Source organism: Prionailurus viverrinus, chromosome B1, assembly GCF_022837055.1.
Source record: "Prionailurus viverrinus isolate Anna chromosome B1, UM_Priviv_1.0, whole genome shotgun sequence".
Classification (NCBI taxonomy): Eukaryota; Metazoa; Chordata; class Mammalia; order Carnivora; family Felidae; genus Prionailurus; species Prionailurus viverrinus.
Genome location: NC_062564.1, coordinates 182579981 through 182652069, shown reverse-complemented (window position 1 = coordinate 182652069; position 72089 = coordinate 182579981).

Genomic DNA, 72089 nt, shown 5'->3' with positions numbered 1-72089 from the left:
ATCTTTTCACAACGTTCATATAAACTTTGTTGTAAATAGGCTAGACCTTACTATGATTTGAGAATGCAATGAGATGGAAACCAAGATTCATAGAATGAGACCAATTAAAGTCTACATTCTGCTGATTAAAATGGTAGTAGCCATTGTCTCTAGTCTCTCTGCCTGAAGGTAGACAATTCAGCCAGTTAGAAAACTAAGGAACACACCTCATGTAAGATGAACTTACTCTAAGTGATCATACTCTTAAATCAAATGTAACTGTGTAATTGTCCCAACTTTAAGTATACTGAGAAAGACATTACTTTTAAGAGTTAGCGTTACATACAATAATAAATACCACGGCAATGTAAATCTAATTTCTGTAATAATAAAATATTCACTGAGTATCAGTGGGTAGTGGGTAGTAAGCTCCTCAATCTATCTATAGACACATGAAGTTACACATAAAAAAATCACCTTCCAGTAGATTATAAAATACTCCATAAATACCTTTCATTTTGTAGATGTGCTTGCATGCTATTGTTAGATGGGGACACTAGCCTCTACCGTATATTATTTAAAATAATACTTGCAGCATATTATGCGGTTTGTTCCCTGTAATAAAAGAAAAGCATTAAATGGTGGTGTGAAGTTGGCTTCAGGTACAGCATGGGCTCTCTGAAGAGTCGTCTACAATACAAAGTTTAATAGACTAAGCGTACTTCTTTCAAAACAGTTAGCCAGCTAAATGTATGACCTGAAATTCAGATTCAGCCTTGCAAGAAACCTCATGCTTAAGTCATAGAACCTTAAATCCCAGGACACAGTTGTTGGCCCAGGGATGAGCTCAAGATTGGAAAGATATTTTACCTGGGACTTTTTAACTAGACTTAACAAAAAAACCAGTGATTCACTTCCGGTGGCTCTGCTCTGAAAATTACATTTCCTGAGCATTGATTTCCATGTGTCTTCGATGTAGAGGAAGTTAATGTCAAATAGAGGAAAATAAAGCTGGCACAGAAAACTTTTCAAAAGTAACTAATGGAAAAATGTCGGCCCACATTCAGGTCCTCGGTTTTAGTTTGCCATGTTATCCAGGCACAGGCCTGTTGTTGTTTTGCTTATTTCTGATAAACCATGATTCCTCCAATAAACATTCTGTTTGTCCAGCTTGTATAAGCTAGATTCATTCCTTTTCAAGCCATAGATTCTTCTATGTTTAATTAATTAAAAATATATTTTTATATTCAATAATATTTAATAAGTACCAGTTACATATTGGGGATTCAGTTAGATATTGGGGATTTAGGCTTGAAAAAAAATACTTTAGATAGCTTCATAGAACGTACATTCCAGAGAAGAATAGGATGTTAAACAATGAGTTAATTATTACATCACAATTTTTATGGGTGCTGTGAAAGAGAAAAAAACACTGGTTTTTAAGAATGCCTCCCTTCTGGGGAGGCAGGGAGGTTTCCTTGAGCTAGTGATGCTTAAGCAGAGTTTGATTTTATTCAATGGAACAGTGAAACTCTTTAGGCCAATTGGTTTACTATATTTCAGAATACTGACTGTGAAGAGGTTAAGAGGAAGTGTCTACTCTTCACTATCACTTACTCTGAAATTTGTGAAGTCACCTCTAGCTTCGTGAGATACATTTCTCAGCCTGGAAAGTAAGGAAAATCCAATCTTCCATCTGCTGATAAAATCTGATTACAGTTTCCAGTGTGCTTTTGAAATCAATAGAGATATTTAGAGTAAAATAATCACTTTTATGAGATTATGAGTCACTTTAGAGAAAGAACGGGTGTTTTCTTCATAATATCCCCAAAGTGATGCACATGGCTTAACATGTTTGAGGAGAGGCCACATTCAAGGTTGTAGAGGATCGGATGAGAGTCTTCAATTAAATAAGCATATGTTAGGTTCATTGTTCCAGTTTAAAGTTTTCTCCTAAGACACACAAGTAAGAACTTTACATAGTGTCCAATAATTTCTTCTCACATATTCTGTTATTTACAAAGATGAGGTAAAAATAATTTGACAATGATTGTTCAAAGTCATTGTTATTATTTGCATTCCAGGATCCCAGACCACCAGCGACTGAACCTGTATAATACCTTTCGAGTTCTAGTAGTCTTGTTTAATTTCATCTCTTTTTTTCCTTCCCTCCCTCCCTCATTCCTTCTTCCCTTTGTTTTTTTTTTCCTCTTCCCTCCTTCATACTCTTCTTTCCTTTCACTTTTCTTTCTTCTTTTAACAAATATTTACTGAATGCCTATGTTTTGCAAGAACAAAATTTTAATACATTATAAATAATGACCAGATAATTAGGGATTTGCAGCCCATTGGAAGAGATAGATATTAATAAATTAATTGCAAATCTAAACATTCAAGTATGTATGTATTTAAAATGCAGGAACGTGGTTTTATGGAACAAATGTCTGTGTCTCCCTAAAATTCATATGTTGAAGCTCTGGCATCCAGTGTAACAGTAATTGAAGGTGGGGGTCTTTGAGAGGTAGTTTAGAAGAAGTGAAGGTGGGGCCTCTATGATGGCATTAGTGTAGTTACACCAAAAAAGAGAGAGAGCAGAGCTCACTCTATTTTAACAATGAGATGACAGTGAGAAGTCGACCATATGTAAACCAGGAAGAAGGCTCTCGCCAGGAGCCAAACACTCCGGTCCTTGGTCTTGAACTTTCTAGACTTCAACACAATGATAAATAAATATCTGTTGCTTAAGCAACCCAGTCTGTGGTATGTTGTTACAGCACTTCAAGATGACTAATTCACATGGTGTTAAATATACATGTTTATAACTAGACTATTCTCTAGTTTCGAAGTTCTTACTTTATGGTCGCAGAAAATATAGTCCTTGTAATTCACAAATCTGGTCCCTCCTGACTCTGCCAGTTCATAAATGGTTTGTTTGTCTTTTTTTTCCTTCTCATTTCTCTATTTTGCCAGAAAAAAATCCTGTATCATTCTGCTGCATTTGGAAATATGCCTGTACCACTATTCATGGGAAATGATCCTTGCTAGAACCTGTAAAGTGTGCAACCTTTGTCTTCTTCGTTCCCATGCTGAAATGTCCATAGCCTTGGGGAGTGGAAGAAAAAAAAAAAAAAAAAGAAAGGTTAGAGAGGGAGAGAGCCAAAGCATAAGAGACTCTTAAAAACTGAGAACAAACTGAGGGTAGATGGGGGGTGGGAGAAGGGGAGGGTGGGTGATGGGTATTGAACAGGGCACCTTTTGGAATGAGCACTGGGTGTTGTATGGAAACCAATTTGACAATAAATTTCATATTAAAAAAAATGTCATAGCCTTATCTTCTATTCTGGTCCATGGGATACCTTTGCAACTGCTCTTAAAATTTCAGACAACCTCTTTACCTCCCTTACCAGAGGGAACCTAAAATATTTATTTGCATTGACCTGGAACACTATACATTTGAGAGGTCAAAGTAGAAAGAGAATAACAAACCATTTCACTTCCTCAGTTCTTAGATCTGCCCTGAGCCATTTCTCCTTTACTCAGATCAACACATATAAGGAATTCCATGGTACTGCCTTACCCAAAAGTTGCAAAGAAAAATGTGATTAATGTGTTTATCCTGCTCTTTGATTTCTAAATCTTAGGGCTATTCTTTCATCATTACTGTATTCCTCATCATTCAAGCTTTGGCCCTGGAGACAGTCAATGTATATGCCTTCATCAGTGATCCACACAAATGAATTCACAATTCCACTATCCCCAACCCACTGTAAGATATATTTAGAGTACAAAACTGCTCTTATATCAATTCTCATTCTTTCCAATACTATTGATTCTCTTCTTAGGAGATAATTTTTTTATTCGTGTATTTAATGCTTATTACCAAAATGCCAACCTTTGAAATACAGTCCTTTTGTTGTTCACAAACGTGTGGCATTTTTTCAATTCAATATCATGTGATTGTCAAGATGTGTCTTTTACGATGACTGTCAATAGATTAATTTGCAACTAAAAGAAATAATATGGACAGAGAAAGACAAAAAAAAACATAATTTCACTTACATATGGAATCTAACAAATTAAAACTAACCAAGAGACAGAAACACACCCTTAAATACAGAGAACAAACTGGTGGTTGCCAGAAGAAAAGAGAGTGGAGGGATGGGCAAAGTGGATGAAGAAGAGTGGGAGATACCGGGTTCCAATTATGGAATGAATAAATCAGGGGGATAAAAGGTACAGCACAGAGAATATGTCAATGGTATTGTAATAGAATTATGTGGTGACAGATGGTAATTATACTTGTGGTGAACATGACATATAGAGTTGTCCAAGCACTGAGTTGTATACCTGAAATTAATGTAACATGTGTATTAGTTGTATTTCAATTAAAAAAAAAAAAACTAAACTAAATTAAAAGCAAAAAAATTATTTTTTTAAGTTATACACACTTTAACAATGAGGACACAGCATATAGAAAGGTTTCTGCCATTGGAAAGAAGAGGTTTGGGTGAAATTGTAAGACAAGGGACAAAGTAAGCTTCAGGATACATCTGTAATAATCCTTTCTGATGATGCTTGTAAAAAGGTGGCTACAGTGAGTGGATCAATTGCATACATAAAGGACAGTAAATGAGTTCTCTGCTTCTCTACATGAATAGCATTTGTGCTTAAACTTGAAACAAGGGGCAGAAATTACCTATAACACCCAGAGAGGTAGGGTTTGGGGAAGGTAAGATATTTAGAAAATATCAGATCAAGGCATGATAAAAAAGGAAAGATTTTTATATTCAAGGAACCAGGAAAGAGTATGGTCAGAACACAAAAAATAAGGGGTCAACTACTACAGATGATACACCGAGATGGTACCAGGCTTGAACTTGGGGAAAATGCTAAATGATTTAGATTTAATCCTAAAGACAACGGTAATCCAGGGAATACTTTTAAATAGGTTCAAATGACATAATTTCTATTATAAAATCATGTGACCACCACAATGATGAAGCTGTACTCCTAGAACCACAGTAAGATGGGCCGTTTTCTTCATGTAAAGGTGCCCTTTAGATGACATGCTTTAATTTCATGCTCTGACCCACCTTCAAACCAATTATTTCTTTTTGATTTTTTTTTCAATTTTTAACGTTTATTCAGTTTTGACAGACAGAGAGACAGAGCATGAGCAGGAGAGGGGCAGAGATAGAGGGAGACACAGAATCTGAAGCAGGCTCCAGGCTCTGAGCCATCAGCGCAGAGTCCGACCGCGGGGCTTGAACTCACGAACTGTGAGATCACGACCTGTGAGATCACGACCTGAGTCGAGGTCGGCAGCTTAACCAACTGAGCCACCCAGATATCCCCAGTTACTTCCTTATAACGTTAGTGAAGAGACAAATCTTTATAGATTTGTGTAACATCTGTAATAGTCCCTATGTCAGCTGGTCACTTTTAATTAACAATATTTGAGGCACGATATTTGAGACAACATTCCATTATGCAGGTGTGATAAAAAGATAAAGATTTCCTTTGTACACTCTGTATATGGGTACTCCTTTCTGAGGTCTCCAATCCTTATATAATGCCTACCTTGGCTATTTCCACCTGTAGTTTTATTCCCCCTTGCTGCATCTGCTAAACCAGAGCAAGCTCATTAAATTGTGCATTTGTATGTGTGTGTTTGTGCACATGTAGGTGTTTTCTTTAGAAAGACTTACGGAAGCATAGAAGGTAAAAAAAAAAAAAAAACTTGGAATGATATCATAGATAGGAGCAAAGGATGAAATACTGTTATGTCACCTTTCCTGATTGGTACTATAGAAAAAATTGCAAATCTGGATAATCCTAAAAGAGGTAGAGAACTGATATGGTACCTCATGAATAGGAAAATATAGTTTTTTTTTTTTCAACGTTTATTTATTTTTGGGACAGAGAGAGACAGAGCATGAACAGGGGAGGGGCAGAGACAGCAGGGGAGGGGCAGAGAGAGAGGGAGACACAGAATCGGAAGCAGGCTCCAGGCTCTGAGCCATCAGCCCAGAGCCTGACAAGGGGCTCGAACTCATGGACCACGAGATCGTGACCTGGCTGAAGTTGGACGTTTAACCGACTGCGCCACCCAGGCGCCCCGGAAAATATAGTTTCTAAAGCACAGGCATGTAGGCATATTTTATTTTTTCATGAGAGGAATTTTAGGGAAATTCTACTCTGTCTAGATGAATTAATTTTTATGATCATAAAACATCCTAACGTATTTAAAGGGATTACTGCCCATTGGCATTAATAAATTATAAACTAAAATTAAGTGTCCATTGGGGAGACATTTAGAACTTGGATGCTAAACTTTAACTTATGGTATGGAAAAAGTCAAATGATACATTAATTAAATTAATATCTGGGCCTGCACTAGGAGGAAGGAGCAGAGGAGAAATTAAAGATATTAACATAAATGTTAGAGCTGAAGCTCAGCATGAAAGGTGTGATTTTTGCCAAATTAAAAAGAATTAGCTGTTAAGGCAGAGATAATAGTATAACAAAATGCATGATCAAAGTCTAACTTTAGGGGCTAACTTTCTTTAATTTAGTTTTATATCTGCAATATAATATAAACTTTAAACAATTCAAAAAAGATAATATTTAAAGAAATAATTATATCCTCAAATATGGAGCTTTAGATCTTGCATGATTTTAAGAGCATGATATGGAAGTGTTTATTTTAATCCTTTGGTAAATCACATGTAGGGTTAAGTAAAATTAAATTTTATTATTGATATAAACTTCTGTGAATTTTTTCCAGTTTATGAAAAGAGAGGTTTAACATATACCTGGTGTCATTTTAGAGATTCAAAATTGTATACTGAGCTTGTCTGCCCCCAACATGGATATACTTTAGATAACAATAAACCATATTAACATTTATTTTTTAGCGTAAAGCAAGCATGTGAAATTCACTTTTGGTAGCGATGTGAAATTAACATGTAATTCAGCGGAATGAATTCCCAAAGAAAAACATGGACAATGTTACAATGTGCTCAGAGATGGCTTTTTAAAAAGGAGTAAAGAAGTCTTTCCCAAACAATTTCTCCACTTCAGATCAATGTGGCAAATGTTTTAGAAGTTGACTGGTATCATTTATAAACCTGGTTAATTCTCAAAATAAAGAGTATTTATTACCAGATAAGATATACGCCAATGAACTAATTATAATCATAGTTCAACATAATTTTCTTCATTTAAAATATTGTTAATTCTTGGGGTGCCTGGGTGGCTCAGTTGGTTGAGCATCTGACTTCAGCTCAGGTAATGATCTCATAGTTTGTGGGTTTTGAGCCCCGCATCGGGCTCTGTGCTGACAGTTCAGTCTGGAGGCTGCTTTGGGTTCTGTGTCTCTCTCCTCTGTCCCTCCCCCGCTCGCAATCTCTCTCTCAAAAATAGATGAATAAACATCAAAAGTAAGTTTTACATATTGTTAATATTTTAGACAAGCTAAGAGGATACCATTTCAAAACACAAAATAACAACAACAAAAGAAACAAAGGGTTCTGAATATTTGAATGTGGGCATCAGAACTCATTCTTTACATTACATGATTGCAAAATATCTTTCTAAGAATTCTTACAGTCTGTTTACAGTATATCTGCATAATTTTTAATATAAAAACATCTGCTACTTTATTCAATTCACTTAAACAATTATCTTATTTATTTTACTATTATTTTAATATTAGTGTGTCTAATATAAGCTGGCTGAAGAATATGGAACGATAGAATTTGCTTTCAAATAGACTTTACCTCAACAAACATTTTAATTATATTGAATTTTATTAGAGTAGCAAATAAAACATGCAAGAATAAATAAACAACAGTAAATCTGATCTAAATTTAATAGTATTTATATTCATGTCAACAATAACATCCCACAATGTGAAATGTTCTGAGATGAGAATGTTGATAGATTATATTTGGAAAACTGTAAACAAATTATTTTTGCCTCTCTGTGTGTGTATAAGTATTATTTAAAATACCATTATTATTTTATAATATTTTATACATTTGTATAGGCTGTATTCATGGAGATTCTTGAGTTCTGAAAATAAAAATATTTGTAAAGTTATGTCAAATATTTACTGTGTTTTTATAAACACATGGGGAATTTAAATGGCTTTGAAAGTATTCAAAACTTTGACTTTTAAGTCAAATATGAAAATAGATTTCTCCTCAGTTCCACATCTAGTATACATATACACATGCTGTAAAATACTGTTTTTTTCTTGTCGTATAGATTAAATTTTAGTACATTTTAGAAACACAAAGATAGAGAGAAAATTTTTAAAATATTTCTACATTATACTATTCTTCAATATAAAATATATTAGATGAAAGTAGAATCATTGTGTTAAATATGGGCATTTTGTCCTAATATTGCATATTTGAGCCTGGGTGGCTCAGTCAGTTTAGCATCCAACTTTCGATTTCAGCTCAGGTCATGATCTCAAGGTTCATGAGTTCAAGCCTCCCATCAGGCTCCATGCTGTCCAGAGCCTGCTTGGGATTCTCTCTTTCCCTCTCTCTCTCTCTGTCTCTCCCCTATTCACTTGCTCTCTCTCTCTCTCTCTCTGTCTTTCAAAATAAATAAATTTAAAAAATAAACTTCCATCTTGGGGAAGGTAGGAGGTGCAGAGAAATGATTTGGAGGAGAAAAGGATTACAGGTGCTGCAGAGGGGAAGGGTTCCTGATCATGGAGAGAGGAGAGAGAAAGAGACAGAGAGAAGCGCAGGGCATCACACAGGCAAACCTTTCCCCAAAGCCATTGACTGGGAAAGCAGAAGGGACTGATTGTCATGAGTTTTTACAATTAACAGAGCTCAAAGACTGGATTTTTAGAGTTCCATGTTGTGGCTTGTGTAGACCCTGGAGGACACTTCAGTGCTCATGTGGAAAAGGAGGCAGGGGCATATGATGGCTTCTGAGGATCCCCAGAGAGGCACTGGGAGAAACAGTTCCTCATTCTTGGAGCACATCTGGGAGAGGTGGCATGGCCTCTTTGGGGACAAAAGAGCTGGTGGCACCACTGTGCTGCCCCATTTCTTAGAATAGGGGTAGAGACACCTGCTAAGGGTAGCTAAGCTAGATGCTGGCTTTTTGCTGTGCTTTACTCCAAACTCCAAGATCCTGTACATTGGTGCAACTACCCTTTTGAGACACACCTGCACCAGCCCCAGCATGGTGACACCTTCCTCCAGAGGAGCAGCGTCTATTCACACTACACCATTTCTCTGAAGATCGGAGCTTTAAAACTCAGCAGGCCTGTCTGGGATAAAGCACAGGTGGTCTGCCCTGTTGTGTGGGAAGACCGTCTGGACACAGATAGGGTGAAGGTAGGAATCTGATGGATGCCTGGGACACACGAAGGGAGGTGGTTCACTCTTCTCTGAGACCTTCTTGAACAGCAGCAGGTGCGAACTCCCCTCTCTGGGGAGGAGCAAGAAAGCTGGTGCTATTTTGCTTCCCCGCTCCTCAGCATAAAATAACTTCTATAAGTAGCACATTGCCAACAGTGGTGACCTAAACAGCTTACACAAAGCCCAGTCCCCCTGCTCTCTGCAGATACTTCTTTACTATGGAAAGTGTGCCTGAGAACCAGCATAGTGGGACCCTCCTCAGAGGGCCAGCACAAACCCTCCACACAAACCAAGTCTACTAAACCTAGAGAACTGCAAAGCTTCAGTTTAAGTGGAAGTAGCATCAGGTCTCTTTTAACAAGCAGACCAGAGCACACCTAGTTAAAACTCACCACACTGTGGCCAAGTTCCAAATACTCTCCACTGCAGGTAAGGAGAAACTCTGCAGAGGGCTTACCTGAGGGAAAGAGTAGCCAAAACACAGCCGCAAAATGCACACAGCATACACCAGAAACCCTTCCTGAAGCACCAGGCCGTCGGCAATATATGATCACTTCTTAATAAAGCCATTATTTTCAGGAGCAGGAAACACAACAGGCTTTCATAACACAAAGAAGACAAATACTTGGACAAAATGCCAAGAAGAAAGAATTCATCCCAAAAGAAAGAACAAGAAAACGTCAGAGCCAGGCATCTAATTGAAAGAGATATAAGTAATTGGCCTGACCCAGAATTTAAAGCAACAATCATGAGGATACTAGCTAGGCTTTAAAAAGAAAACAAAACATAAGACACACAAAGGAGTCCCTTCACACAGAGATAAAAGACAAAAACTAGTCAGGTTGAAATTTAAAATGCCATAACCAAGATGCAAAAACAAATGGGTGTAATGCTACAAGAATGGAAGAAGCAAAAGAACAATTAAGGGATATAAAAGGTAAAATTGTGGAAAATAATGAAGTTGAAAAGAAGAGGGAAGAAAAATATTGGATCATGAATGTAGACTTAGCGAACTTTGTTACTATATAAAACATAATAATATTCACATCATAGGAATCTCAAAAGAAGAATGAAGGGAAAAAGAGGCAGAAGGTTTATTTGAACAAATTATAGCTGTAAATTTCCATAATTTGGAGAAGGAAAGAGATATCCAAATCCAGGAGCCACAGAGAACTTCCATCAAAGTCAACAAAACAGGTCAATGCATAGACATATTGTAGTAACATTTGTAAAATATAGAGACAAGGGAAAAAAATCCTAAAAGTGGAAAGAGAAGAGAAATCCCTAATTTACAAGGGAAGACAAATAAAGTTAGCACAAGATGTTTCCACAGAAGCTTGGCAAGCCAGAAGGGAATGACATGATATATTCAATGCACTGAATGGGAAAAATATGCAGCCAAGGACACTTCATACAACAAGGTTGTAATTTAGAATAAAAGGAGAGATAAAGATTTTCCCAAATAAAAACTAAAGGAGTTTGTGACCACTAAAACAGCCCTGCAAGAAATACTAAAGGGGATTCTTTGCATGGGAAAGAAGGACCGAGAGCAACAAAGACAAGTAAGGAACAGAGAAAACCTCTAGAAACCACGACTTAACAAGTAGTACATGGCACTAAATTCATATCTATGAATAATCACTCTGAATGTAAATGCTCCAATCAAAAGACATAGGGTGTCAGAATGGATAAAAACAAAACAAAACCAAAAAAAAAAACCCACAAGACTCATCTATATGCTGCCTACAAGATTCTCATTTTAAACCTAAAGACTACTTTCACCATTGTTATTTAACATAGTACTGGAAGTCCTAGTATCAGCAATCAGACAACAAAAAGAAATAAAAGTTACCCCAATCAGCAAGAAACAAGTAAAACTTTCATATACACAGACAACATGATACTCTACGTAGAAAACCTGAAAGACCACCAAAAAATTTCTAGAAATGATACACAAATTCAGTAAAGTCTCAGGATACAAAATCAATGTACATGAATCAGTTGCATTTCTGTACACCAATAATGAAGCATCAGAAAGAGAAATCAAGGAATTGATCCCATTTACAATTGCACCAAAACCCATAAGACACCTAGGAATAAACCTATGCAAAAGCTGAAAGATCTGTACTCTGAAAAATATAGAATACTGATGAAAGAAATTGAAAAAGACACAAAGAAATGGAAATGATTACATGGTCATGGATTGAAAGAATAAATATTGTTAAAATGTCTCTACTACCCAAAGCAATCTATGTATTTAATGCAATCCATATCAAAATACCACCAGCATTTTTCACAGAGTTGGAACAAACAATCCTAAAATGCATATGGAAGCACAAAACAAACAAACAAACAAACAAACAAAAACACCAAATAGCCAAAGCAATCTTGAACATCTATATCAGTCAGAGAAAGACAAATACCATATGATTTTATTCATGTGTGGAATTTAAGAAGCAAAATAGATGAACATAGGGAAAAAAGACAGGGGGAGAAATCGTAAAACAGACTTAACTGTAGAAAACAAAATGAAGGTGCTGGAGAGTAGGTAGGCGAGGTGATGGGTATTAAGGAGGCACTTGTGATGCACACTGGATATTATATGTAAAGGATGAATCACTAAATTCAATTCCTGAAACTAAAATTACACTACATGTTAACTAAGTAGGATTTAAATAAAAACATAAAGCAAAAAAAGATGACATTTCATTACCTCTGTCATAGTGTCCGTGTAAAAGGCAAATCATTATGTTTGGCTGACACTCAAAGAGAATAAACTTTACAAAGGTGTGAATATCAAGAAGCAGGAATCTTTGAGGGCTACCCTCAAAATACCCAAACACAAGGAATGTATAAATATAATCTTGCTCCAAAACTTTTCCAAATTTCTGTGAGAAATCTTGATCCCCATGAGACATCTAGAAAACTCTTACAGTAGCAAACTTTAGCTGCATTCTTTGGCCAACTAAATGTCACATACCATATTCTTCTTCAAAGAATATGTTGATTTTTATATTAAATGGGGAAACTCATGCTCACAACCTGAAAAAGTAAAGAAAACTACAATGGTCGTTGCTTCTAAATTGATCCTATTCAATATTATAGAGTGCTACAAATCAAGAAATTCAGTTCAAATACAGTACAAATTCCATTCCTCAGCTGCATTTGTCTTGACTCCCAGAGATTTTTACCTTGCTTCCTTTTATCTGGCTTGTATACACAGTTCAGCTAAAAAGAAGAAAATAAAATATGTCACTATTAATTGTCCACATTCAAAGAAAACACTATAATGAAAATCCATATTTCTCATATGGAGAAGGTATCTTGAAAATCCAATGCATTTAATAATACCTTGCACACTAATACATACAGGCAAGCCAGGCCAAAAATAAGAATGACTACTTAAAGAAGTTCCTTTAATACTTGTCCAACTACTGTTCGATGAATTCCTAGAAAATGCAGAAAGATGTGGAACATTATTCTTCCTGTGCTGAGTGATTCATTAATGTTCAACTACCTTGGATGATAATGGAACTATCCAAGCACATTATTGGAAAAATGTAGCCCTGGAGAGTTGAACAAATGTAATGCAGAGGATAATGTGTCCCAGGAGGGAATGTATGACCTACTCACTATATTAACTTTGTATTGTCTTTGCTTCTATGATTGGTTAAGAAAACCTATAAAAAATGGTTATTAATATTTTAAAGAAGTGTTGGAAAAGCTATTGCTCTGCGTTTATAAAGGAAACCAAGCAAACTACTGAAGACTGCATTTAAGAATCATTTTATACTGGGATATTTACACCATGTACATTCTTTGGATGTGGAATATAATCACATTGGAATATGAACTATTGTTTAAAAGAATAAAACTACTATTTACAGGGTGCTTTGGTGGCTCAGTCAGTTAAGCATCTGACTTCGACTCGGGTCATGATCTCACGGTTTGTGAGTTTGAGCCCTGCATCAGTCTGTGTGCTGATAGCTCAGAGCCTGGATCCTGCTTTGGATTCTGTATCTCCTTCTCTCTCTGCACCATTCCCACTCACACTCTCTCTCTCAAAAATAAACAAACATTAATTTGAAACAAAAGAAATAAATAAAGGAAGAAACTGCTATTTAAAATAAGGTTTTTTTGCTTTAGTTGTGATGGTAAATCAATATGTAAGCAAATAATTACTGAATATTTACTATATTCCAAGTATAACCGGGTGGCATAAAAAAGGACAGTCTTCAAAGAGATTAGAAGTGCTTTAACACAAATGTGTACGTTATTTTAACATATACAAATCAATTTCACCTATGAAAAAGATGAATTACTTTCTTGATATTTATTTTAAGTAATAAATTCAAGACTATGCAGTTTATAACATGACATAACTGAAACAAAAATGAGTTCATTGCTTTATTCCTCTAAGCGAGTTTTTATAAAGCACACTCTTGATCCCATTTGAGTGTAAGATAGTGTTTCTCCACATGTCACTCATGGACATGGGTGATTGGAATCCCCTGGATAATGTGTTAAATATGCATAATCTGGTCACAAACTTTGCCATTCAGTAGCAAAGTCTCCAAGGGACAGCCAGAAAAATCTCCATTTTAATCAAGTCTCTATGTGATTATTACGCACAGTAGAGCACGAGAGCAACTTCCTTTCGCTGTGCCGATCAATACATGTTAGATAGAGATGAACTTTCATTTGTTAGACTAACAGTGAGGGCTTTAAAGAAATGGAAGATAAATAAGGGAAAACTGGAAAGTGGTAAATTGTGCTTCAAGGCATTATTTTTTGTTTATTAATGACAATGATTGAAAGTTTACTATGTGTCAGGCAGAGTACTGAGAACTTTACATGCAGTATCTAACTTAAATCTGTAAAACATCCCTGCTATGAAATAGGCATCTCGAATCTCCAATTTGCAAATGAAGAAACTGACACCAGGACAATGTATTGAACTAGGATCACAGTGATTAGAGGAGAGATTCAAAATCAGGTCCTTCTCACTTAAATTCTCTACTTCTATGCTACCTTGAAGAGAATAGTCTGCATGATTAAAGAAAGCTTCACTGGGAAATGCAACTCACTTCAGATTTGGTGTACAGAGAATCAGGGCTCACAATAGTCACTGAGGAATGACTGGAGTTTAAATAAGTATGATAAAGGAGAGTGAGCATTCCTGCTTTGACCAATGAGGTAAGTACATCTAAAAGTTGGATATGACTGAAATGCATGTGACACCAAACAGTGAGCTATAAAGAAGTAGGTAGCATTCCCTTCCTGGCTGAGTGAATGTTTCTTGGATGGTTCAAAGGTGAAAATTCATACCTCCAACAATATGAGGTGTGGGGGATAAGCTTAGGAATCCCCCGGGGTTGCACCAATGAGTTAACAAGGCATAAAGAAATACCAAGCCATAAAATGCTCACACCCAAGTTTAGGTAAACCAGATTGGCACCCCAAGAATAGGGAGGTGCAAAGGCACCCCAAAATAGAGAGGGAGTGCAGAGCCCCCAGAATAGAGAGAGAGGCAAAGGCCCCAAATAAGAACGGGTGCAAAGGTGCCCAATACATAGGTATATGAAATAAAAAAGATTAGATATTTAAGGTGGAAGCACCCCCAATTTACTACTATAGCAGGAAAGCTGCTTTCACAGGAGGATAAGGCCAGGTTAGGTAAATTGGTGAATTGGACTATGGACCCCTACGCTGCAGGAGAAGTAGACAAGAGTTGAGATGGTTAACACAACAAAAGGTGCCTTATTAACCTTGAGGTTATTTCCCCTATCTGTCTCATCTCCTAAGCTAGCTAAGATAAACAGACGTTTTACCTCATGTAGTCTGTAAACATCTACCCATCTGCCCAGCTTTGTTTTATATTGACCCAAACCCCAAACACTGTGCATCTTCAAAATCCCCCTTTCACCTCATGTCCCCAAGTTAATGTTCACAGTTTCTTTGTCTCTTTGTGCACATCCATTGCCATGTTTGTAAGCCTTCTGATCTGAATAAATATGGGGCAAGGACCTTTATTCAGGGCTTTTGTCTTTTCCCGGACATTAGCCATCTCTCGCTTTTCATCCTGCATCCCACTCTCTTGCTAGACAAGAGAGAACTTTAGACTTAGAGTCTACAACAATGAGGAAGGGAACATTTTATTAATCTGGCTGTATTGGAGTAGATTCTTCCTGCTGCACATATTTATTGTTATATATGAAGCAGTTGTCCACTGTCTTCTTGAAGCTCTCTTCACTTTGTGGTTGAGAGATCTTGTTCAATTTGATTTCCTTTCATTGCTCTATTTTTTATCAGTCTCCCTGTCTCATTTCTCCTTCTGTGCTGATTTTTCAAATGTGGCTTTTGTTTGGCATGCTGTCTAAATAGGACTCCAATGGTTTTAACTACAATCTCTGGCATGGGTTTCTTAAACTAGTGTCCACAATATTGTCTTTATGTAACTTAACAGTAACTCTTTGATGCCAATAGCAATCTTGATTGCTATTTCTTTCTTGTTTTTGGCTGGCAGTGTCTCAATTGTGCTTAAATTTTAGCAAAGCTCTATATGAATCATCCTAAGTCCTCAATGAAAAGTCAATTCCTCTTCTAATATATTGATTTAATACTGGAGGGGCACTTGGGTGGCTCAATCGGTTAGGCGTCCGACTTCGGCTCAGGTCATGATCCCGCAGTCTGTGAGTTCCAGCCCCGCCTCGGGCTCTGTGCTGACAGTTCAGAGCCTGGAGCCTGCTTCAGATTCTGTGTCTCCCTCTCTCTCTGACCCTCCCCCGTTCATGTTCTGTCTCTCTCTGTCTCAAAAATAAATAACATTAATTTTTTTTAAAGAATGGATATATAGGGGTGCCTGGGTGGCTCAGTGGGTGAAGCATCCAACTTCAGCTCTGTCATGATCTCACCGTTTGTGAGTTTGAGCCCTGTGTCAGGCCCTGTTCTAACAGCTCAGAGCCTGGAGCCTGCTTTAGATTCTGTGTCTCCCTCTCTCTCAGCCCCTCCTTTGCTCTCTCTCTCTCTGTCAAAAATAAATAAACATAAAAAAATGGAAAAATGTATATATAGACCAATCCTAACAAATATACATGAGATGAAGCAACCTGGAAGAGGGGAAGAATAGTTCTTAGGAAAGGTTTCTTCCCTGGTATAAGAGACTAACACAGAAAAATTACCATTTTTCTTTAGCTGGGCCTTGTTGGGTCCAGATGCTATTCTTGGAAATGATTGCTTCCATCTTGTATCCATGAAGAAGATTAGTCCAAGTGCAAACTGACATGCCAAGGACAGAAGAGAAGAAAGACAAAAAGTAGTAACATCCATAGTGATATTTTGAATAACTGCATCACCAACCTTGGAACTTAAATGTTAAGTATAACAGTGATTGTTTTCTTATTATTTAAATTATTTTAATTTGGTCTTTTCTCTTTAGCCAAAGGCATCCTCGCCAATTCTACTGGAAAAAGAGATTGATACAAACTTGAAATTGTGAAGTTCCATGCATGTTTCTGAAAATGAGCTTAGTTGTCATGAGACATTAAAATATGAACAGTAATAAATTTTTCAAAGGTACTGATTGACATATTGATGATTTTCAAATATGCACATTTTATATTATTTTCACTAACTCCACCCTTATTGCTCACTAATACAATCATTCTTTTGTTATCAAAGTTCTACTTTCTAGATGAAATCTGGTTATGTTATTTCACTGCTTAAATCTCTATCCCAATATCCTAAGGTGTTTGCCTTCAGGAGAGTAAAAAATGTCATATTGTCTACGATTTTAATTCTCCCATTTCTTTATAACAAGTTTATTAAATTACTCTAATCCTTCAAAAAATCAATAGGAAATGCACGCAAAGCTTCTTGAGTGATGAACTTGTCATGAATAAAGAAATAAGAAAATAGAGTAGAAAGGTGACCTGTCTGTACCACCTCAGCTTTTCAGCTTCTGTGGATGAAGCAGTATTCCACTGGGGGAAATGTCCAGGAATACCAAATGATGGTCACCACAGGATCCCCTGGAAAAACTGGGAGGATTGAAGATACTGAGAAGCAGAAGATTCTGAGCAGCAAGTGAGAAGAGGAAAAATCAAGATGTAGTCTTTTTCAACTATGGTGTAAAGAAAGCTAGCACCAAACTGGCAGGGAAAAGGACAAGAAAAGCTAATGCATTATCTTTTGAAATTCAGATGATGAACTTATTTAAATCTCATTTCCTCAGAAAAATTCCTCAGAACAGTGACTGATTAAATGGAGAGAGAAAGGAAAAGACTATCTTTGATCTGCCTAAGGTACCATCTGTTTCCCCTTTCTTCAATGTTTGACTCTTTTACTGTATTACTGTGGAAAGGAGAGAATCCTTTTTCTTCAAGGTTCAGCATCTTCAATGTGTTGTGGTGGAGAGGGAAAAAAAGAGAGAGAGAGAAAAGGGATAAGTGTGTTGTTACTTTATAAACAAGGCCTGTGGTCCTCCTTCTACTGGTTGACACTGTTTCTCTGAATGAAGTCCATCTAACACTTGTGGAAGGTGTTAGAACCCTGGGTGGTTTATGGGATGCTTGCCTTTCTACACTTCTCCACTGAAGGTTGTATAGATTCTCCTTATCCATACCCTGGTGCTATGTCTCCTCTCAGAGCCCAGAGCCTTTCACTACTAGAGATCTTGGCCCCATAGGCTTTTCTTTTTGTTAGGGTCAGAAGTTGGTGCCTTGGGGGTGGTCACCATCCATGTGAAAGAAGCCACACTCTCTCCTATTTTCTGGTCCCCATTTGTGGAGACTGTATGACACTAGACACCTCTTTTTTCTTAAGTCCATGGTATACCTTATTTCTGAAAAACAGGAAAAAATAATTCCTCAACATTTTTTTAAAAAAACTTTCATTTAGCAAAAAACAAAACAAAATAAACAGTATTAACATTTTCAAGTTGGAGTTCATGTGAAACTCTGTGAAAACCAACCTCAGTGGGTTTTTTTATTCTTTTGCTATTTTTATTATTGCTCATTTGGTAGAAAATTATAATATAAAGAGAAGTAAAACATAAAAGTATAATTTTAAGTATTTAAAGTTTATTCCATGGAAGAAACACATGAAACATTGCCTATGAACCAAACTATGCACACCAATAGCTGTTTCTTTGGGCAAGACTTATCCTGGGAGCTTAAACTGTACATATAACCTGCATTCAAACATGAATAAACAGTGCCCAGGAATGTACTTGAACAAGGGAATAAGGAATGCCTGTTATTGAACTCACCCTAAATCAAGAGGGTTAGGAAAATGCAGGTGACCTGATAATAAAATCTTACTCGTTAGCGAAGTTGGCTGATTCTTGTATCTGTCCTTTTTATTGTATATATAAATTCTTCTGTATCTCTGTGGCTCCCGTGTAACTGTCTTTTTTCTTTTCAAAGGCCTGCATGTGAAACTCAACACCTTTTCAGTTTCTTCTGAAAAAACTATTAACCAAAACACTACTGAGTAATGTTTTCAGTAGGTTTTCTAACTGGGAAACAGAAACAGGGTATTTCTATTATAAATCTTGCAATCAACAAATAAAGAATTTACCCCGTTTTATTTTCCACAATCACACATTTCTTGATTCCTCATGCCTTTTCTCTCCCTCCTTTAATTTTCATCCAGAATTTTTGTAAGCACTTCATATTTTGAAATTCTTTACATATCTACCCATTTTTCATGCAGAGTAATTCAGCTTTCTCTTGGCCCTTACATACAAGAAAAATTAATAAAAGAATCATTCAGTTCATATTTCCCCCTACCTTGGAAGGACATCTATGTGTTTGTATGGGAGATATTATATAAATTCTTCCTCTGGAGTCATGACCTCTTGTTTGATTCATTAGACGTGAAGAGACACAAGTTTGTTGGGGGAGGTAAAATATTGGCTAAGAGCTACCTGCCAATTTGAATAATAAACTATAGCACATCAGTGGCATAAACAGTATGTGTCCCACATAACATATAATGCAGAACATTGACCAAAAACTCTTCCCACATCCTGTCTTCAGGAAATGCTAAGGAGTTTGTTCACTCATGGTTCCCACTGGTGGACTTCATAAGAACTTGAAGAAGATAAATTAACACCATTCATGTTGTAGACAGAGGATGTGTCCTTGAACACGTGAGAGAGAAATCCTGTGAACTCCGCTGACAATCCAGGAGCACATAGGAAGGGCACAGTAGATCTTGCAGTACAAGGGCTCACTTATTATGAACACTATCCTGGCTAAACCCCTGGAAAAAAATTATGAAAAGTCATATACAGCACTTTGAGAATTCATGTACTGGACACAACTTCCAGAGATCCACCTGCCCTCATGTCCATGGACTGCTTCTGCCATCCAGTTACACAAGCTTTCAGACCTTGCATATTCTCAAAACAAGTCAGTTTTATCATTAAAGTATTCTCCATGCTTTCTAAGTAATCTTGTTAGTTATGATGTACATACTTCTCAAATTATCTATTTAATGGCACATTGATCTATTTTTTATGAGATCAGGACTCTTTAGGAAAAATTTCTTTTCCCAATCTATAAAAATGTCATTGTCCTTAAATGTTTTTATGCTTTCTCATATATATTCTTTATTTCTTACTAGTATCATATAGTTAGATTTTTTTTTCAACGTTTATTTATTTTTGGGACAGAGAGAGACAGAGCATGAACGGCGGAGGGGCAGAGAGAGAGGGAGACACAGAATCGGAAACAGGCTCCAGGCTCTGAGCCATCAGCCCAGAGCCTGACGCGAGGCTCGAACTCACGGCCGAGAGATCGTGACCTGGCTGAAGTCGGACGCTTAACCGACTGCACCACCCAGGCGCCCTAGTTAGATTTTTTAAAGGAAAATAAGTTTGTAAATGACAAGAATACAAGGCCTGGAAGCTATGCTGTAACACGGCAAAACAAGACTATGAAGACAGTTAAAAATATTTCTGAAACAAATTATGAAGCTGAAAGTCTATTTGATCAAATGGAAATAGAGTTTAATATAAAAACATGATTCTCCTTTGACTATATTAACAGTTATTAATTAAAAATACAAATAAGCTTTTATTGAGAGGGTATTGTGCATGCCGGTGATGGTTCTATCCAATCTTAGTTTTCATTTAACCTAATTACCTTGGACACATAAGTAATGAAAATTGTCAGTGAGTGAAACTTGCTGTTGTATACATGGATTTTAGAGTTATGCAAGCTGAATAAAACATCCAACTCCTTTATCTAATACAATTCTAAATTTGCACAAGTTACTCAAACTGCTGAAGCCACTGTCTCTTCTGCATATAAAGGGGATATATCAACTTACATGTTTGGGAAAAGGATTAGGTGAGAATTTATTTAGCAGAGTACTTGGCATTTAGTAGTGACTCAATGCATATTAATTTCCACTCTTACTCTACAAGGAAATGGACCATTCCATTTCCAGGGTAGACCCATATTAGATGCCAAACTAATTATATTAATAGGTAACCTTTGAACAAGTGCTTACTATGTGCCAATACTAAGCACTTCACATGTATTATCCCATGTATATATCAGAATAATACTGTAATGTAAGAAATATTATCTGCATTTAATAGATAATGAACCTGGGGCTTAGAGAAGTACTTGCCTAATGAGCACACTTCTGGTGTGAGAAATTGAGACTGTGGCTCAGTGAGTCTGATGTCAGAGCTCCTTCTTCTATATTTATGTTGATTTAATTCTTTAGGTTGGCCTATATGTGCATAAGTGTCTTTATTTTATTTTACTAAGGGAAGATTTTGAGTAAGTTTTCTTTAACAAAAAACTATGAACTATATGATTATCAATGAGCATTTCTGAAGTGTCTGCTTCCAGAATGCTTCCAAGTCATACTGATTTACTGCTTAAGAGGATTACTTTTCAGAATTAATAATGTTAACTACAGACCCTCATAGCTAGTGTCTTAGATCCAAAATTTCTGGTTTAGATGGATTTTTATAATCTATAGATACAGTTAGATATAGATATAGATATATAGATACATCATTTTAGAAAAATTTTAAATGTTTCATTTTGGAATAATTTTGGATTTACAGAAAAATCACAGAGAGTAGGGACAACTCCTTGAACAAATTTTCCCTGATGTCAACATCTTACACGATCATCGTACAGTTTTCAAAACTAAGAAAACATTAGTTTATTAGCATTAACTAAGCTACTTCATTCAGATTTTACCAGTTTCCCCAGTAATTTCCTTTTACTGTCCCTGAAACCAAATCAGGATATCACGTGGCATTTCATTTTCACATCTCCTTGTTTTCATCCTATCCATAACAGTTAAAAAGTCTTTCCAAGTATTTTGTGACCTTGTGAATTTTGAAGAACACTTACCATTTACTTTGAAGGATGTCCTTCAATTTCTCATAATTTGACTGACATTGTAGTTTTAGAGGCAAAAAATCAGGGTGAAGTGCTTTCTCACCACATTACAAAAGGGGTGTATGGCATTAATATGACTTCTTACCGATGATGTTAACCTGATTATTCTGTTATAGCAGTGTCTTTGGGTTTTCCACTATAGGTTACTACTTTTTTTTCCCTTTGCATAGTATATTCTTCGACATCAAGTCCTTAAGTCCAGCTCATACTTAAGAAGGAAATTAAATGTCACCTGCCAGAAGGTGAAATACTATATAATGTAGAAATACTATATAAAGAAGATTTGTCCCTTCTTCTTTTCATTCATTCATTCATTCATTCAGGCATTTGTTTAAATCAATATATATATATATATATATAGAGAGAGAGAGAGAGAGAGAGAGAGAGGTTTTATGCTTTGAGTTAGAATCCAATATGGCATCAGTTACTTTCTGCCTTTAATTTTTCCAGCTTTGAGCACCAGGAGGTTTTCAAATGGGTACCTTAAAAAAAAAGCTTCTCTCTGATTTGTAGATATATATCTATACATATCTATAAAATTTCTTCCTGGATACCTGTAGCCTATACAGATTTTCTAACTTCTCTTACCAACTCAGCATTGTACTTCATAATTAACGATGTATAAACTGTTTTGTTTACTAATTATCTTGATCTACGAACTTTGCTTTGTTAAATACCATCTCGCTCAGTGATCCACTAGACAACAAATCTCTAGAAAATACTCCCTGTTGGATAATGATAATGTTGGATGCAGTGGAAACTGAAGGGGAAAAAATATATATATTTGCCTTCAAAGAACATGCAACCCATTTGAGGAAAAGAAAAGAAAAGAAAAGAAAAGAAAAGAAAAGAAAAGAAAAACCACTTCTGTAGCAATTGCACGAGACCTTAGTAAACAAAGAGCTAAGATTATGGAAGTGAGGAAAAGGGCAGCAAGACAAGGCTTCACAAGAATTAAAGCATGAATTACCCAACAGATACAATGTGCTACATCTAAGAATAAAGTGGTGAGAAGAAGATTAAGAAGTCATGTCAAAGGCGTGATAGTTTTGAGATCAAATGTACAGAGCATTATGATATAACTCCACAGGATCTGAGTCTAATTAATAATAGGGTCCGGAAATATCTCTGAAGTCATTTTTATGTAAGATATAGATGATTAATAGAAAAACCCACATTGCAACTTGTGTATATATCTTGGAAAGGACTCTCAGAACAGGAAATCAGAAAGAAAATTATTCTACATAATGTAGTATTTACTTACATTCTCAAATTAACTGTGAAAGATTTGTGGGTGGGAGTTTCTATGCATTATTACTTAATACAAAGTTGTCTTACAGTAATCATTCCAATAGCATTTTATATGTATGCATGTATGGGCTTATGTGTGCATTTGTGTATGTGTACGTGTATCTCCTGTGTGCTTTCCCTGTTTGATTTCTTTGTAGATGATCATACACCTATTCTCTCATTATGCATTCATTTATTCTTCCAACAAAAATCTTCCAACAAAAAATCTCCAAGTGCTTTGTGGAAAGCAAGATTATAAAATGATCCCCAAAGACCCTCTCTCTTAAATAATCTCACTCCCTTGAGTGTAGGTGGAGACTAAATGTAATGAAGTATAACTCCTAAGGTTATGTTACATTCTATGGCAATAGGAATTTTGTAGATGGAATTAAAGACACTAATCAGTTGACTCTGAGTTAATTAAAAAGGGGATTATCCATGTGGGTTTGAACTACTCACATAGGCCTTATAAATCTGCATCTAAAGATAAGAGGAAATTGAAAAAAATAAAGTACAGGTTATATTTTATGCACTATTGATGATTTGAAGGTGGAGGGGTTACGTGGATAAGGATATAGTACCCATTTGGTGCTGTGAATAATCCTGACTGATGGCAAAAACATAAGTACCTCTATACTACAAACACAAGAAATTATATTCTTCCATCAAGAATGAGATTTACATTGAATTTTTCCCCAAAGCTTCCAGATGACAACACAAGCTGGTCAACACCTTGATTCCAGGCTTTTAATACCCTGAGCAGGGAACCCATCCATTCCATGCTGAACTTCTGACCTATTAACTGTGATTTAATGAATGAATTTTGTTTGAAGCCAAAAACTTTATGGCAATTGTTATGCAACAATAAAAAACTAACACTTGTTTGAGGTGCCTGGGTGGCTCAGTCAGTTCAGTGTCAGACTCTTGATTTCAGCTCAGGTCATAAACTCCCGGTTTGTGAGATCAAGCCCCATGTCAGGCTCTGCACTGACAGCACAGAGCCTGCTTGGGTTTCTTTCTCTCCCTCTCTCTGCCCCTCCCCTACTCTCTCTTTCTCTCTCAAAATAAATAAAATAAACTTAAAAAAAAAAACCAACTAGCTAACACATGCTTATATGTGTCAAGCACTATTTTAGACTCTTGTAATGATAGTCAAGGTATGTTATATTATCTTAAAAAAAACAACACAAATAAAACCTCAAAATCTTTATGGCTTAACACTACAAAAGTTTACGGGTGCCTAGGTGGCTCGGTTGGTTAAGCGGTCAACTTCGGCTCAAGTCATGATCTCATGGTTCCTGAGTTCGAGCTCTGTGTTGGGCTAGGTGCTGACAGCTCAGAGCCCGGAGACTGCTTCGGAGTTTGTGTCTCCTCTCTTTCTGCTTCTTCCCTGCTCCTGCTCTGTCTCTCCCTGTCTCTCCCAAAAATGAATAAATGTTAAAAACAAAAACAAAAACACTACAAAAATTTAGTTCTCAATTGTGCAAATGTCCCAGGCAACTTTCCAATGTTTAATGACTGAACTCTGGTTTCAGGCTTTGTTAATCTTGTGACTTCACCATCTTAACACCAACCTGTCTCCTGGATTACTGAAACAGGGTAAAGGAAACTGGCCTTGAACAACCAATAAATATTTCCCTTTGGAATGGATACACATCCCTTTCCACTACACCAATTGAATTCAACTAGTCACATGGCCATGCCTTGGTGTGTGGAAGTAAATATACCCATTAAGGCAATAGGGAATATGTGAGCCCTAGAAGTCTGTACTATACTTGAGTGACCAAGAAACTTTTAAAACCAATGACAAAGACAGAATCCTTGTGTTCATGGAAATTATGTCCCAATACTTCAAGGGACTCATGTGCTTCTGAGGACTGAAGACTATTATTAGAATATTTTAACAAGAATAAACCAGAAAGTGACTGTTTAAGTTTGACCTCCAAATTAACGAAATTAACATTGTTAAAATATCAGCCAGTCTATATCTTAAGGTCCTTCTAATTTACTCTGGCCAAGATGGAAACAGGGAGGAAGGGAGAATCATCTTTCCCTCCTGTGGATTTGGGAGGAGTCAGGAGGGAGCTAAGGAGGTCAGAAGCCAATGCTCTCATATTTATCCCATTCTTGGTTTGAACATTCAGAAGACTGAAAACATACCTCTACACCTACACCCAGGATGGGGAATGAAGATTAAGATGTTTTAAGATACATCCATCACCCTTTTTCACAGACATTTTTTTTTTAAGTTTATGTATTTACTTTGAGAGAGACAGAGTCTCAGAGAGAGAGAAAGAACAACAGTAGGGTAGGGACAAAGAGAGAGAGGGAGAGAGAGACAGAATCCCAAGAGGGATCCACGCTATTAGTGCAGAGCCTGGCATGCAGCTAGAATGCACCAACCACAAGATCATGACCTGAACCCAGATCAAGAGTCAGGCAGGTAACTGACTGAGCCACCCAGGGGCTTCCCACAGACATTTTTAAGTCTGTCTCAGGTAAATCCATGGGCAAATAATTTTATGGCATTAGACAAATTGTCCCCAGTAAAATAATTACTACTACTACTACTAGTAAAACAAAATAAATATGTAGAAAAAAAGGGAAGAGAAACAAATTTTTAGAACTATATCCTGGTTCAAAAGAGATAGTGGCCAAACAATTCTACAGATTTACTTTGGTTCTCTGCAACTATTCAGTTTCTACATTTTCAGAGATGATTGTGGACTATTTGATGCAGCTGCTTTTTACCTTTAATTTCTATGTTCCTCTGTGATTGTCAGTGCCTTAAAAAAATCAATGGATATATTCATATATCTAATGCTACCAGATAAGACACTGTAATTGTTAGAAATTTGATTTCCCTTGCTATTGTTAAGCTGTTTGTCAAAAAACAGATTTCCAATGTATATGAATTACTGTGATGCAGACACTTTGAATCAATCGTTTTAATACATCCTATGTAGTTAAGTCTAAGTCTTTAATTAGTTTTAATTTTATAAGTCCCAAAGAAATAATTCCTCATTTTTTATTATTCAATCACCTTCTAATTCAAAGGAAATATCATTGTATGTCATATTACAGTACAAAATTAATTATACTGCTTTAACAAAAGATAGTTGTTCATACTTTATCTTAAATAATTAAAGATTTGGAATTAAGTAGAGATACTTTTATTTGTGATAGATTATATTGAACACATAAATGTCATCATATTTTTTGATAAACTTTACATAAACTATAGAGACGGTAATTATTAAAAATGTCAATTTTTATGCATTTAAAGTTTTACAAATTTATATTATGAGCCAACACCACCTATTTCCATGAGAAATTATACACAAAACTTCAGGTCTCCAAGGAAACCAGAATCAAAAAAGGAGGATAGCAGGCATCAGATGAAAAAATCACTATTATATAAAACAACAAATTAAGTGCTAAGTACATTTGAAAAGGACATATATTACAACAGAAAACAATTCATTTCTTCAACCATTTGTTGGCATGCATTATATGCCAGACTCCTTGGTAAGGTTTGGAAGTCAAGGATGAATGACAGCAGGCCTAAATTTGACTTCAGGAAGCTTATATGCCCAGGTGTGGGTGGGGTTCAGCACACTTTCATCCACTGGTCAAACAAATGTAAAGTGGTGACTTGGTTAAATTGTCTAAAGGAGATCATGGTCTGATTAGGGATCAGGAGGAGGATTCCTTGGGGGAAGTAACGTTTGGATAAAGAAGAAAAGGCATGAGGAATAGAGATTAGTCAAGGAAAGATGAAAAGAACATTCCAGGTAGAGGAAATATCATGTCCTTGAGTCCTGTGGCAAGAGGAGTGTAGTGGGTTCAGGAACTGAAAGAACTTTGTTGTAACTAAATACAGTAAATAGATTAAGAAAATATTTAAAATATGTTGATATCTGTGGAAACTCATCTGATTCTATCAAAAGCAACTTTTTAATCCAAAGTCAAGTGTCTAGAAGGAATAAAAGATGTGAGTACTATTTATGTAGATATTAAGAGTATTTATTTTCTCTAGTTTTAGAGGATTGGGAGAAGCCCAAGTACTCCTGGGGCTAGCCATCTTCCTTCTGTATAGGGTCCCTAAGGAAGATAAAGGGCAATGATAAAAAGAAAGTAAAATTCTCTCTTTAAGTTGTACTCACTTCTGATATGTAAAAACCTAAGTGAAAAGCTTTCTGATAAACAAAAACAGATCACTGATTTATATGTGAACTCCTCCCACCAAAATTTAACCATCTGTTCTCTAGTCATCTTGGTCAGGAGACAAATCAGTAAAAGATTATAAATAAAGAGTATTAGAAAAGGAGATAATTAGTTTGCTGGACTTGGTGCCATATGTAAATGTGGTTGCGATTTCTATTTAGAGAATTTATTAATCTTGACATGTTGAAAACAAAAAAGCTGGGATTGTCTTTTACATTTTCCACTTACTGTTTCTTAGCATAAATGTTATACATAAGGCAAATGGAGAGAGTGTCACAACCCTGTGTGAAACGATAAACAGAAAGCCTACTCTTCAAGAAACATAGCCCGAGTTCAGTCCAGAATACGATCAATTGGATTAATATTCTCTCTTCCTGAGGAATAATGAGGAGTGGGCATGAGAACTTTAGTTCATCACCTTGAATGGGAGGCTATGGAACTTTGTGACTCTCAGTGCCACTGGCAAACACTGTAGATAGAATAAATAGAATATACATTTATAAGAAGCTTCAAAGTGGTTAAGTGTATACACAATGTTTTCACGGACAGAGATCAAAGAGATTAATATAGACATAAATATAGATATAGATGTCTATGTAAGGAATGCGTGTTGCACATTGTTAAAATAATTAAATAAAGTGCCTTTAGGCTGGGTTGGCTTTAGTGCCTTGGCAGCCTCCATAAGCAAATCCAAACCTCAGCCAGAGTAAATGCACCTGAATCTGTGAAAATGAAACTTAAGAACAACGATTCACAAATGGCCAATGAAGCTTTCCCAAATAAGACCACTTCTTAAGTTACAGCCAATCAAATAATTGTATTGTTTGCCTCCGTGTCTTCCGTGTGAAGTACCCTTCCCTAGTTCCTGTCACCGAAGCACTTCTATGACTTTGGGTTTGACATTGCCTGGTTCAGACTGAAGTATGCTCAAACAACTCTTTAAAATGTTGATGGTGATGTGCCCAGTTTATCTATTGACAAAGCTAGTTAATGATAAATGAAAAAAATGAAAGCACACAGAGCTTACTTCCTGATGATCACAAATTTCAACTATATAGGGATCATACAAAAATTTATTCAAAATAATGAATAAAATATATTACTGATTGTATTGTTAAATATCGTATTATTTTTTTTTCTTTTTCTGCTATTATTTTCTCATGTGTCTTTCACCCAGTCAAGCAGTTAGCAAAAATAAGTTTCCTTCCTCCAGGAGATAGTTTGTTCCACAAATTTTAGCTCACGGTTGAGATTACACTGGATACTTCCTAGGGGAATTCACAGAACATACTAGAGAAAAAAAAATAACGAAGAGACAAGTTTTTCCTCCAGGCTTAAAGATTCTTCTGGATGAGGGAGAAAAATACATAAAAGTCATGTGTGGTACTGTGAACATAAGGTACATGGGCCTTGTTGCCTGGATCTCAGGGATTATGCAAGGTGTGAGAAAGTAAACAATTGTGACATGAAACTTTCTGGCCAACTAGGCTTGACAAAAGAGAAACATGCAAATGTCAAGGCTGCCAGATATGAAGGATTATACAAATAAGTATTATGGATGTCTCAGAACCAATCTGTGTAGACAACCCCACAGAGAAGCCCATGCCCTCATCACCTCTGCCTTACTGGGCTTTGGCACTAGGATTGTAAAACTATATCTATAAAACAGATATAGATGATAATAGGAAAGACAGATTAAGCATTCTTCCAGAAAAACAAAAAGGAAGCAAGAGATGGGACATTGACTTACATACTTGACTATTGGTATCAGGGTTCATCCCTGCTACTACACATAAAAATAGCATTTGGAAAACAAAATTCAAAATAGACCGAGGACTGTGGAATTTGCTGGAAATAAGAACAACATCACTTTTACTTGTGTGCAGAGCTTGAAGGATAAAACAGGGATGTTGACTCCATAGGGGAAAGGATATAGTTCATTCCTTGCCATATAGCTGTGACTATGCAGTCTTAGGCACCTGTTAGCAGGTGGGAATACAAAGGTATGAAACAAGAGAACAATCTTGTTCCCTCCAGAAGCATCCCATTATGAACTGGGATACAAGCAAGATAGTTATAAATTCATTCTACTGGGAAGACTTACCTGTTTGCCCTAAGGAATCTCTAAGAATGAGGGTTCCTCCATGGTTCATTTTATTTTATTTATTTATTTTTTTAATGTTTATTTATTTTTGAGACAGAGAGAAACAAAGCATGAACAGGGGAGGGGCAGAGAGAGAGACACAGAATCTGAAATGGGCTCCAGGCTCTGAGCGGTCAGCACAGAGCCCGACGCGGGGCTCGAACTCACAGACCGTGAGATCATGACCTTGAGCCGAAGTCGGACGCTTAACCCACTGGGCCACCCAGGCACCCCTCCATGGTTCATTTTAAACAGTTGGTATTTCCTATGAAAATTAATTAGACAATTTAATATTTACTGTTTTTGTGATATCATACCACAAAAGATATACATACTTATTTCTCCTGTGATGCTATCCCTTAGCTACAATATGATTTCCAAATTCCTTTTGCTCTAATACTCCTTTGGAAGCTCAGGCATGTTAATGTTGAGCATGGCCTAAATATCACTATCTTCTCAGTCTTGTTGAATCCAAGCCTTCTACCTGAAATACTTTAAGACTTGCAGTTGCAGATAAAGTGGCTTCTTCTTCAAAGGTTATCTATAGTCTTAGGTAGTCCTCTTGACCTGATAATAGCTGTTGTTAGGTAAAACAAATAGTTGTTAGGTAAAACAAATCAGTGTTGAAGGATATCAATAGGGGAAAATTAATAAAGGAAACCCCCATTAAAATGGAATGGGGAGGTCAGCAGAAGTTCTCATACCCTACTAGCTGTCAGTTGCAAATTCAAGAGGATGAGAAAGACCTTACATGTGGATACCACTTTACTATCATTGCTGTAGAAAGAAAGCTTTCTTCCTCCTGTGGCAACAGCTCCAACAATGAGAGACTGTCACAACTCAGCCAATGAGAAGTCACTATACTTTCAATTCCCAGTTTATTCTAAGGGACTTTTTGTTTATCACAGCCCCTCCCAACTCTCAAATTTCCTCTGTAAAAGGGCATCCCTTTCTTTTGTTCTGTGGCCTTGCTGGATTGTAATTCTCTGCTATTTCCAAATAAATCCATCTTTTACCAGTAAAATAACTGGCAGTTTTATTTTTAAGGTTAACAAATATTAAAGAGAAAAAAAAAGTCAATTATTATTATTTCATCTACTTTAAAAAATCAATTGTTGCTCAAAAGCCCCATTCCCCCTTTTATCCAAAACACTTTATTTTGTCACAGGAGTCAAAAACAATGGAAAGTACCCACAGTCTAGTCTCTCTTCTAAACTAAATAATTCAAAGCACTATGTTCCTTAAGTTCATGCATATAATTTTTCCATTTTAACTAAATTTGATGAGTTAAAATATTAAAAATTTGACACATCACAAAGTCCATTAACATCCATCCTTACAGTTTATTGTTTTGTCAGTCACCTTTGAACTAAGGTTGCATAATCACTAACAAATCATTTCTATGTATCTCCCAACCTGAATCACATGCATAATGGCAAAGTATTCTGAGATTTTATTCAACCCCTTCATTCTTGCTTTTGGGTTTGAGAGCCTGGGAAAGACCTGGATTTTTTTCATTTCATTTGGTAGTGTTCCCAATCTTTAGGGAAGCTACATTTGCTAGGAGACTTGATTGAGATGCCAACGTGAAGGGCAAACTAGGGCAGTGGCAACAACTTGACCACATTTTTGTCTGGTATAGCATAATTGATAGGAGGCAAAATATCACAAACAGGGTCCCAACATTCAACGATTTGTCTAAGCAGAAAAGCAGCATCACTCTTCCATGTAGGATGTCTGGAAATTTTCAGTAGTTTATGTGGCATTTATCCATGCAAAACCAGACTTGTAACTCAAACCAAAGCTACACATATTTTTGGAAAACAACAAAGCAGTCTTTAATTTACCTGTGTGTTCTTATATAATCATTTTTATTGTTTTCTGTGACTGTAATAAATCTGCAATAGTTTGTAATCATGCTACTCAACATAAGACCTGAATACCAGCACTACCGGCATCAATTGGATTTGATAGAAATGCAGAATCACTCAAGACATGTTGAATAAGAATCTTCAATTTTAAATATTTATTTATTTATTTATTTATTTATTTATTTATTTATTTATTTAATTTAGAGGGCATGGAAGGGACAGAGAGAGAGGAAGAGAGAAAATCCCACAAACCATGAGATCATGACCAAAATCAAAGAGTTGGACACTTAACTGATGGAGCCACCCAGACGCTCCAAGAATCTTCATTTTTAACAGGAAGTCTAGGTGATTCATGAGTATATGAAAGTTGGAAAATCACTTGCTTATAAGATACTCTTGATATATCGGTGTAAACCATGGCTTCCAGGACTTGAAGCCCACCTTCAATTTGTGAAATGTTGTGGCGTTTGGTTATCAATTTTTATTCCTTAGATAAATATCATTGAGTAATTACCATGTGCAAGCATCTTTCTAGGTTCTCTGAATTCAGCAGTGGTATAGAAAATGTCATTTGCTCTTATGTACTTACATTCCAAAGTAGAAGATTTACTGAATACCCAAAATAAGTAAAATATTTAGAATGTTAGGTAGTGACAAAAAATATGGAATAAAATAACTTATAGAAAAGGGAGGAGGAAGATGATGGGGTCAATATGAGGTAGGATGGTTAAGGAAGTTCTTATTAAAAACGTAACATTTTAATAAATTCCTGTAGAAAATGAGGCTGTAAGCTAAATGGGTATTTGGAAAAGAAGAAGAAAACAATTTATGTGATGAGATGTTTTTATATTAATCCTGTAATGCATGATTTGTTCCACTTCCAAAGTCAGAAAAAATATAATTATTAGGGGAAATTACTATTCCTTAAGTGACTATTAGTTGTAGTTATTGTGTTAACTAATTTATATGTATTATCTTCTTTAGTTCCAATGATAACTATACTGGATGAACCTTATTATCGTGAGGAAATTTGAGTCTCAGAAAATGTGAATAACTTGCCAAATTTCAAACAGCTTGAAATAGATGACTTAATATTTAAGTGCCAAATCCATTTGTCTCAAAAGCTAATGCTATTTTCTCTACTGTCTGTCTGCAGTACCCTTAAAACAAAATCAGATTGAATTTGGAAGCAAATAGTAAGCCAGTTTTCTAAAAAGTCGAAAAGTATGGTTATGAAATGGACTCAAGACAAGTTACTATTGACTTCAATTGTTTCCAAAGCCTATGAAGGAAGAAGTTATGAATGGCCTAACTGTAATACTGACAATATTATTACTTAAAAATTATTAAGTGATCTCTATTCCCAACATGGGGCTCAAACTCATGACCCCGAGATCAAGAGTCACATGCTCTACCAACTGAGCCAAGCAGGTGCCCCTGACTGTATTATCATTTTTAATCAGCAATTTTAGCAGCTGGGTGAAAGAAGAATCATCAATGGGATTTTTATTTTCTAAAACCTTCTGTTTCTCCTAACCCCAGTATTTTATATTCATTAATTCAGTTTTAGAGCTCAGGAATCTATTTGATAAGCAAAAGTCCCATAAGCATCCTGGCATGTTAATATCTAACAATCACTGGGGTAAGCTTCTAAAAGACCTGACCAATATCACCCAAAAGCAATTTGGCTTTAGGGGAAATTAATTTATACAAGATTAGTTGGAATTATTTTCTTTTAAGGGCAATACATCTGCCAATAAATAAACCAAACTACCTTTGTAAACTCTTTATCAACTCTGACCCAGGTAGTGTGCAATTTCCTTTGCAGTGTGTTTCCAGATAGTTCGTGCTGATTGGATGGTATCAATCTTACCAATTGCATTCACCACCTGTTATTTGAAGGGTTCTGTGATGTGACCAAGAGATAAGCAGAATGAGTCTGCACTTATGAAATAGAATATTCCAAACTCTCTTCTGTAGAGTTTAAATGTATTAGGTGTTTACCTGTTCCATTCCATTTCCTCAAGTGTTTACCTATCTTAATTTTAAAAATCCGTGTGGCACAACATAGATTTTATGGACCCTTCTGTTCACTTGCATTGTATTCGAACTTTTAACTCAAAGTTCTTGGAGAAAAATCTTCTTTAATGTAAATTCACTTTGTGACTGACAGCTTGACAAGAAATATCAGAATTGTGAAAATTTGAGGATATTGTCACAAGACTATCTTTGAAACTAGACAAACAATAGTGATATTATAAAGAAGGTCACTTACTGTGATTTTTGGAATTAAAACTTATCCAAGAGTATACAGTTCCACCATGTATAGTGAAAGCAATTTATTGCTGCTTTTCAGTATTGGAAAAGAAAAAGTTCATGCTGTCATTGATTGACCTTTAAAAAGAAAAATGTAGCTGACTTATGGGTAATAAGAAAGCAATATATATATATATATATATATATATATATATATATATATATATTTTTTTTTTTTGTTACCTTTACTAGTAGACTTTCTTCATTTGGGTCTACTGCATGGTTTTTCCACACTTTTATCATAATCTGATTGGATAAACGAATCATTGCCAAGTTGTATTACCAATAATGGATATGCAACTTATTTGCTGTAATATTTTTTTACACTGCAAACCTTGCAAAAATGAAATTAAAAGCTAGGAAAACTTATTCGTTTTTTAACTTAAGACATTACAATTTTCTCATTTGATAAATGCCATGGCACAGAAAAGATGTAATAATTTTTATCGTTTGTTCTTATAAGAAAATAAAACCTCATTTTAAAAGAGTAATAATACTGGTGAATACTTTTGTAGTTGTAAGTGTAACTGTCAATTTCTCCTCTTTGGCAGAAAATATAATTATGTAGAATAAAGACAGTGACTGATACAAAAGTTTATATGATAAATGATCACACTCATGGTCACTTTTTGCAATTGAATAAGGAATGACTGTCTTGGAACTATGACATTTTTCCTATTCAGAATTACCCTCATATGTCTTCCCTGTTTTATCTTCATTTTCAGATCATCACATCTTTTTGTTATATATTTTATGGAAAGCTAAATAATACAAATGACTTGGTTGTGCCATGCTACCTCACATTATTGAAATCAAATTTAAGCTTTACTTATATCTGGTTATGTAAAATTAACTTAATTATTATGTCCATATATTCCATAAATTACCTGTCTTCACACACAGAATGGCAAATATACTTATTTCTTGAACACCAATTTTAGTTGCAAAATTTAATTCTTTCCCTCCTGATCTTCTGGTTCAATTTGATATTCTAAATTGGAGTACCTGGGTTTGAGTGAGCTCTTACCAATAAGAAGATCACATTTTAAAATATAAGGCTAAAATGTAATATAAGGCTAAATGCAAGGCAAAAATATAAGGTAAAAATGGAACCTAATTTCTGACACATGTATATTAGCTAATATTAGATGGAAATTTTGCTTTTTCAAACTCTATACTTCATTTTTGAAAATAGGATTTAGTGATGTTATCTTCTAAACTTTAATTTATGCCAACTGATACAGAATCTAATGATAGACCCTTCCTCAAAAGGTCTCCTAGCTTTAAGTTAATTCAGTTAAGCTTGAGTTCTTTTGAAATCACTGCTCTTTCTTTCTGTGAAAACAGAAGGTAAGCTCCTTTTAGAAAGCATCAGGGCTAATTTAAAAAGACACCCAAAGGTCCATCTTTTAACGTGTCTACGTGGTAATGCATATTATCTCAGATTATTACCTCAGGCAAGGAGCCATCTAGGCATGCTTTGCTTCACATTTGTCTTCTACTTCTCTTTTATCTTATTAAAAAGAGAAATAGTGGAAATGAGTTTGTATGAGCAGACTTATCCTGATGTCCATTTTGTTGTCTAATCTTTCTGTAGTCTCCAATAGGAAATGGATAAAAGAAGTCTTTTGGGGGCCATAGGAATTTGGAATTTGGAAACTTAGGCAGATTTTCAAAGATATGTGCTGTCCACAAATTCTACTGGACCAAAAGTGAAGCACATATTTATCAGACAACGGCAAATAATACTATTTATATTAACATAAAATTTCTGATATTCACTGGCTTGTCACAATAAAAATGAATATCTCATTTTATACACCATTCAATATGTGTAGAAGGAAGGCATGTTCAGCGGGCCAACACTCTACTACTGTATATGTCGTCAAATTTTTCCCATCTTGTGTCTCCACCCTCCAAAATATGTTAGTGTCATATCCATTCAGTCAACAGATGGAGAAAGAAAACCAGAATTCTGGAAAGGAAGTATTCTTGAGACGATTGTGGAAGTAATACCCATCATTTTCACTCTACATTCCATTGACCATTGACAAAAATGTATTCACATGACCACAAGTAGAAAGTTCGAGATGTGATGCATTTTAGTCCAGCACCCAGTTTAGCTGTGAGGACTATTTGTGATGGGCACTGGCAATTTCTGTAATTGTTTTAAAAATACATGTTCTACTTATCATACATATTTACTTATTTGTATATGTTCTACCTCTCTCATTTTATTCAGTTTTGGCTAGGTGTCTTGTGATCTCCCAAAAGCATGTTTAAAGACTTTAATCTATTTTGCTTTCCACTAAGCCATTACTATTATTTGAAAATTTTTATAGATTATTATTTTAATTTTAACTCTAGAATTTAACTCTTTAATCTAGAAAACTCTTTAGAATTTGGTGGAGCTTTTTCTCCTTCCACTCTCCCCTTTATTTCCTATGGGATGAATTATACAAGAAAAGAAAGAAGCAGAATGGGGTCTCTGTTTCCACTTAAAAAATTCTTACTGAAAATTGTCATAAGTGAGGGTATAATATTCTACATGGGATTTGTGGTTTCTTTTTTCTTTTTTTAATTTTTAAGTGTATTTTTAAAAATATTTTTTTTTTATTTTTTACTTATTTTTAAGACCGAGAAAGAGAGACACACAGAGTGTGAGCAGGGGAGGAGCAGAAAGAGAGGGAGACACAGAATCTGAAGCAGACTCCAGGCTCTGAACTGTCAGCACAGAGCTCCATGCGGGGCTGGAACCCACCAGCTGTGAGATCATGACCCGAGCTGAAGTCAGATGCCAAACCGACTGAGCCACCCAGGTGCCCCTAAGTGTACTTATTTTTGAGAGAGGGAAAGAGAGCCTGATGGAGAGCTCAAACTCGTGAACCATGAGATAATGACCTGGGCTGAAGTCAGACGTTCAACTTATTGAGCCATCCAGGTGCCCCAGGTTTGTGGTTTCTTATAAGGTATAAAGAGGAATCACTTTTTTTTTTCCTTTTGTACTAATTTCAGTTAATAATAGCACTAGCCAGGGGTGCCTGGGTAGCTCAGTTGGTTAAGCGCCAACTTCCGCCCAGGGCGTGATCTCACGGTTCATGGGTTCAAACCCCAACTTGGGCTGTGCTGACAGCTCAGAGCCTGGAGCCTGCTTGGGATCTTGTGTCTCCCTCTCTCTCTGCCCCTCCCCTGCTCATGATCTATCTCTCTATATGAAAAATAAACATTAAAATTTTTTAAAAAAATAATAGCATTAACCATATTTAGACACAAATTCTGGTCTTTAGGGATAGACCTGTATCCGTTTTAAAAATGAAAACAAAACTATTACTATGCAATTGTTCAATAACTATAATAATTAGCTGCATTATTAAGGTTCTGTGCATTTGTAAGTGTTTAATAGGAGACTTTATGTCCTCATAAAATTATTGGTGTAACAGGGCAAAGAAACTTGATATAGAAAAATAACCTGATTGGGGCGCCTGGGTGGCGCAGTCGGTTAAGCGTCCGACTTCAGCCAGGTCACGATCTCGCTGTCCGCGAGTTCGAGCCCCGCGTCAGGCTCTGGGCTGATGGCTCAGAGCCTGGAGCCTGTTTCCGATTCTGTGTCTCCCTCTCTCTCTGCCCCTCCCCCGTTCATGCTCTGTCTCTCTCTGTCCCAAAAAAATAAATAAACGTTGAAAAAAAATTAAAAAAAAAAGAAAAGAAAAATAACCTGATTATTTGTATCAATATACTCAATTTACTAGATGAGACAGGTTACTCAAAATTTGAGTGCTAGGAGATATTCAACAAATATTTACTCAAATAGATTAAGCTTTGCTTCTCTTACCTTTGATGTGTCAAGGATTCTTGTAATACTCAGTCACTCCAATTTACCAAGAAAATCTCTTAAAAAAAAAAAAAGCTATAGCTTTTGAAATGGCTATAAATGCCATTTGTGTTAAATACACATGATTATTAATAACAGCACTTCATGAAGACTTGTTTGGGGTTAAGAATAGTGCAGAAGATGGGGCGCCTGGGAGGCTCAGTCAGTTAAGTGTTAGACTTTGTCTCAGGTCAGGATCCTGTGGTTCATGAGTTTGAGCCCTGCATTGGGCTCTGTGCTGACAGCTCAGAGCCTGAAGCTTGCTTCAGATTCTGTTTCCCTATCTCTCCTTGTCTGCCCCCTCTCCCCCACTTGTGCTCTATCTCTCTGTGTCTCTCAAAAATAAATAAACATTAAAAAAATGATGCAGAAAATTTTGAAAGTGAATGAAGCCAACAGATTGGGCAGCATTAAAGAGAAGGTAATTATATTAGCTTTAATACTTAACTAGACAAATGGTCCATTATTGAGGCAAAAATAATGTAGGGCTTGAACCATTTAAAATCTGTCTCTTTTATTTTTTTTTTTAATTTTTTTTTCAACGTTTATTTATTTTTGGGACAGAGAGAGACAGAGCATGAACGGGGGAGGGGCAGAGAGAGAGGGAGACGCAGAATCGGAAACAGGCTCCAGGCTCTGAGCCATCAGCCCAGAGCCTGACGCGGGGCTCGAACTCACGGACTGCGAGATCGTGACCTGGCTGAAGTCGGACGCTCAACTGACTGCGCCACCCAGGCGCCCCAAAATCTGTCTGTTTTAAATAAAGGTAAAAATTATTTAACTTTCTTTTGCTTTAATATTTGGGAATTAGTGATTTGCTCAAGGCCTCACAGTTTACCATCAAAGTGTGACTAACACATGATCATGGACTTCTTCGTTCAATAGAGCTTCCAAACTATTCAAAGTCATTCTACAGTCTCTTCCATAAAACACACACTTAACTTACCCTAGTATGGTTCTCAAAACAGAAGTAAAAATTTAGAGAACTAGAAAAGTTGGTCTATGAAAGGAACTCTGAAAGATATCGTATATTGAACCAATAGGAATAATAAAAGCATTATCTTATTCTTTTAGTCTACTAAAAGAAACTCATCAGAATTACCTCATTTATTTTCAGTAGACCCCTCCTTTTCTTATTTGTTTACAAGCAGTTGCAGTTTTTAGAGCAGGAACAAAATAAGTCAGAATCAGAACTGAAGTATGCTAGAGTTTTATATCATGGAAACGTTCTCTTTAGAGATTAAATAACCAAGTCATTTTAGCTTATTTTTTTTTTTTTGATGAAACAGAACAATGAAAATAATGAGCATTAAGCGACTTCTTTAACCTGGTCAGTGAATCTAGTCTATAAGACCTTTCACTCATAAAATCTTCATTGCTGCTATATGCAGGAGGGCTCAAACTAAGTTATCTGGGGACTACCCTTCACAAAGCCATGTGATAATCATCTCTGAAATGAAATATATAGATTATAGATTATAGATTATACTATATAATCCTAAAGACTCTCCACCATGTAGATAAGATATTTGTAGGTTTTGAAGCTAAAACAAGGTCTCGACATATTTACTTTATGGTGGTATGTAAATTGCATTGATTTTTAGGGCTGGAGTTCACATTTTTAGTGATGAATATGTGGCAAAGAATTGCTAAATACATGTTAGGTTTTATCTTTAGTTGTCTTCCAAACTTTGTGGAAAATATTGAAAATACAATTCGAACATCATTTTAGTTCTGCTCTCCCTGAAATTGACCGTGATAATAGGATTCACATGCATGTAAATGCCTAATGAATGGCTCCCAAGAAGCCAAGTGCTGTTGACTAAGACCCAGCATCAACACTTTTGTGGTTTAGCAGGGAGTTTTGCTGCTTTGTTATACTTCTTAGTTTCTCCCATTGGGGAGGAATATGTGTGAATGGTAGGACAGAGAGTGGAAACCAACCCTCCAGACTTCCTTCTGCTCTTCAGATCTCTTTGTGGAAAGTTGGCTGTGGCAGCATAAAGTGAGCCATTAAAAGAAAAACATGGGCATTTGAAGACCTAAAAATGAGTGCCCAGAGGCACTAAAGGTATCCAACAGTGATCATTCTATCCCTTGTAAAACAAATGGGATAGAAAATGCTTCTCCTATTTAGAACAAGAGATAATAGAACAATGGGTTTATTGATTGTTGCTTGAAGACAGGAACTAAGTCTTAATTATTTTTACCTCCAGTGCCTGGCACAGTGCATGATATGTAGTAAAATGCCTAATAAGCAAATGTGAATTGAAAGCATGCACACACACACACGCACACACACACACAAACTCATAGGAAACACATAGTAAATGAAGCTTTGCCATTTGCCTAATATATATATTTACAAACTTTGAATCAATATTATATTTGTGTCAAACCTTCTACCAAGAATGTCTCACATAGGATTTTAGTATTTAGTCAAATAAAAGAAAACTCAGTGAGTTTTTATTTCCTATTACATGTCCATGTATTTATTTTGTACTTGACCTTCTTGTTGATATCAAAGCTATTTGCCAAGTACTGCTAAGAGCACAGGATTAAGAAATTTATGAAAAGAATATTCTATATTTTTAAGTTGTTAATTCAATACCCAAAGGGGAAACGGAAGAAAACAGAGAAAGATTTATGTCATTATTCTACATTGATTTTAAATGTAGCTAAACAATAGTTTTTCACAATTGCCTTTTTTCTTGTATTTCAACGGATTTTCCTGGGAAAGAAAATTAACTACTTTTTCAATATGCATTATTATTAATTCATAAAGCAGGACCTGCAATTTATATGCACCAAACACTTTAAATTCTGATTCTTTTAACCTTCTTTATTTGTTCTGTGTCAGTTCTCTTCCTTTATCTTTCTTTTCCTCATTCAAAAAATATGTAAATATGTATGTAAGGAGTATATATAACAGGTGTGTACATAATAATAGGCATTTTTAATACATTTTTTTCAAACTGGCTTACATACAACACCCAGTGCTCATCCCAACGAGTAATAATAGGCATTTTTAAACAATATGCTAAGCCTAAGATATTGTCACTGGGAAGCTTATGATGCCATTTTAACACTCTATTACAAGTAGGCAAATATCCCCCCCCCCGCATATTTTTTTTGGCAATTACATGAGGAGAAATATACATCTCAATGCTGTGAAATTAAACATTGGTTTTTTTTTCCGGTTTTGCTTGTGACTTAGGCTCTAGAATAGAATTTAAAATTCATGGAGTGATTAGAAACTTTCTGACTTATATTTGCCTTTGATTCATGACTAATGATGGATAATGGAGACATTTGCCTTTTGACAAGTTATCTGTATTACTGTGTAACATATAGTCTAATCATGATGCATGATATTTATTAATGGTTTTATTTCTTTAACATGGCATGGAGCTGAGAAGAGAAATGCTGCTCAAAACTTACCTATAGAATTACAAGGGTAAAAGCTCATAATGTCACCATGAAATATTTTAGTAATTCTCTGGATATTTCCAGGAATTATATACTTAAAATAATTATAATAATAGAGACTTGAGAAGGAACAAATTCACTGGATTGGAGAATTCTGGTCATTGATAAAATTCCCTTTACATTTCAAATAGAATCTTAAATAAATGATTACTTTTCTAATTACTGCTTAAGATATATAATAGTTTAATGCAATGAAATGGGGCTCCATTGTAGTATTAGGGGTTGTCCATCACTACAGTTATTCAAAATGAGGCTAGAATGTCACCTGTCAGGAATGATCATGATATTTCAATAGATAGAAGTATAGACTAAATGCTAAATACTTAATTCTAAATACAATCAGTTCATAATACTTCCCACCTCAAAATCTTTCCGTGCGTCCTCTTTGCTTTAAGGATAGAATGTAAAACACTTTAAATTGTCTTATAAATGTATCTACAATTGGACTCTTACTGATTTCTTTAGCTTCTTGTCTTACCACTAATTACTTCAAATTCTTGGCTTCAATTATTTTGAATTTTCACTCACCCAATATGCCATAATCCTGCCTCCAGCCCTTGTAAAAAACTGTTCAATTAGCCTTAACTACCCTTTTCTTCTCTTTTACCTTTCTCCATCTACAAATTTCCCAGGTTTCATTTTCCTTCAGGTAATTGTTCTGCAGACATTTTAAGTGAGAGTCAATGTCTCTCTTGTCTAGTCCCATAGCATCAAATATTTGGACCAATGGTAACACTTCAACCACTGAAATTTCCCATCACCTTATCTGTATTGCCCCAGAAGACTATAAAAATCAAGAACTAAGTAACTGTATCCCATTAATTTTTGAATCCTTAGCAGCTGGTAGAGTGTTAGGCACTCAACATTCCACATGTGGAATACATACACACACTCTCTCACACACACACTCACATTAAATTGATGAGAACTTGTTTTTTTTCTTTATGTGCCAAAGAAACTCATATGTGGGAATGCAAAGTTGGCATCTAGAAATAACTCTATGGGGCCATCTAAACAAGTGACTACAGCAGAATATGCCAATTACTATTACTGATTCAAATATATGCTGATTCTAGTGATGCGTGAAAAGCATCTTTAGACTTACCATATCTATACCCTTTTTTGTTTGTGCAGAGTATTATCATCTTTCTAGACCGACTAATTCAACTTTAAACCAATATTCTTAACAGTAAGACAATGGATAAAAATGTATTAAACTTAATTTTAATAAAATGAATGTGGTTTGGAAATATTCCAGTGATTATTATGAAAGAATTAGTCTACAGTCCCTATGAGGAAAATGTTCTCTTGAAATATAACTCTTATGTTGAGATGTCAACTCAGTCCCAATAAAACCTCCGTTCTTTTTGGTTTCACTGCCTACTCACCATCTGTCATTGAATTATTTCTAATTTTTAAAATTAACTAATTTATTTATTTTTAATATTTATTTATTTACTTATTTATTGAGAGTGAGAGAGAGTGTACAGACATGCACACAAGTGGGAGGGAGACAGAGAGAGGGAGAGAGAATCCCAAGTAGGCTCCACACTGTCAACACAGAGCCCACTGTGGGCCTCGAATTGTGAGATCATGACCTGAGCCAAAACCAAGAGTTGGGCACTTAACAGACTGAGTCACCCAGGCGCAGGTAATTTTTTTTTCAATCCATAATCTATATGTAAATATGTTGAGCACCTTCCCAGTGCATTCCCTCTGCATTGAGCTAAATATCAATCACATGTGTATTGTGCTATTTCTTTATAGCACAATAAATTGTACTTTTTACCCAGTTATTGTTCTAAATAAACCACCTATGAAATAATTGCATGCATTCACATTTCAAAAATTGACTGTCCTATTTGGATTAAATTCCTAAAATATGAATATGAATTCATGACGTTTTGATGTGAAAACAAAAAACTATACATGTCTTAGTCTCACACAGTTATTAATTCTTGGGGATCAAGTGGTTTCTATACATCCCAGTACCTGGAAAAAAGAATGAGTTCAATTAATATTTGTTTAATTAATGAAAAGAAAGACCTGCACACACTTATTAAAATGTAAAGTGGGAAGTAACTATTATACTTTCATTTCACCAATAGACACAAAGTTGTTGATTTATATTCAAGTGTTGGATAGTTGATCTGTATACTATAATTTGCCAAATAACTAGAGAAGAGAAAACTGCAAATTCTCTATGTCACTGTTTTTTCAAACATTTTCTCTTTACTAAAAGGGCAGAGAAGCACTTATCTCAAACTGTGTTTTACAGTAATTATATGAGTATGTGTTTTATGCAGCTCTATGTGAATTTGAACATCCTCACTTTCACCAGGGAGTGCATTCTAAAAATGAAGGATGTCCTACGTAATTTAAATAACTGACTTTCCAGAAACTTTCTTTCCAAAACAAAGCAAACCTTTTCACTAAATATGTGTAGCTATAGAACATTGTTTTAGCTCAGGTTGGCAGTTCCCTGCTCTCCCCTTTCACAAAACAAACAAACAAACACACACACACACAAAAGAAACAAATAAACAGAAACACAGTATCTTAGACAAGGACTAGGGTGAACTCACCTACTTGGTAGGTGATCCTATGTGCTTTACTGATAGCATGCTTCTATGGGAACATAAGGGATGCCTTCTTGGAGCATTCAACTGAAAGGTGAAAGGCTGGAGCATTATCTAAGAGTTTCCATCTATTAACCTTAGAGAGTTGTGCCCCACACTTCTGAACTAAGATTTCACTACAATCCAGAGCTCTGGAAGTTTGGGGAAGGTCCTGGGGAACATGTGCGAAATTCATAGATGTACTTGAGGTTGATACTGGTAGCAAGGTGAATCAGTACCTTTTGTCACAGTTGAGCTGAAATCGGAGATTAGCCCAAGGGATGCAATGCTGGTGGACAAAATACCTCCTACAGTAGTTTTCTATAGGACAGATGTGATTCCCGGTGTTTGGAATACATCCGTGAATGATGCAAGCAAAAACCTTGGCCCTTGTGAAACTTTTAGTCTGGTAACATAAAATGTTCAAGTTGAGCTACATAAACACTTGGGTAAACACATGCCTTTATTATTTGATTGAGACTTCAGATTATGGATAATTTGCAAAATTTCACAATAAACCTTTCACTAAAAAGCATTTACCTCTGTTACAGCAGTGTTTGCCTTCAGGGAAACACAGGAAATTGCCCTAATATTCAGTAATGAGATAGCAGTGCTAAGATATTACTATTAAATTATTTATAAACATCTTCATAATCAGAACATGTGTATGCTGATATGTATATTTATTGAAAATAGTAATTTTTTCCATATATGACATTAATAGTATCCTTCCTGAACTAAAAATTAGAATAGTATAATTTTTAATCATTTCCTTTGAAGACATATTAGATTTTCATGGTTTCACAGGAAATTCTACAACTGCTAGCATAAACAAAATAATACTACATTTATCTTCTTAATTTCCTTAATTTATCATCTTAATTAATAATGCTACAATTATCATCTTAATTTTCCATAGATTTTAAATTCCATTAAAAAAACTATCATATTCAAGTATTTTTCATGATGGAGAAAAAAAAAGTGCTAGTTCAGACAATTCTTGTAATAGCCACCATGAAAATAGAAATAATATTTTTATAATTAACTAAAACAAAAGAAAAAAATCTATTGTTTTAAAAATTCTGATGCATTTGTTTCAGTTTACCTTGTATCTAATGTTCTTGTTCCAAGATACCCCGAGATATTTTTGACCAGCTTGCTAATTTGCTAGTGTCAGTATCTCTAGATGGTTTCATAATATTGAGATAAGATTAATTTTACATACTTGGAGCTTTTCAAAGTAGCTACAAAATTAGGATCAAAAAAGAGATATTACTTGAAAAGAGTGTGAGAGATCTTAAAATTTTGATAATATTCAACACACCCTTGGGGGAAGCAATTCTACCTTGGGTTGTGCCGAGCGAAAGTGATATTTATTTACAATATCTGGACTGATTGCATTGCTTCTTGTGGCAGGCAGTGTTTTAGAGAGAAGACCACAACAATAATTTCCATATCACATGCTTTTCTAAATGGCGACTATTTCTACAATGGATAGAGGATAATCCTTCACCCCTTGAATCTGAATCATCATTGGCCCTCGCAGCCAATCGGATGTGGCAGAAGAGACATTGCATGATTTTAGAGGCTAGGTCATAAAGGGCAATCTAGCTTTTGTCTCTTTTGATTGTACTACGATTTTGGAGTCCTGAGCCACTATATAAGACACCCTATAACTCTGCGTCTGCCACAGTATGGGGAAACCCAAAGTAGCCTATGAGGAGTGACCACATGGAGAGGCTTTAAGACTACATGAAGATAAAGAAAACATGAGAAAGGGAGAGAGAGGGTGGAAAAGCATGAGGGAGAGAGATTAGAAAGAGAAAAAGGAAGAGTTGTCTGGTAAGTTTATAGATGCCACAGCCCCTTGCTGTTTCAGCTCTGGTCATGCCTTGAATGCAGTTACATAAGAGATTCAGCCAGAAACACCCACTGAGGGCTTTCTGAATTCCTGACCCACAGAAGCTGTGAGAGACAATAAAATTATCCTTGTTTTATCCTAAATTTATCCTTTAAATAAAATTATCAAAATACTTCTTAAGGAGAATACCCATAACTTTTGCATCTTTAAAAATTACAACTTCCATCAAGCCTTTACCCCATAATAATAGAACCCTGAATATGTTTTTACTTAATATATATGTATTGATAATTTAATTTGCTAACTTTCTTTTATTTTGAGGAATCTATATGTATCTACCTAAAATCTCTTCAAATACTTTAAGCCATAGTAGAAACATAGTTTATAAAAGTATATGTGTAAAATAGTTAAAAGATAGGATGGGGGCGTTTGGGTGGCTCAGTTGGTTCATGATCTCACGGTTCATGAATTCGAGCCCCACGTCAAGCTCAGCCTGTTTAGGATCCTCTCTCTCCTTCTCTCTCTGCCCCTCCCCTGTTTGTCATGCTCTCTCTCAAAATAAATAAACTTAGAAATTAGTCAGTGAGAGAAAGACAAATATCATATGACTTCACTCATATCAGGACTTTAAGATACAAAACAGATGAACATAAGGGAAGGGAAGAATAAATCCTATAAAAACAGGGAGAAGGACAAAAACATAAGAGACTCTGAAATATGGAGAACAAACAGAGGGTTACTGGAGGGGATGTGTGTTTGTGTGTGGGGGAGCTAAATGAGTAAGGGGTATTAAGGAATCTACTCCTGAAATCATTGTTGCACTATATGCTAACTTACTTGGGTGTAAATTAAAAAAATAATAATAAAAATTAAAAAAAGAAAAAAGAAATAAACTTTAAAAATGATAATATAAACTACAGATAATTTATATTACTTCCTTTCTTTATCATTAGCCTAAAAGATGCACAAATTATGTAATTAATACATTGGACTCAACTAATAGAAGGAGTTATATATATATAAATCCACGGTTTGAGTTAATAAGTCAAGACATAGAAACTACATGTTTTTGTGAATTACTATGTAGTAATTTCTCAGGCTATACTGGATGGTTTATTCTTCCTTTTTCAACTCCCGTGGAAATATATGAAATTTATTTTTTTTTTTAATTTTTTTTAATGTTTATTTTATTTTTGAGACAGAGAGAGACAGAGCATGAATGGGGGAGGGGCAGAGAGAGAGGGAGACATAGAATCGGAAGCAGGCTCCAGGCTCTGAGCCATCAGCCCAGAGCCTGATGCGGGGCTCGAACTCATGAACCGTGAGATCGTGACCTGAGCTGAAGTCGGACGCTCAACCGACTGAGCCACCCAGGCGCCCCCTGAAATTTATTTTTAAAAGTTTAGTTACTAGGGAAACCTGAGTGGCTCACTTTGTTGAATGATGAATCCTGATTTCAGCTTAGGGAATGATCCCAGGTGTGTGGAATCGAGCCCCATGTGGGCCTCCACACTGAATGTGGAGCCTGTTTTTTTCTCTCTATCCTTCTGTTCCTCTCCCCCAATTGTACTCTCTCTCAAAAAAAAAAATGTTTGTAAAATCACTATATACAGCAAATATAGTCAAACATTAATGAAAGAGGGGATTCAAGCTGTATATAGCAACCTCAGTGGATAAAATTCAGTTATCTCACATGCAAATTACAATACTTGTTTTTTCTCTGGATTATACAAGGGGTCCTTGCTTTAATAATGCATACACTTCTGTATTCTTCCCTTCAGATTGCCAAGGACTTCATTGTTCACACATCTTGGAAATAGGCCAGCGATTTTCTGAGATATAACACAAATGACCTGGTAACTTTTTTTTTTTTAATGAAAATTATTCCCCAAACTCTATTGCTTGGAGTTCAGCCTTTCGTTTTCCAAGTTCAAGAAATATACAAAATGTATATTAGCCTTATTATTTATTATTCACCCTGTATAAACCACTTCAAAACTCAGTAATTTAAAATAACAACCGACCCTTGTGCTCTTTAATCTGTGGGTTAAGTGGTGGTTGTGCTCATGAATAAGTAATTGTCAATGGTCAACTGGGTTTGCTCATGTCATTTCAGTTCAACTGAGCATTGAGTGGTCTAAGCCTCATTCACATGTCAGGTGGTGGACTCGATATCAGCTGGGTCTTTGGAGATACTAAGGGTCTGTCATTCTTCTTTAAGCTTACATAGACTTGTTCCCAAGGGGACAATGGAGATCTGAAGCCTAGGTGAGAAATAGAAGGTCCCTTTTGCTACTTTTTATTGGCCATGGCAAGTCACAAAGCCAATCCACATTCAATGGATGCAAAAATAGACAAATGGACTACATCTGTCAATGGAAGGAGCTTCAAAGCCATGTTGCAAATCATCTCAAATGCAGTTGGAATATAACTGTGTCATTTTTCAAACATTCAGCCATATGAACCTAGGGACCAGTCAAGGCACATGTTAGTTACCAACATAGAGAAAGAATATAATTGCTTTCTCTGACAGTCACCTCTCTGCCTTCAGACTCTGTGTATTTTTGTTATTCTCACCAGATTTATTTTTATACTCACTGTCATTAATGGTGATAACAGAAACAATAACAAACAATGTTAATAGTATCAGTTAATAGCTAATTGAATACGTAACTATCTACTGGTTATTGTACTATTTACTGACATTACCTAATTTATTCCCCTCAGCAATGACATGAAGTAAATACCATATAATATGAGGCTATGATTGAATAACTGTGAAGTTATACTGTTATGAATGACAGCTCTATATTTCAAAGTAAAAACAAGCAACGGTGCATTGGCATATAAGGACCCATACAGTCTTACACACTGAAAAGTCTTTGACGGCTCATTCTATTCTATCAGTCTCTCACTGCACTGAAGAAACTCTGGCCGCCTTGGTCATCTCAAAGCAGGACAGGCATACTCCTATGCACTAAGCATCCCATGCATCTGGAATAATTCCAGATCCATGGCTTCTTCCCTCGCTTCCCCCATTCTTCACCTAGAGAGCACCTTCTTAATGATATCCACCCTGACCATGCTATTTACTATTGTAATCTACTCTCCCTCCTCCATTTCCCTAACCTGTCCTTTTCTGTTTTCCCTTTATGACTTGTCACCTTCTAGCATATTATAAAATGTACTCTAGAACTGAGATTGGAAAACTACAACTTCAGTTGTCATTGGGTCCAGCCCAACTTCTGTTTTTGTAAACAAAATTTTAATGGGATGAAGCCATAATCATAGAACGTTGCATTATCTAAGGCTACTTGCGTGATACAATGTCAGAGTTAAGTATTGAAGCAGAAATGTGGGAACCCTAAAGCTGAAAGTATTTAATATATGGCTCTACACAGAAAAATGTTTCTTACCTGTGTCAGAATGTAGAACTCCAATAGATCAGGGAGGCATTATTTTTCTATGTATTCTACCGTCTACAAAAACAAATTAATTTTCTGGGGCACCTGGGTGGCTCAGTCAGTTAAGCGTCCAACTTCGGCTCAGGTCATGATCTCACAGTCCGTGGGTTCGAGCCCCTCATCGGGCTCTGTGCTGACAGCTCAGAGCCTGGAGCCCGCTTCGGATTCTGTGCCCCCTTCTCTCTCTGCCCCTCCCCTGCTCATACTCTGTCTCTCTCTGTCTCAAAAATAAATAAAAACATTAAAAATTTTTAAAAAGAAAAACAAATTAATTTTCAAAGAAATGAATTCACCAGCCTGCCTCTCTTTTTTGTATATCCACACACTAATTTTATCATAAATGCTTTGGGCCAAAATCAACATAATATAGGAGGGACAATTTTGAGGTGGACAATACAACACAGTTTAAAAATATTTTCATATACAGCATAGGGGCATCTGGGTGACCCAGTTGGTAAAGGGTCAGACTTCGGCTCAGGTCATGATCTCGTGGTCCATGGGTTTGAGATCTGCATCTGGCTCTGTGCTGACAGCTCAGTGCCTGGAGGCTGCTTGGGATTCTGTGTCTCCTTCTATCTCCCTGCCTCTCCCCCACTCATGCTCTGTCTCTCTCTCTGTCTCTCAAAAATAAATAAATATCATTTTTTTTAATTTTCAATGCAACATATATTCATGATAGGATGAGATAAATAAATTTGCCTATTCCTTTCACGCTCGAGTTTGCTGTTGAAATATTTTTCTGATGTATATATCTTGATTTATTTCCCCCTCAAAATTGATTGCTGACCCTCCTTTAATGTCCAACTAAAGGCTCATCTCTATTTTTGGATCCTTTCCAATTACTTCAGTCTAAAACATGTAATATCCGTTTTAATTTCTGTATCTCCTAGTAATTCTGTTATTAGTATGGACATTTTGTTATATGCTAAATATGTTTTCTAGCTATAGATATAGTGCTTTGCTAAATTACCTTTAAAAGACTAATATCCTGAGCAAGAGTTTTAGCTTTGTCTACAGTGACCAACATTGAACTTGGAATTTACTAGTCATTCCACTAATATTTGATTTTTTTGTAGTCACTATTTAACTCTGTTAAAAATAATTTGAACATGCTAAGTGTCTGTCTTAATTATAAAATATTATACTTACTCTTTCTTGAAAGGATAAGAGTGGCAAAATATATATTTTTAAAAAAAATCATTACACGTTCCTCAAAAAGAGACGTTCTCAAATGCCCAAGCCTCTTTTTTTTTTTATCCAAGGTGTAAATATTATATCCCAGCCTTTGTCATTCTACTTTATTTCAGACAATATTAGAAAGTGTTGACATGTGAGAGGTTGATACGAGTTTTCATTTGAAAACCATCCAACCTCAGAAAAGTATTATTTCGCATAATTAGAGGAGTGAATTAAAGTCAGTACTTATCATATGAAATCAAGATTCCTTTTTAGCTCCACTGTAAGATGTATTACATTCATTCATTTGTTCAATAAACATCTTAAATTTCCATTTGCACACACTTCATTGTGAAACTATCAATAAGGAAGGTAACTTCCATTTGTTTCTTCCCATAAAGGAGCCCACAGCCTTGGAGACAAGGGCAGACACAGAGTGCTACCCATGAATTCACAATGAATTCTACATTCAGATGCGTATCTGCAAGGTTTATATGGACCAATCTTTATAGGCAAATATTTTACCATTGAGATTGTTGGTTTTTGGTTTGCTCTTTATAATCATAGATAGGAATTAACTTTATATGTTTCCCCCCCCCCCAAGTTTCTGTAATTTCATCAATTTCAAAAAAAAATCTGAACGATATTTTTGGAAATTCTGGAAATTTCTATACAAATTTCCTAAAATATCTCTTGCTTTAAATTCCTATGCTGCACAAATAATTTTAATGAATGAAAATTATTTATATTTTCTTCATCTTTTTAAAATTAGTGGCTCAACAAAATTCTTAAAATTTTTTTTTTTTAGTATTTATTTACTTTTGAGAGGGGGAGAGACAGAGAGAGAGAGAGAGAGACAGCCCAAGTAGGAGAGGGGCAGAGAGAGAGAGAGAGACAGAATCTGAAGCAGGCTCTAGGCTCTCAGAGCCTGACTTGGGGCTCCAACTCATGAACCATAAGATCATGATCTGAGGTCAAATTGGATGCTTAACCAACTGAGCCACCCAGGAACCCCAGCAATTCAGGAAAATTCTTAAAGAGCCTACACTCTCCTGGTAATATTAGACATTGTCATTTTTCCAAATATTCTGTTATATGACTACTTTTGCTACATGTGACCTCTTCTTATGCTCCATAAAATTGTTAAATGTAGGGGTGCCTGGGTGACACAGTCGGTTAAGCGTCTGACTTCAGTTCAGGTCATGATCTCACAGTCTGTGAGTTCGAGCCCCGCGTTGGGCTCTGCGCTGATAGCTCAGAGCCTGGAGCCTGCTTCAGATTCTGTCTCCCTCTCTCTCTGCCCCTCCCGTGCTCATGCTCTGTGTCTCTCTCAAAAATAAATAAACATTAAAAACAAAAGTTAAATGTAGCCACTCTTTTGTCACCCATTTACTTTTCTTTTTTTGAGTTATGTAACCATTTGTATATATTTTAGCTTCTCAATTATATTTTTGACTCCATCATAGTAAGGAACATGTCCTATTTCTTTACTATCACCCATTAAAAAACACTACTTTATTAAATGATGAGAAATATTTTAAATAATTTATACTTTTAACATTGTAAATTAAAAAAAGATATTCAATTGTTATTTTATATTTCATCTCCACATAAGTCTTTGTGGCAAATTCTTCATCACATAGAACCTAATAATTTCTTCAGAATTATGTTCATTTTGAGCAATATCACCATTTTTATTCTTAACATCAAAATTCAGATTCCTCTTTAGTCTTCCACTAACATTTTTAACATATAGTCTATGCTTGAATCTTGATTGAGCCCGTGTTTTCCCTGCCTAGAACACACCTCTATAAGATATCTGTATCCTTTGCTCTCCCATTTCTTTCCAAATTCTGTTTAACATTATCTTATCAAAGAGACTTTCTTGCTCTATATAAAACAATAAATTAGTTCCTGTTTATCCATTTACCACACCCCACCATTATTTTTTCCAATATCTTTAATACTCTGTCTATCTATCTATCTCTCTATCTATCTATCATTTATCATCTATCTATCTATCATCTACCTACCTATTGATCTATAAATCAATAATGTATTTATCTATTATTTATTCATCACTTCCATCCTAAGAACAATACTCTCTAATAGGATAAACAGTTTGGTCTGTTTTCATCCCTGTTATTTCCTTAGTGCATAAAACAGCTTCTAATACATAGTAGGTATTCAATAAGTAGCTTTTATCCACACCACCAATTATATCTTTTTAAAGTAATATTAAAAATATCTTAAAAGGATGAAAGATGAATAATAATTTTAGTGTTTGTTAAATGTTAATGTTTTTACCATTGCTTTCATCAATTATCAGTGCACAAATATATACATAAAATGTGATTTTAATTTTGCTGTTAATTTTTTAATAACTGTTAAGTTTTAGTTCTTATTTGAAAGTAACACTGAAAGTCTAACTATCCTAATTTTTTTTGCCCTATCCATTCATAGGTGACTTGTCACTAAATAATTAATACATTTATTAAAATACTCAGATTTCATTTTATAAATTCCTGTGAGATACCTGGAAGAGATGATCTCATTTTGTTCAAAGGCTTATTAAGACAAAATGTTGTTCCTTTTCTTTTTTGCCCTACACTGTCTAATTAATGGAAGAATTTAATTAATAGCAGAAAACAATCATTTTGTTGAAGATGTTCATCATTAAATTAATCCCTAGAGTTTCAATATTTGTTAAGAGTACTGCAACGATTCTCGTTTTGGATTAAGAAATAATAAGTGCAGCTATGTATATATTTGTCATCAGTTCTTTTTATAATACTTCTACTTTCCACTTAAAAAAAAATTGTACTGGATTGGGTCTCTTTCAGCAGAGTAGAATGGGCAAACCTATTCAATAGCCAACTTGTATTTCTTTAATATATATATTTATTTGACAACAGAATCTTCTAGAGAAATTCTCCACCTAATTCCTAGGAAGTTAGTAGCATTCTAAGTGCTATATAAAGTATTGCTTGAATTATGGCCATGAGCTGATTGGATCATAGTGCGTACTTGACTCCATTGGATAGCAAAAAATCTATTAGATCAGCATGTTCCTCAAAGAGTTAGGACAACATGGATCTGACTACTGCTGAATACCCAATCTTCTAGCAGCAGAGACCAACATTGTGTCCCTGATATGGGACCATGTCCTGGGTTATAAGGCAGGTATCTGGTAACAAATTGATTGCATTGGACAACTTCCATCATGGGAGGGGCAGTGTTTTGTTCCTACTGAGATAGATGCTTACTCTGGATACAGATTTGCCTTTTCTGCATGCAATGCTTCTGCAATAAATAGCATCCATGGACTTAAAGGATGCTTTATCTATTTTGATGGTGTTGTATAGATTTACTTCTGATCAAAGAATTTACTTCAAAGCAAAAGAAGTGCAGCAATGGGCTTATGCTTATGGAATTCACTGGTCATCCCATGTTACCCACCATCCTAAAGCAGTAGTAGCTTGATAGAACACTGGAAGGGCCTTTTGACAACTTAGTTGCAAAACCAGCTAGGTGGGTCTACATATCAGAACTGGGACAAAGTTCTCCAGAAGACTGTATATCCCCTGAATCTGTATCCAATGTATGTTGTTGTTTCTCCCATAGTCAAGGTTCAAGGGTCCAGGAAGGAAAGAGTGGAAGTGGGGGGGGGGCACCACCTCTGTTATTCCTAGTAACCCTCTAGCAATATGTTTGTTTCCTGTTCTCATGACTTTATGTTTTGTTGACCTAGAGGTGTTAGTTCCAAAGAGAAGAATGCTTCTGTTAGGAGTCACAACAATGGTTCCATTGGACTGGAAGCTAAGGCTGTCCCCAGGACATTTTTAGTTCCTCAGGCCTTCGAATCAACAGGCAAAAAAAAAAAGAAGCTGAAGTGCTGGCTAGGGTGATTGATTCTGACTATCAAGGGGAAATTGGAATACTACTCCACAGCAAAGATAACAAAGTTTGTCTGGAATCCATTATGGCATCACTTAGTATTATTATGCCTTATGGATTAAAGTAAATGGAAAACAGCTTGAAGTCCGGAACTGTGATGCCTCCAGCTTTGGTTTTCTTTTTCAAGATTGCTTTGGATATTTGGGGCCTTTTCTGGTTCCATACAAATTTTAGGATTGGTTGCTCTAGCTCTGTGAAGAATGCTGGCATTACTTTGATAGGGATTGCATTGAATGTGTAGATTTCTTTGGGTAGTACCGACATTTTAACAATATTTGTCCTTCTTCCTATCCAGGAGCATGGGATCTTTTTCCATTTTTTTGTGTCTTCTTGAATTTCTTTCATAAGCTTTCTATAGTTTTCAGTGTATAGATTTTTCACTTCTTCGGTTAGGTTTATTCCTAGGTAGTATTTTGGGTGCAATCATAAATAGGATTTCCTTGATTTTTCTTTCTGCTGCTTCATTACGGTGTAGAGAAATGCAACTGATTTCTGTACATTGATTTTATATCCTGCCACATTGCTGAATTTATGTATTACTTCTAACAGTTTTTTGGTGGATCTTTTGGATTTTCCACATAAAGTATCACGTCGTCTGTGAAGAGTGAAAGTTTGACTTCCCCCTTGCAGATTTGGATGCCTTTTATTTCTTTGTGTTGTCTGATTGCTGATTTCCAACGCTACAATGAAAAACAGTGGTGAGAGTGGAAATCCCTGTCATGTTCCTGACCTTAGGGGGAAATATCTCAGTTTTTCCCCATTGAGGATGATATTAGAGATGGGTTTTTCACATATGGCCTTTATGATCTTGAGGTATGATCCTTCTATCCCTACTTTCTTGAGGGTTTTTTCAAGAAAGGATGCTGTATTTTATCAAATGCTTTCTCTGCATTTATTGAGAGAATCATGTGGTTCTTATTCTTTCTTTTATTAATGTGATGTATCACATTGATTTGCAGATATTGAACCAGCCTTGCATCCCAGGATAAATCCCACTTGATCATGGAGAATAATTCTTTGAATGTATTGTTGGATTTGGTTTGCTAGCATCTCATTGAGAATTTTTGCACTCATGTTCATCAAGGAAATTGATTTATAATTATCCTTTTTAGTGGGTTCTTTGATTTTGGAATCGAGGTAATGCTGGCCTCATAGAAAGAGTTTGGAAGTTTTCCTGTCATTTCTATTTTTTAAGAACAGCTTCAAAAGAAAAGTTGTTAACTCCTTTTTAAATGTTTGGTAGAATTCCCCTGGAAAGCCATCTGGCCCTAGACTCTTGTTTGTTGGGAGATTTTTAGTTACTGATTCAATGTCTTTACTAGTGATGGGTCTGCTCAAATTTTGTATTTCTTTCTGTCTCAGTTTTAGTAGTTTATATGTTTCTAGGAATTTGTCCATTTCTTCCAGATTGGCCAATTGGTTGGCATATACTTGCTCTTAATATTCTCTTATTATTGTCTGCATTTCTGTGGTATTGGATGTGATATCTCCTCTTTCATTCGTGATTTTATTTTGGGGGGCCCTTTCTTTTTTATTTTTGATTTTTCTAGTTAGGGATTTATCAATTCTGCTATTTCTTTCAAAAAACCAGCTTCTGGTTTCATTGATCTGTTTTACTGTTTTTTGTTGTTTTGTTTTGTTTTGTTTTGTTTTTGTCAATAGTATTGATTGCTGCTCTAATCTTTATTATTCCCCTTCTTCTGCTGGTTTTGGGCTTTATTTGCTGTTCTTTTTCTAACTCTTTAAGGTGCAAGGTTAGGTTGTATATCTGAGAACGTTCTTCCGTCTTTATGAAGACCAGGATTGCTATATACTTCCCTCTTATGACTGCCTTTTCTTCCTAGAGCTTTGGGGCTGTGGTGTTATAATGTTCATTGGCTTCCATGTAAATTTTGATTTCCTTTTTAAATTTTTTTTTCAACGTTTTTTATTTATTTTTGGGACAGAGAGAGACAGAGCATGAACGGGGGAGGGGCAGAGAGAGAGGGAGACACAGAATCGGAAACAGGCTCCAGGCTCTGAGCCATCAGCCCAGAGCCTGACGCGGGGCTCAAACTCACGGACCGCGAGATCGTGACCTGGCTGAAGTTGGACGCTTAACCGACTGTGCCACCCAGGCGCCCCTTGATTTCCTCTTTAATTTTTTTGGTTAACCCATTTATTATTTAGTAGGATGTTCTTGATTCTCCAAATATCCATAGTCTTTCCAATTTTTTTTCTTGTGATTGATTTCAAGCTTCATAGCATTATGGTCTGGGATTATGCAAGGTAGGGTCTCAATCTTTTTGTACTTGTTGAGGGCTGTTTTGTGTCCCAGGGTATGATTTATTCTGGAGAATGTTCCATGTGCACTCGAGAAGAATATGTATTCTGCTGCTTTAGGATGAAATATTCTGCCCATCCAGTCCAGTGTGTCATTCAAAGCCATTGTTTTCTGGTTGGTTTTCTGCTTAGATGATCTGTCCATTGCTTTAAGTGGGGTATTGAAGTCCCCTACTATCATGGTATCATTATGAATGAGTTCCTTTATGTTTGTGATTGATTTATATATTTGAGTACTGACACATTTGGAGACATAAATACTTACAATTGCTAGATCTTCTTGGTGGATAGACCCCTTAATTATGATATAATACTCTTCTTCATCTCTCGTTATAGTCTTTATTTTAATATCTAGTTTGTTGATATACATATGGCTATTCCAACTTTCTGTTGACAACCATTAGCATAACAGATGGATCTCCATCCCCTTTGAATTTGCAGGTGTCTTTGGGTCTAAAATGGATCTCTTATAACAAGCAGCATATAGATGGATATTGTTTTCTTATCTATTCTGATACCCTATGTCTTTTGATTGGAGACTTTAGTCCATTGACATTTACAGTGAGTACTAAAAGATAAGAATTTAGTGTCATTGTGTTGCCTGTAGAGTTGGAGTTTCTGGTGATGTTCCCTAGTCCTTTCTAGTCATTGTTGCTTTTGGTATTTTGTGTTTTGTTTCATCTTTTCTCCACTCAGAGAGTCCCCCTTAAAATTTCTTGCAGGGCTGGTTTAGTGGTCACAAACTCCTTTAGTTTTTGTTTGGGAAACTCTTTATCTCTCTTGCTATTTTGAATAACAACCTTGCTGAATAAAGAATTCTAGTCTAAGATACACTTATATACAGAGAATAAACTGAGTGTTTCTGGAGGAGTGTTGGGTGGGGGACGGGCTAAATGGGCAAGGGGCATTAAGGAGGACACTTGTTGAAGTGAGCACTGGGTGTTATATGTAAGTGATGAATCACTAAATTCTATTCCTGAAATTATTACACTATATGTTACACTAACTTGGATTTAAATTTTTAAAATAAATAAAATAAATAAATTAAAAAAAATAAAATAAAATAGGGATGCCTGAGTGGCTCAGTCAGTTGAGCGTCGGACTTCAGCTCAGGTCATGATCTCACCACTTGTGAGTTTGAGCCCCACCTAGGGCTCTGTGCTGACAGCTCAGAACCTGGAGCCTGCTCTGGATTCTGTGTCCCGCTCTCTCTCTGCCCCTCCCTCGCTCATGCTCTGCCTCTCTCTCTCAAAAATAAATAAAACATTAAAAATTTTTTTAAATTATAAATATATAAATATTTTAATATATATTTATTACATATATAATAAATATATATATTGTTTCTCTAGAGAACACTGACCGATAGACCAGATACTGGAGATGAGATGAGGAATGTTAGTGAAACGTAGAGGTTGGGGTTGGACGTAACAGAAGCACACAAAGTTCTGAGATATCTGCTTAATTTACCAAATGAAAATGTTGAATTTGGGAAGGGCAGATTTATCCAGAGCATGCAAGTTGCTGAGAACCTTCTGGGTCGCTGCCAATGCAGGTGTGTGTCTGAGGTGAGGGGAGTCTTAACTGGAACACATGTTGCTCTGGGGCATCGTCAAGATCCCTTGATTGTCATGATGGACAGTTGGGTTGGAAAATTAAATAGAACATGTAAAAGATAATTAAGGAAATGTGAGATAGCATCATCACCAGAGGTTAAAATCCAGGAACATATATATTGCCAATTTTCTTGCCAGCAGGATTCTTCCAGTAGGAAGAAAGTGAATGATATTTGGAAGATAGAAGTGTAAGAAAAATTCTTATTGTTCCAGAAAAGGTGAGCAGGGATGTGAGCTCTGTAAATGCCAAATGTAAAAATTTGTCAGTGGTTTCCATCATCCTCAATTAATCACACACTTCATTGCTGAAAAGAGCGAGATAAACAGCACTGGTTTTTTGTGATACCTGAAACTTTTCGATATTTTGGGACATTGGAATTTGTAAGTGACCTTTGCTCTAGCCCCTCCATAGTTTTATAAGCATGTAAGTCCCCATATTAAATCCTTTCCTGCCGGAAATGTATATAATTGATTCATGGGGGTTTTTGGCTAAACCTTGAATAATATGGAAGTGGCTCTAATTTATGAGCACAGAAAATGAAGCAGACTTGTAAACTGAAACAGAAATGATACCATGTGGACCCTAAAACATAAACACTTTTCTGTAACTTTTTTCCCACAAAACACAATTTTACTTCTTTTCCTCTGTGTGTGTGCATGTGTGTGTGTGTGTGTGTGTGTGTGTAAACAGAAAGGCTTACTCTCATATATATGTGTGGTTTTCTTTTATTTACTACTGCATTAATTTGCTAAGGCTGCCATAAAAAGTACCACAGACTGAGTGGGTGACTTAAAAAAAAAGAAATTTATTTTCTCAGAGTTCCAGAGATCAGAAGTCCAACATCAAAGGGTTGGCAGGGTTGGCTTCCTTTGAGGCCTTTCTCCTTGGCTTCTAGATGGCTGTCTTCTTCCTTGTCTTCACAAGCTTTCTTCTGTGAGTCTGTGTCTTAATCACCTCTTTTCAAAAGGATACTAGTCATATTGGATTGAAGTCTACCCAAATGACTTTATTTTAACTTAAGTGCTTGTAAAGACCCTATTTCCAAATACAGTCACATTCTGAGATACTGTGTGTAAGAACGTTAACATACACATTTTTAGTATACAATTCATCCATACATAATTGGGGATACAATTCATCCATAATAATCACTTGAGCTATATGAGCCTTAAAATCTTGGAGAATAGCTCATAAGAAATAGAATATTAATTGTAATTGCAATATTTTTCAAGTCTTTACTAGATTTATGGATGTGTGTACAGGGTTTTATATTCCCTCACTCTATAAAACAAACTCAGGAGATCCATTTGTTTTTACCTTAATTTTAGTATGTAATTCTCAACTGAGGGTCTGAGTTGTTGGGTAACTTTCCCAGTGTTATCTTGATGTCTCTTAAGAGTGAGCTATTTCCACTGCTGATGGGAATGCAAACTGGTACAGCCACTCTGGAAAACCATATGGAGTTTCATCAACAAATTAAAAATATAACTACCCTACAATCCAGCAATTGCATTACGAGGTGTTTATCCAAAGAATACAGATGTGCTGTTTTGAAGGGGCACATGCACCCCAATGTTTATACCAGGGCTATCAACAATAGTCAAAGTATGGTAACAGCCCATATGTCCATTGACTGATGAATAGATAAAGAAGTGATATATATATATATATATATATATATATACACACACATATATATATACACATATATATATACACATATACACACACACATTGGAGTATTACTCAGCAATCAAAAAGAATGAAATCTTGCCATTTGTAACAACATGGATGGAACTAGAGTGTATTATGCTAAGCAAAATTAGAGAAAGACAAATGTCATATGACTTCACTCATATGTAGAATTTAAGATACAAAACAGATGAACATAAGGGAAGGGAGGCAAAAATAATACAAAAACAGGGAGAGGGACAAAACATAAGAGACCTTGAAACATAGAGAACAAACCAAGGGCTGCTGGAGGGGTTGTGGGTGGGGGGATGGGCTAAATGGGCAAGGGGCATTCAGGAAGACACTTGTTGAGATGAGCACTGTTACATGTAGGGGATGAATCACTGGATTCTACTCCTGAAATCATTATTACACTATGTGCTAATTAATTTGGATGTAAATGTAAAAAAAATAAATGAATGAAAAAAATGAGTGAGCCTTTTGAGATAATCAGAATGAGGCAGGAAGATACAGAACATATATTATCAGAGATAAGATAAAATAGGAAAAATCTCACTAACACCAAATGTTTCGGCTGACTCCACCTTTAAAATCTGAAGATATTTTATTGTTACACTTGAAATTATGACAATTATGATGTTGCAGACAATTATACTTTCATGCTTTTGCATCTTTGTCTTTCTGCCTATGTGATGAACTCAGTTCATAACTTTCCAGGTTAAAATTTGTGTTCTTAATCTGTTGATGTTTATAATGAAAAAATGAAAATAATAGACAAAAGTTCTGAAGCCTATCTTTCATAGGTCTAATATTGAAATGCACTGTTTTTGTAACTGTCACCTCACCACAGGCCAATGAGCCAAGTGGCAAGATGTTGGGATAAGAAAAGCAACTTTATTCAGAAATCCAGCAAACTGAGGAGATGGTAGACTTTGGTTCCCAAAGAACCTTCTCCCCTTGGCATAAAATTCAAATCTTCTTTTCTTAGCAAAAGAGGGAAGCAGGAAGAGATTGGAGTCAAAGGTGACTGGCACCTGTAGACATCCAAGGAATATTAGGTAACTTCTTTGTTTTGGTCGGTTGATTTTTGCATACAAGAATCTGGTCATGTGTTTCCTATAAATCTTAAACATAGCATAGTCATTTCTGTACGTAATTTCTTGTCCCTTCAAGTGAGGTAGTTTTTGGAAAGAGCAGTTTTTGCAAATATTAGCTGTAAGCAAAATTTTTCTTTGTGCAGGGCTAAGCAGAAGTTTCTAAGCTATAGTTCACAGCAGCAAGGACAATAGAAGCCATATGGAGTCAGACATGCTAAGTTTCTCCCTGTTACACTATAAGAAATATACTGGTATTTTAAATAAAAGGACTTTTTAAATATTTTATACAAGGTTCCACTCTGAAAGGAATTTGACATAATGGACCTAACTAGGGTGGAAAGAACTAAGTTGTACAGAGAGAAAAAACAAACAAACAAACAAACAAACAAACATGAATGAGCCTTACAGGAGAAGTAGGTTTTTAATAAGAATAGGGGAAAAAATATGAAAAATGAATATTATACCAAAATCCATTTTCTCCAAGTCTCTAAGCATAAAAAGCCATAGGATTTCCTTCCTCCCATGTCTGAAAGAAATGCTAAAGACATGGAAGGTGATGAGAGGAAGAGTCTTTGCTTTATATGTTACCTCTCGGTGTCACCAACGGCTTTGCCAGCTGAAAGAACTAAGAATGTCAGCCTCATTGTAGTCCATACAAAGGGGAAACCTGATGAAACAGAAGAGAAATAAAAATCCCACTGCAAGATAATTATGGAATCATGCACAAACCTTTAAAGGTTAATGAGCTCTCTAGAGAAGATGAATGACAGTTCTGAAATCAGTTGTCTGCCTATAATCCATTTTCAACATAATCCTAGTTGTGAAGATTTGACATATTACAGGTAATTTGGGGTGAACGTTAACTGTGAAAATGGTAATTTAAGTAAGCCCAACTGATATTAAAAGAAACATCATTTGGCCAAGGGATGAAGCCGAAGAATTTAAAACTTAGTGGCTAGAAAAACCAAAGCACACCTTAATGATAAAAAGCAAAGTGAATGACCAAAGGGTGATCTTTTAATTCATTCATCTTGGTATTAGGTCAAATGAGACCTATCTTTTGATTGTTCTTTTATGTGAATTTTCAAGTATATAATTAAGCAAAATTATTTCCTTCTCGTTAAATAATATTATGATAGGAAAGAAAAAAAAATAATCCAAGAAGAAACATGTTTACCAAAATATATCTGAAATACCTAGGTTGCTTTTAGAGTAGACAAATATAGCATGATATTTTTTGAAACAATATTTGCCTAATTTTTATTTAATAAAGCTCACATATGCAAAAAGAGGATAAAGATTTAGCAAGGACATTTACAAGGGCAGCCAATTCATTAATTGGGGAATAAGATAATGTAAGAATAATTTATAACATTAAATTGGTGAAATAAGAAAAAAATTGCTTTTTAGTTTCATATAAAAAAGGCAGGTCTCTAACGTGTTTAAGTTTTAAAAAAGTGTGTTGCAAATCAGTAACATTGACATCCTATATAAATTGTTGTTTTAATATTTATGCTTGTGCTCATGTCAACTTGTAATTAGAGAATCTCATTATTAGAATTCATAATAAAATATTAGGAGTAAATATTTACTGAAAACTATCCAGTCCATTTTATTGTTCCAGTAACTGTTAATCACTTTATGTATATTATTTTATTCAAATATCTTAACAACTTTACAAGATTTGTATTATTGTTATTACTATTACATAATAAGGTTTAAATACTATGATTTTATGGTCATATGACTTTTCCAAAATTACCCCATCTATAAATAGAGAAATCAGAATTTTAATTTAAGTGATTTTATTTTAGAAACTGAACTGTAGACATTATTGTTTTGATATTTTCACCTTTATAAAAATTAAAATGGGACACACAATTTTTTTTAATTTTAATTCTTAGTAAACATAATCAGAAATAGCTTTTGTATTAGTCTTTTTGAATAAATCATGTTAAATACTCTAGTTTCTGCAAAAATGTAGCCCATTTATGAGATAAATAGATATAGATACAGATATATAGAATTTTTCCATCACAGGGTAGAAACTCAGGCAGGCTTTCTATATTGCATTCTCAGAAGGAGAATTCATTTTACTTTGGGGATTCTCAGTTTTTGCTTTTAAGACCTTTAACTGATTGGATGAGGCCCACCCATAATATGATGGATAATCTGCTTTCCTCAACGTCTACTGATACAAAGTTAATCACATCTAAAATATACCTTTATTGCAATATCTAGATTGGTGTTTGACCAAACAACTGGGTACCATAGCCTAGATGAATTAACACATAAAATCAACCATCACAAATGTCTAATCTGTAAACATGACTAAACTTTGTCATCTTGACGAACCTAAAATAAGTGAGCAAACAGTGATTCAGCTGATGTTACGTGGAGGGTATTAGAATAAATAAATTAGAGATAGAAAGAGAGAGACACTGTCTATTCCATTTCTACCAGTCAGATCTCTTCCTTGACCACAAAACACTTAAAATAAGTTTTATTTTTTCTTAAGGTGGTAGAGGTGTGTGTGTGTGTGTGTTTTTTTAATTTTGTTTTGGTATTTTTGTTTTTGCTTTGTTTTTTGCTTTGTTTGTTTATTTGCTACTGGCCTTCAAATGAGACTAAATGTTACAGATTTTATTAAGTTTGACAAAAAGTAAGCAGAGAAGTTACTAGAATCTACAAAGCACCAATCTATTTCTTAAGAAAATAATCTCACAGGGGACAATTACAAAACTCCCCTTAAGATTCTAAACTCATTTCCAAAGCTAAAATATGAATTAAAAGCTATTCTTATATATCATAGCACAAAAGCTCAGTGCTCGAATTATTATGTTGATTAACATTCAGATGCTGGATGTGGCTTCAAGACCTCAAGTTTAGAGGAAAAGTCAAGGTGTGAAAGAACTCCTTTCGTTTCATAATTATAGTGATTTCAACATTTACAAATTAATTCCGTGCCCATTATTACATTAAAAATGGCAAAATTAATTTGCACCTGAACTATTTTAACTGATTAAAATATACAAAGATCTACATTTCATCTAAATACTGTATAATTTCTACATTTGTGTTGCATTGTACAAAGACACTGATTTTGTTCAGCAAACCAATACCTGTTTTAAATATTCTGTTCTTCCAAATACTTTACAGTTCTTTTAAAATGATAAAATGATAACATTTCAATGTTAACACTATGAAAGTAAAAGATTTTAATTGGTTACAGACTAGTGGAAAAAAAGTTCATACAGATGTAGATTATAAAAGAACTGAATTCAGTGACAGAAATATAACACAGTTTCTGACAAAATTAGTAGAAATAAAGCAAAACACTCTTCTTAATTTTTCTTATAGGCAAAATATGAAATTAGCCATAAAATACAAGACAGGTCCTAAATTACATTTACATTATTGTCATGTGATGTAATATACATATATGCATATGGACATATGCATAGATAAACTCATGCAAGATGAAAAGACTCAATATTATAGTGAGTATATGAAAATCAAAGCCAGAAAACTCTTCATAATAAATTTGTTCATTTATTATTCAATAATAAAAAAAATCACTTTGTTCATATTATTTCTATATAACAAAGAAGGGACGCTGAGTTTGCACAGAAGTCTGTGGTATTGTCTGTTCTCATGATTGGAAAGAACAGATATTGTACACTTTGCTAAAAATGTTTGACAGTAGAAAGGCTGAGAAGTTATTATCATGAAAGACACTGAGTTTGCAAATGTTCTTCTCAGAGCCATGAGAGCAGTTCTAAGCACAGGGCAGGAAATGCGTACTAGAAACATGACCAGAATCCCTGAAATCCCAGCGACAAATCTATCTGTATTTTCCTGTGCTTCCATAATGGGTTATCACGTTTCTATTTGGGTGCTGGACTTTCCTGCTGCTGTCAGGCATTTAGTATCTTTCCAGTTATAGGTTTAAAAAATCAGCATTTCTCCTCCAACTTTTGCCAATCGTTCTGAAAGGGGAAAATTAAATAAAGCACTTACTGTGAATACTAAGGCAAGTAGATTTTCCAAACACTTTATGTTAAAATAGAATAGCATAGCAGACAATAGAATGGTGGTTCTTAGGGATTTCTTTTTCTTCATATGCCCTCTTCTCTTCTGTATAAGCCAGATTTTGTTTTACTTTCTTTCCTTTTTTTGGTTGAGCCTAAAATATTTAGGACAGAAGATAGCAATTCTCCAGAATATTGAATGTGAGATGTGAAAGCTAAATTGCAGACTCCATAAAATGGAAGAAGCAGTTATCTGAAAGAGACGACCAGAGGAACAAAAAGGAAGCCCTTTATTTTTTCTGTTAGAAAATAATAAAGAAAGAATTGGCTTGTTATAGGACCTTCAAATAACTTTCCATGCAAATAATTTTACAATACACATTAGCTATTTCTCCCAGGCATAAGCGCAGTGGTTTTTAGTAAAACTGTTAATAGGTCAGAATCAATGAATGAGAACAAATGGAAATTGGCAGAGGGCTATCTTAGATATATTTGGGATATATTTCCCTGAAGATTATAGAACGTGTAACCATTAATTATATATTTGTAGTGAAGCCGACTGTTCATTTCCAGCCTATTCTGAACATTCTTCATTGTTTCTAGGTAACATCTTTTTTTTCCACTCATTTTTCTTCCTGTAGAAAACTTAAGGTTAATATTTGTCATGAACTGTTGCTGACTTCTTATTTTTTAGCTTGTCTCCAAGGAAATGTGAGATGATCATCTAAGTAGTAGGTACATTTTACCAAGATGAAATTGTGTATATTCCATGTGTATTTAAAGAGCTTTTCATAAAATGAGGGAGTCATTCCCAGTATATGCAAGAATTATGGTGTCCATAACACTACGGGAAGGTCTGCAAGAACAATCATACGTTTACATGTTCTGTTGCATTAATACAACCAATGCTCATACATTTGGTTTCTTATTTGACTGTGATAACATTGCTTCATTTGAGTTGATAATGGTGATTTTTTTCACTATAACTTAAATGACACTGTCTTTATGGTGGACACATCATCATTGATATAAATTAAATAATTATCTAAAGATCGCATTTCCCAAGTGGCCAAATGTTTTATTCTTGACACTTCTCTGTCTCTCTCCCTACCTTTTGGATATATCCAGAATTTATCATTTCTCAACATCTTCACTGCTACCACCTGGGTCCAAGATAGCAACAAACGATACAGTATTTCTTGCAAATACTGATTTTCCAAGCATCTATTTCAGATACAGTAGCCAGTGTGATCTGTTAAAAATATTTCAGACCATATTATTCTATTCCAAGTACACTATGATTCTTTGCTGACTGTTCCAAACAAAATGATATTGCCAATACTTTCACCTTCCAACCCCCTTTTAGATGCTTTAATATTCTGAAAAGCTCTCATAACCATGTGACATGTTACATTTCTATGTTTACTATTTATCGTCCCAGATATAACATAATGAAAACATGAGGTCAGGAACTTTATTTTCTTCAATATTATGTTTCAAGTGCCTAGAGGTTTCTGGTCCATTATAAGCTCTGAATAAATATCAGCAGAATAAGTAAATAAATTTAAGAATATAACAAGATTCATGATTACAACTAAAATATAAAGTCTAATATCTGTACATTGATTAAAAAGGTAGTCTTTTTTAGTATAGATCATTTTTATCATTCTTATATGATAATTAATCATATTATCCAATAGCTATTAGCTATTAACCAATAGCTAATTTTTTTTCTTCGGACTTTATGTTATAAGGCACTATGGTAATTTTTGTAATGTACATTGTCCTGTTTATTCTTCAAATAAATGCTATGAGGTACTTGCAAGAATTTCACCATGTTTACAAATGAAAAATCAAAACTTAGCAAGATTTGGGGTGCCTGAGTGTCTAAGTCCATTAAGCGGCTGATTTCAACTCAGGTCGCGATCTCTTAGTTTGTGAGTTTGAGCCCCGCATCGGGCTCTGTTCTGACAGCTAGGAACCTGCAGCCTGCTTCAGATTCTGTGTCTCCCTCTCTATCTGCCCCTCCCCCACTCTCTCTCTCTCTCTGTCTCTGTCTCTCTCTCAAAAATAAACAAAAAATGCAAAATTTAGCAAGATTAAATTATCTACTTAAGAAAGTGCTTACATAGCAGAGGTGAACCATATCAAAGTTATTACAGAACCTGTTTTATGCTATGCTGCCCCAATCTACGACTTAGATATTTAAAGTTAAGCGGTGGTGTAAGATCTTTCTGGCATCATCACCCGCACTGAGTACTACTTGGCAAATCCATGAACTATTTTCCCAAATCTAAGTTTTACCTCATCAGATGCTTTATCACCACTCTCAAAAGTACAGAGTCTCGCCATTCTGTTCATATCTATTGCATTCTTTTGTACTCTCTGGATATGTTCCTGAGATCTCCAGCTACGATTCAGACTCTACCCTGACATTATTCAAATCATCTCGAGTAACAGACCTTTTCCTTCTTCCAGAGCCTCAGGAATCTCCAATTGTGGTTTTTCCCCAGTCCTTCCTTGCTCATCTCTGCCACACCTAAGACCTGACTGTAACACCTGGCAAAACGTTCTGAGTCACTTTCTCCGTTTATGTAATTATTTTTCTTTTTGCGTTTTCATCAGAAACCGACCCATAGAATTTCATGTAACGATGTACTCACTTAGAATTTAGGTTACTAGTATAACACACTGTTTCAGACTTCATTTTAGTTTAATAATAATAACAAAAAACAGTAACACACTTACTTCAACTAGTGAGTCTGAGCCTAGTCTTTTCGGATATCTAGAAAGTCTATGGATTAGATGCAGGGACTCTGAGAACAACTGTAAATTGTCCCAGGAATATGGGATGGATGTCTGGAACCGTGTAGTTGGTCACACTAAAGATAGTGACTGGTTTGGCACCATCTGGTCGCACCACCCATCTACTCATTGGGGAGTTTGAATGGGACCCAATGGTTGCATGGCTCGAATCTTTGCCCATGGCTTCCATCTGCGTGATTGGTTTGCTCTACTCTGGGTTTTCCCTGGGAAGAGAGAATCCGTTGCATAGTAACAAAAATTGTCAACCTCTCTCTCCTCAAGGCCAGATGGACACGTTCTGGCTCTGATCTCCATTGGCATAGTCACCTGGTTGCCATTTTTGTTCCCTCCATTGGCCTGCGGGGCATAACACCTATAGAAACACATATTAAATTTACCCAGTAAGCCTTAAATGATAGCTAACAAAGCTTATCCTTACTGAACACTGAACTGTCTCTAACGAGAAAACCTGTCCTCCACAATAGGATGGTCTTGGGCAGTATTATTGCCTTGGAAGGAGGCACCTGCACCATTCTCCAAACAGAATTTTGTGTGTTCACACCTGATGAATCTGCTTAATGTATTATTTTTATTAAATCACATGAGGATACATGTTAATGCCCTGAGTGATCCAACACCCAGCCTAGGGGACTTAATATATCAGTGGTTCAGATAATGAGGCTCTTGGTGGGAAAAAAAATGTTACTTACTTCAGGAATTATGATGTTGACCAGTGTTTTCTCTTTCATGGAGCTATATTGTTGTTGTGGTGTCTCTGTGTAGCCAGAGAGGTGGCAAATGAGCCACCTCCAAGTTAGTGAAACCCACTAGGCCACTCAGGACATATTGCAGAGGAAGAGAGCCTGTAGGATTATAAAAGCTGTTTATGAAGGATAGGGTGTTGTGGAAGGTCATCCAGAGGAAGTGATCAGTGGTTGATTCACAAGCTGGATCCCAGCAGTCAGAGATTCCCCACCCATTCTTTATCCTTGGAATATGAGATCTGCCTTCCATTTCACAATGGAAACTGTTTTCAAAGACAGACCTTCAAGTGCAATGTGCTGTTGAGACCCTCTGGATGGTGTGCATAATTAAACCCAGTCAGGTAAGGCCTCTATATGAACTTTTCAGATTCTAGACGGTGGGTATGGAGATCTACTTGTCACTCTAAGTTCCCTTGTTCGTTAAACGTGCCACCTGCCAATCTGGAATGGTCTGCCTATTCACTCTCTCCTCACCTTCTGTGTATGGGGGCCAGTTTGCAAACCCGCAATATTATATACATATTATAAAATAAATTGTATTTTTGCTAATTACTTATAAGCCGTCCAGAAATGATGCACCATTTTTTTTTCATTTTTTCCCAATATGTATAGAGTTGCTATTATTTTCCTAACTGGCCTCATCTCCATATAGTTTTGCGACCCATTTATCAGGCCACACTGATTCTTTTGTATCATATTTTGTTTCTTGAGGCACGGTCTTTTTTTGTGTGGAGGAAGTCATACATCAAACATAAAGAGTGTGTGTCTTTTTCAGGGATGGGAGAGAAGAAATGTGAAGTGTGAATTCTGCTCTGCTCACAGCCTTTGTCAGCTGGCGGCAAGGGGAAAAAAAAAGGTTTATAAAAATCTATTGCTCAAGTGCAAAAGGAACAGGTAGCAGATACCATTTAAAAAAAAAAAACTAATAGCAATTTTTGTTACTGTTTGCAGCTGTGTTTTCTGCCAAAATAAACATGGCTCTGTTGTGCCTCATCATTTCTCTTTCTATTTTAGGGAGAGAAAGAAAAATTCACACCTTACTGAGTTGAATGAGTTAAATCATCATTTTCTGAGGCAAAGATGTGAGGTGTGCTTTCAATTGTCTTACAGATATTAGTCAGCATCTTCTTTTGCTATTAGGAAAGTTGGTGGACAGGATTAATTTTTTTCTTGACCCTCCATGTTACCTTCAACTTGTCAGTTTCCAAATTATAAGTCAGCAATTTCACTGGTCAATATTTACCATGTTTATAACATTCTCCTCACCATACAAATTTGTATCTAACATCAATAACCATAAGATTTGGCAGTTTTTAGTGTGTGTTTGTGTGTGTGTGTGTGTGTGTGTGTGTGTGTATGTGTGTGTGTGTGTGTGTGTCTGGGTGTCTGTGTGTGTGTGAGCTTTTTTAAACCATAGATAGCAGTTTAACTCTATAACCAGTAATTCAGAACAAATCATCATCAATATACCTACATGCCCTTTAAAATATATTATATCATTTACTTAATTTAGTGTTGACTGTATATTTGACAAAGCCAAAAGCAGAAAATAGATTTTACCTTTGGTAAGTCGTTTCAGGCCAACACATAAGTGAGGGGAAAAAAAATCAACTGCAAGAACAGGAGAATTCACATGGGAATTATGTTTAATGACTACCATGTTAGCACTATATTAGTTTCCTATTGCTGTTGCACAAAATTATTCCAAACTCAATGACTTAAAACAATACAAGTTTATTATCTTATGGTTCCATACATCAGAATTTTGAACTAGATCTCACTAGGCTAAAATCAGGGTGTCTGCAGTGCTGAGTTTCTTTCTGGAAGTTCTAGGGAGGAATCTGTTTTATTGCATTTTCCACCTTCTAGAGACTGCCAGAATAAAATAGCTAATCATTTCATTTCATCCTCAGAGGCATCAATGGAGCAGCGAATGGATGAGTCTTTTTCATATCTGAAAAGGAGCAGAATATGCCACCCAGAATATGCCTTTTTGGCATGGGGATTATTTTGAGCTGATTATTTTTGAAAAATGTCAGACACAGAGAAGCTCAGAAAACAAAGTAGAAGTTACCCTTTTGTAAAGGAAATTTACATTTATAAAGAAATCTCCATATGTAAGAGTGTCTCCCTCTTTGTACCAGAAAGAGAAAGGTGACTCCAAGCCACAAGAGAATCTTGTTAGTGGAGAAGTCTTAAATTTAAATAACATACTGTAACAAACTTCACCCTTGTTTACCTTAGTTTTTCCTGGTCTCACAACTGGCATCTTCTCCCCATCATCTTTCTTTCATCTTTTAGCTGAAGATGGTGTTTAAGGTGGCGGGTTGGACCATTTGGGGGAGTTACTCACTTTTCCTGGGTTATCTCCCATATATAAATGATAAACTTCTATTTGATTCTTCTTTCATTAATTTGTCTTTTACTGCAGGGGATCTTAGACAACAACTAGAAGAGTAGAGAGAAAATTATTTTTCCTCTCTTACATGTCACATCACTCTGACATTGACACTTAGGCCTCCCTCTCCCACATTTCAGGACCTTCATGATCACTCTGGGCCACTAAATCATCTAGAATAATCTCTGTATTTTAAAGTCAGCTGATTGGTGACCTTAATTACATCTGCAACCTCAATTCCTCTGTGCATGTAACATAACATATTCATAGGTTCAGGGGATTTGTACACACACATCTTTGGGGGGTATTATTCTTCCTACTGTAGGAATATAATAGGTATTTTATTTTGTGCCAATTATTCTAAGAAGTTGAGGGAGGGGACAGCAAGTCAAAAATGGATATATATGTTTAAAATAAAGTATATTTGGGGCGCCTGGGTGGCTTGGTCGATTAAGCGTCCGACTTCGGCTCAGGTCATGATCTCACAGTCCGTGAGTTCGAGCCCCGTGTCGGGCTCTGTGCTGACAGCTCAGAGCCTGGATCCTGTTTCAGATTCTGTGTCTCCTTCTCTCTCTGCCCCTCCCCTGTTCATGCTCTGTCTCTCTCTGTCTCAAATAAATGTTAATTTTTTTTAATAAAGTATATTTGTTAACATAGAACAGGTTTGTTAAGGATTATTATGGAAATACTATGTGCCTAACAGAGAATGACTTCCAACAGCGCAGGGAAGCCTGGCGATGGAACTGTTCTTATTTTTGACTCTCACTTCATAGGATTTTTACAAAAGAAACGCCCTGGCTACCAGATACTGGGGCAGGAGGGAAGGGAGACTTGGTAGACAAGTTGACCAAAATAAAGCCATTAATGGTTTTAAGATGACCCTTAACCTGAAAGTCCACAGGTGATAAAAAGACTTACAAGATCTAACTCATGGAAGATCATAAGACCTTACTTCCTCTGCGGGTAAAAGAAACAAATGCTGGACATCATTAAAACAGCTCCCTGAGGGTAATTTCACAACCTTAAGACAATGGAAAAACTAACAGTCCAATGTAAATGATAAACCCAAAGTTAAAAAGTAAGTCCCTCCCTATACAGTTAGCTAATTAAAAACCAAAAAAAAACCAAAAAAAAAAAACAAATAAAAAAGCTTATAAAACCCTTCGTTAGAGGCAGAAAGGATCTCTTCCTCACCTAGGAGGAGAGACTACTACCTTGAGAAGTAGATACTGTTCCTCCTATACTTAATAAACCTTTGTCCCTTTCTCTAAAGGG